Source organism: Pristis pectinata, chromosome 10 (genome assembly GCF_009764475.1).
Source record: "Pristis pectinata isolate sPriPec2 chromosome 10, sPriPec2.1.pri, whole genome shotgun sequence".
Lineage (NCBI taxonomy): Eukaryota > Metazoa > Chordata > Chondrichthyes > Rhinopristiformes > Pristidae > Pristis > Pristis pectinata.
The window spans coordinates 68,247,954-68,320,042 of NC_067414.1; positions in this window are offsets into that span (position 1 = coordinate 68,247,954).

Genomic DNA, 72,089 nt, shown 5'->3' on the forward strand with positions numbered 1-72,089 from the left:
AGTGAACGGTCTGCCTAAGAAGAACCAGTGAAACTTTGTGATCCCAAAGAGGATTGCTAATGCCTTCTTCTCCATCTGGGTATAGTTCTTCTCAGCCTTTGTTAGTGTGTGTGTGACATAAAGGCAATGGGTCTTCCCTGGCCATTAACCATAATGTGGCTGATTGTAACCTCAACTCCATAGTCAGAGACATCATATGTGAGCTTCAGTATTTGGGTGGTTTTATCGCACACCAAGGAGGACTCATTATTCGGAATTCTCATTCAGAGCATTACGCCTTCCACTGCCCCTTTCCACACCACCAGGGTTCATTCTTCTTCAGCAGTTGCCAATGCAGATATCAGTGTGGTAGTAATGTGTATAATTCATGTAGTAATATTAGAAGGGAGCTGATAGTTCTCCAAGCCAACAGGTATTATGGTGCTATTGGAGGCTTATGTTTTATCACTTTGTTTTAGAGCTTTGGCAGGTAAAGTTTTGGCCAGTCTTTATAATGGTTGTGTTTGCAGACATGTGCACTCAGCAGCCTTGAAGAAAATAAACGTGTTTCTTAAAGGGCAAAGCTCACCCTCCACCTTTATTGTATATTAAAACATAACTTTAATATTAAAACTAGGACAAGCAGAATACCAGCATAATATTGGGCCATGTCTAAGAAAGATCGGACATTGTCAGGTTTTCTGATTTTCATAAAGACCTTCATTTTCTCCTTGAAAATTAAAAAGACTGCAGATGCAAGAAACCTGAAAAACTAGAAGATGCTGGAAGCACTCAGCGGGTCAGGCAGTATCTGTGGAAAGGAAACAAAGATAAAGCTTTAGGTTGAACACACTTTGTCCGAAATGGGAAGGAGAGAAAACAAAAGTTTTAAGTTGCAAAAATGGTGGTGGAGGGATGGATAAGAAGGGAATATCTCTGATAAGACGAGGCTAGGATTGATAGGTTAGTGAAGGGAGTTAGAAAAAGAGAATATGAACAAAAGAACATAAAAGCTGCAAAATGCAGAGCTGTAGGAAATGTCCAGCAGGTCAGTCAGCATTAATGGAGAGAGAAAAACTGCCAATATTACAGGTGAAGGATCTACAACAGAATTGGCCAGTTCTGATATAAAAAGCGAAAAACAAGTTACTTGAAAATGTAGAATTTGATATTAGGTCTGGGAGGCTACAATGAGCACAGTGAAAGCTGAGATACTCTTCCTCAAACTCACCGTGGGCCTCATTCTAACAGTGCAGGAGGTCACAGAGAGATAGGTCAGAGAGGGAGAGGGATGGAGAGGAAAAATGACAAGCAAGGGGAAACTCAGAGATACCCCTGCAGTCTGAACACATGTGTTCTGCTACATGGTTGCCCTATCTGCATTTGGTTTCTCCAAAATAAGAGGGGACCACATTTTGACCACCAATACAGTACATGGTAGAAGTGCAAGTGAATCACTGCTTCACCTGGAAGGATTGTTTGGGCTTCTGGATTGCAGAAAGGGAAGGAGTAAAGATCAGGCGTTATATTTCTTGTGGTTGCATAAGAAGGTGTTGTAAGAAAGCAGGTTATTGGCGGAGATGGAAGAGCAGACCAGAGAGTCAGGAAGTAAATAATCCCTTCAGTATATATTGGTCAAGGCCACAGGGGTTAACTTCCTTATTCCTCTTCAAACAGTGCATTAGGATTTTTTGCATGGATCCAGGAAAGCATACAGGCACTCAAATGATAGTACTTCAGGCAGAATAGCACTCCCTCAGAACAACACCACAGTATCAGCCCAGTATACAAATACAGTATACAAAATATACAAATTGAACTTCTGTCTCAGAGACAAGAGTGCTACCAATGGAGGCACAGCTGACATTGCAGAAATGAAATGCCACCTCATTTTCTCAATAACCGTTGCTATAATTTCTTATGTTGACCTCAGATCCAGTTTGCCAAACTACTGACTCTACTGAAACCAAGAAACCCAGGAACCTAAACAGCGTTTCATTTAAGCTGTTATGACAATCTAAGTCTGATTAGAAGCCTGTTTTGGCAATCGTCACTTTATCAATAACATCAATCTACTTTCCAATTAGCTTGGGACTAATAAGACAACAATGCTTTTATAAGTTCATTCTCTCTCATTTCTTTATTGAAAAAGTTTTTTTAAAATTTCAAATGTCAAATTTATTATTTTAGCTATTTTTTCATTTCCCTGCACCCTATGATTTTTTACCTGGGAAGACAAACAAATAACATCACGTTTTCCACCAGTCCTGTTTTGTAGCTGGACATTAGGAATTGGTGCAGGGAGGACACATGTTCCTTCTTTGATCCTTCCTTTCTCTCTCTGGGGAAGCAGCATGTCTTCATTCAGCAGCTCCTCTTCCTGGTCTAAAATAGTATACCTGAGCCATTGTCCCACTGACCAGTGGGCTGTTAATTTTTGTTTCTGTCTCGTGTATGCATTATCTAATTTTAAATCTTTACCATATAGGCTGTATTTAGTTATATTCAGGATAAGCAATTTTAGTAATATTTAGGTTTAGAAGTACTGTGCAGTCACAGCCCTTACTCACTTTCATTCCTTTAGTCGCACGCGCTAAACATCATCAAATGCAAATTTTGTCTTTAGCTGTATTATTCTTTCCACATGTTGCTTTTTATGTGATAATTTGCCTCACAGTTTGTCTATTCTCTCTGACAACTCTGCTGCCTCATCAGACATCCCAATTGTTCTATCTCTATATCTTTATTCTTATGGTAAGGCTTTCTCTAACCAGCTGACGTGTTTTATTTGATTAATTTGTGGAATGTAAACAGCATTAAATCTGGTATAGCCACAAACAATCAGATAAGGAGAATTATAATTTTTGTATCTAGACAGCAAAGGCCATGTCTAATCTTTGTGGATTCTTGTGCGAATGATGGTTAACTTGTAGATTATGAGGCCTATATTTGTTTAGATTAGAGATAGCAACCTAGAACGCTTGGCACCTTAGCTGCTGCACATTTATTCTTGAACCACATTCTCTCCATCAGTAGACATCGAAAATCAGACAGAAAGGCTACACTCAATGTTTCCTGACAAAGGAATGTCAGATGTTTCTGTCAACTCCATTTTTTCACAGTAGGTGAAGTCACAGTGTATTAACTTTCACAAACTATTCAGAACAGCATTAATAACATTTTTCAAGGTGCTTGTACTATTGTGCATGAAAGCTGGAAGGGACATCTCCTGTGTAAGTGATATCCAGCCAGATGAATGTAACCATATATCAACCTCGCTCTTCCCAACCGCATGCGCAGAATCACTTACTTGCATAAGGCTGTTAAAAGTTACAATGCAGATAAAACAGAAGCAACAAAGCACTGGCTATGGCTTTAACCTGAGCCAAGGATGTCACATCTCCATTAGCAGCCACCAAAAGTAATGGTTGACTGTTACAAATAAGCAATTTTCTTATACCATGCTGGATTCAGTATTTTTTATATCAATGTCACCCAGCATTAAAAGCATAAGGCATTATTGTGTGAAATTGTTCTGTAATTTAATTTGTTAAATATTTAACAAAAAAATCTAAAGATAAAGTTTCCGGCAGATCTTTTTCTTAAAGCAGAGTATGACAATATGTTAATTACCACCATGTTGCTAACTGTGTCTATTTTTGATTTAAAATGATAGATTTATTTTACCAAATCACTTTGAAAATTATGTACTATTAGAAATAAGCCATCTGTTACATGGCATGAACATAAGAAATAGGAGCAGGAGTAGGCCATCTTGCCCCTTGAGCCTGCTCTGCCATTCATCAAAATAAGAATCATTGAGTCATATTCATACAGCACAGAAACAGGCTCTTCAGCCACTATGTCCATGCTGCCTATTGTACCGATCTCCACTAATCTCATTTACCTCCATAATCTTCCATGCTTTTATGATTCAGGTACTTGCTTAGATGCATTTTAAATGTTATGACAATATCTGCCTCCACCACCTCTTCAGGCAGCGCAATCCAGACTCCAACCACCCTCTGTGTGAAATATTTCCCCCTCAGATACCATCTAATTCTCCTACCTCTCACCTTTAACCTATGCCCTCTTGTCTTAGATGGAAAAAATATTTTTACTATCTGTCCTATCTATTCCCCTCCCCATAACTTTGTACACCTCTATCAGGGTCACCCCTCAGCCTTCTCCACTCCAGGGAAAACAAACACAGCTTATCCAGTCTCTCCTTATAATTGTAACACTCCTATCGAGGAAATAGCCTGGTAAATATTCTCTGCACCTTCTCATGCTTAATCACATCCTTCTTATAGTGTGGCGACCAGAACTTTTACCTCAATGTCCAGAGATCTGTTTTGAATGAACAGAGCCTCTATATGCCTCTGGGGTAGAGAATTCCAAAACCTCACTCCCTTCCAAGTGAATACATTTCTTCTCTTAGTCCAACTCAGCACGGCCCTTCTTCTGAGACTGTGCCGTCTGGTCCTAGACTCCTCAGTCAGGGGAAACATCTTCCCTGTATCCAAGTTGCCAAACCCTGGAAGGATTTTGTAGGATGCAGTGAAATCTCCTCTCATGCTTTTAAACTCCAGAGAACATATTCCTAGTTGACTCAATCTCTCCTCATAGGACAAACCCACCATTTCTGGAACTAGTCTAGTGAATCTTCACTCTACTCTCTTGTTGCCAAGGTACATCCTTTCTTGAATGAGGAGACCAAACTCAGCACAGCATTTCAGATACAGTCTCAGCAAGGCCGTAAACAATTGCAGTAAGACTCTCTGACTCCTGTATTCAAATCCTCTAGTAACTTATCTTTTGCATTCCTAATAGCTTGCTTCATTTGCATGTTGATTTATAGTGACTTGTATACAAGGAAACATAGCTCCCTTTGAACAACAACATCAATCAATTCCTCAATCCCTCACCATTTAACACATATTCTGTTTTTCTGCCTGGTGCTCCAAAATCAATGGCTCGACATTTTTCCATGTTATATTCCACTTGCCATGTTCTCCTCCAGTGATTCATTTTATCTATATACTGCTGAAGCCTGTTTACATCCTCCTACATATTCACCTAGATTAACATCATCATTAAACTTGGAAATATGATATTTGGTCCCCTCAGTCAAATTGTTGGTATAAATTGTGAATAGTTGGGGTCACAGCACTGATCTCTGCAGTACTCCAATAGTCACAGCCTGCCAACCAAAGAAAGATCCATTTATTCTCACTCTTTGCTTTCTGTCAAATAACCAAAGCTCAAACCATGTCAATATATTACCCCATGTCTATGTGGTCTAATCTTGTTGCACCAAACCCACTGGTTCCCCCCCACCCCCCCATATCTATTCTACTAGTCACATCCTCACAGAATTCCAGAAAGATTCTCAAAGATTGGTCAAACAGGAATTTCCTTTTATAAATCCAATCTGATTCTGATCAGTTCTATTATTCTTTTCAAGCTGTTCTATTATTACATTATTCATTACAGATTCCAGCATTTTCCCTACTATAGAGTTACTGCTGGCTTGTTGGTGTAGCAGTGGATATTCTTAACCTGGGTTCTCTTGACTATTCCATAAATAATGTCTAGCTGGAAACTATTTATGGAGAATATGTGTAATACTAGTTTGCTATCGGAAGATATATTTTCGTGAAGCTATTTCCCAGTTGAATTCAAATATTCAGAATTACAGTGGATGTCTTCTAAGTGCAATTTAGGTGGGGGAAATGCTGGCTGTAAGTAAACTTCCACACCAAATTTAGAACCACTTTGGCATGTAATCAAGACCTGAGGGACCTAGGGCAATGAAGACATTATTTAACAGAAATTCACATCATGAAATCAGAGTTTGTACATCTGCTTGAAGCACCTACATCTAAATTTTTATTTTAATGGAAGAACCTTTTCCCAGACAGGTCAAACCTGATTGTTTGGGCCAGGTCAAATACCTGAGGAACTAATTGGTGATGGTTCCTTTTTGTCAACAGCTCTTTGTTGTGAACATTTCTGACATTCCCAGTGGAGGAAGGTGGATACTTCACTTACCATGGGAAAGCTCTCCTAAAGCGTAGGTGAATAATTGGGACAATCCCATTATCCACAATGATTCTATTGAAAGTATTACAACAGTGAAACACCTTTTTTTAAATTCATCACAGTAACAAAGAGGTTAACAATCAGCTTCATTCCCAGTTTAAACTGATACAATTGGTAAAGATGTAGGTCAGTTTGCCTGGGACCATGTTATTCAATACAAATTCAAACTTAGACTGGGATTTATTCGTACTTAATTGGTGTTATTTTCTGAAAATGAATTAATTAAATCTGCACAGTTCTATTCACGTTTTTTGAAAATGTATCAGTTTTATCTTTAAAAAGACATTAGCTAGGTAACTTCACAGAGGAGGTGAGAAAAGGACAGGAACAAGGACATTGCCAATTTCACACCATTGTACAGTAGTTCTGAATTATTTATTTTCTACTTAATGAAACTATGATTAACACCCAATATATATTGGGATGAAGATGGTATTGCAAAACAGACAATACCACATGAATAACTCACTTTTTATCGCATTTGATCTTTGCAGCCTCAGAATCCCCTGTGAACACAACCTGAGCTCTGACCACAAATGCTTTACACTACAATTGCCACCTACTGCAACTCTGTACATCACTGACCTCTCATTCTACCTTGGCATATCTGTTACTGAATCCTTACCCAAGCACTTGTCATCTCCTGACCTGACTATTCCAATGCGTCCCTTGATGGTATTCTCTCCTCCCTCTCTTGCTCATTCAAACCTATGCTGAGTTTGTGCATTCAACAATCTTTGAAATATACAGAAATAGGCTCTATTTGTGTTCCTCAAATGCACAGGATATCTGGGCAAATACTTTCTAGGACAGAGAGCTAATTCTCACCTATGAGAGTAGTCTAACGTAGGAAGTTAGTAAAGCATACGGTAGAAGATAAGATAAGAAAAGATAAAATATCTTTATTAGTCACATGTACGTTGAAACACACAGTGAAATACATCTTTTGCATAGAGTATTCTGGTGGCAGCCCGCAAGTGTCGCCACGCTTCTGGTGCCAACATAGCATGCCACAACTTCCTAACCCGTACAGTTTTAGAATGTGGGAGGAAACCAGAGCACCCGGAGAAAACCCACACAGTCATGGGGAGAACGTACAAACTCCTTACAGATAGTGGCCGGAATTGAACCCAGGTTGCTGGCGCTGTAATAGTGTTACGCTAACCGCTACAATTGTGAAAGAAAGTACAATGAGGAAGATAGGGATGTTTTCAGATTTATCAGTGCTTCATTGGCTCAGGATACTGGTTCGAATTAGGCAGCCACTTATATCATTCAGGTCAATTTCTTCATTACTTAAAAGGGAGATTAATCTACCTTCTGATTTTGGAACAAATTTTTATCTCTTACTATGATGAACTGTAGATCCCTAGGAGGTCTAGAGTTCATCATGGTAAGAGATAAAAAATTAGTTTGAAACATGATCTGAGAGGAAACACCTGGAGCACGATTGGTTGAATGTAAGGATTATTACTTTTAATAGAAGCCAACCAGGTAATTATTGGGAACCGGAGGAGTAGGTCAGAGGAAGAAGGGGATGGGGAAAAGTTAGATCAAACAGGTAGAGAGGCTTTGGGGAAGGAGAAGCAGAATACAGGCTATAAAAGTAGTAAGGTAGATGGACTGAAGTGTGTTTACTTAAATGCAAGAAGTGTCAGGAATAAGGGGGATGAACTGAGGGCTTGGATAAGTATGGGGGAACTATGATATCGTGGCTATTACTGAGACGTGGCTGACGTCAGGAGAGGAGTGGATATTGAATATTCCTGGTTTTCGGTGTTTTAAGAGGGATAGGGAAGGGGGGAGAAGAGGAGGAGGGGTGGCGATACTGGTCAGGGACACTGTTACGGCTGTGGAAAAGATGGATGTTGTAGAAGGATCATCTCTGGAGTCCGTGTGGGTGGAATTAAGGAACAAGAAAGGAGCAGTTACTCTACTAGGAGTATTCTATAGGCCCCCCGGTAGCAGTAGAGATATAGAGGAGCAGATTGGCAGGCAGTGTTTGGAGTGAAGCAAAAATAACAGGGTTGTTATAATGGGAGACTTCAACTTCCCAAATATAGACTGGAACCTGCTTAGTGCCAAAGGTTTAAATGGGACGGAATTTGTTAAATGTGTCCAGGAGGGATTCCTGATGCAGTATGTCGACAGGTCGACTAGAGGGAATGCCACGTTAGATCTAGTTTTAGGAAATGAACCGGGACAGGTGAAGGATCTGTTGGTGGGTGAGCATTTGGGGGACAGTGACCATTGCTCCATAACCTTTAAAATTGTCATGGACAGGGACAGGTGCAGAGAGGACAAGAGGATTTTTAATTGGGGAAGGGCGAACTATGAGGCTATAAGGAGAGAACTTGGGAGTGTAAATTGGGATGTCCTTTTTGAAGGAAAATGTACCATGGAGATGTGGTCGATGTTCAGGGATCTTATGCAGGATGTTAGGGATAAATATGTCCCGGTGAGGCAGAGAAGGAATGGCAGGGTGAAGGAACCGTGGGTGATGAGAGAGGTGGAACGACTTGTTAGGGAGAAGAAGGTAGCGTACATGAGGTATAAGCAGCAAGGTTCAGACAGGGCCCGTGAGGAATATAGGGTAGCGAGGAAGGAACTTAAGAAAGGGCTGAGGAGAGCTAGAAGGGGACATGAAAAGGCATTGGCTAGTAGGGTTAAGGAAAATCCCAAGGCCTTTTTCAAGTATGTGAAGGGTAGGAGGATGGCTAGGGTAAAGGTAGGTCCGATTAAGGACAAAGGTGGGAGAATTTGCCTGGAGGCGGCAGAAGTGGGAGAAGTTCTCAATGAGTACTTCTCTTCGGTATTCACTAGGGAGAGGGGTCTTGATGATGCGGAAGGGAGTGCTGGTAGGGGTAATGTTCTCGAGGTTGTAGATATCAAGAGAGAGAATGTGTTGAAGTTGTTAAATAATATTAAGACAGATAAATCTCCGGGGCCTGACGGGATTTTCCCCAGGCTGCTTCGAGAGGCTAGGGAGGAGATTGTTGAACCGCTGGTAAGGATCTTTGAGTCATCATTGTCCACGGGGATAGTACCAGAGGATTGGAGGGTTGCGAATGTTGTCCCCTTGTTCAAAAAAGGTAATAGGGATAGGCCAGGGAATTATAGACTGGTGAGTCTCACGTCTGTGGTGGGTAAGCTGTTAGAAAGGATTCTAAGGGATAGAATTTATGAACACCTAGAGAATCATGGACTGATTAGGGACAGCCAGCATAGCTTTGTGAAGGGAAGATCTTGCCTCACAAGCCTGATAGAGTTCTTTGAGGAGGTGACCAGGAAGATTGATGAGGGCAGTGCGGTGGATGTGGTTTACATGGATTTTAGTAAGGCGTTTGATAAGGTTCCTCATGGTAGGCTTCTTCAGAAGGTCAGAGGCCAAGGGATCCAAGGAAGCTTGGCTGTGTGGATTAGGAATTGGCTTGCATGTAGAAAGCAGAGGGTTGTGGTGGAAGGAGTGCCCTCGGATTGGAAGGCAGTGACTAGTGATGTCCCACAGGGATCGGTTCTGGGACCTCTACTTTTTGTGATATTTATAGATGACGTAGATGAGGGGGTGGAGGGCTGGGTTAGTAAGTTTGCGGACGACACTAAGATCGGCGGTGTTGTGGATAGTGTGGAGGGCTGTCGGAGCTTACAGAGGGATATTGATAGGATGCAGAGCTGGGCTAACAAGTGGCAGATGGAGTTCAATTCGGAGAAGTGTGAGGTAGTACACTTTGGAAGGACAAACTCCAGGGCAGAGTACTGGGTAAATGGCAAGGTACTTGGCAGTGTGGAGGAGCAGAGGGATCTGGGGGTTCATATTCACAGTTCATTGAAAGTTGCCTCACAGGTGGAAAGAGCAGTTAAGAAGGCCAATGGGACGTTGGCTTTCATAAATTGCGGGATTGAGTTTAAGAGCCGCGAGGTGATGATGCAGCTTTACAAAACTTTAGTTAGGCCACACTTAACTGTGTTCAGTTCTGGTCGCCTCATTATAGGAAGGACGTGGAGGCGTTGGAGAGGGTGCAGAGGAGATTTACCAGGATGCTGCCTGGATTAGAGAGTATTGAATATGAGGAGAGGCTTAAGGTGCTAGGGCTTTATTCACTGGAAAGGAGGAGGATGAGGGGAGACATGATAGAGGTATATAAAATATTGAGAGGAATAGATAGAGTGGACAGTCAGCGCCTCCTTCCCAGGGCACCAATGCTCAAGACAAGAGGGCATGGCTTTAAGGTTATGGGTGGGAGGTTCAGGGGAGATGTTAGGGGGAGGTTTTTCACCCAGAGAGTGGTTGGTACATGGAATGCACTGCCTGGGGTGGTGGTGGAGGCAGATACATTGGACAGGTTCAAGATCTTGTTGGATAGGCATATGGAGGAGTGTGGGATGGGGGGATATGCGGGAGGAAGGGGTTAGGTAGTGTGAGGGTGGTTTGATGGAAGGCACATCCTGGTGGGCCGAAGGGCCTGTTTTGTGCTGTATGGTTCTATGGTTTTGGTTCATAGTTCAATTCTTTCTATAAAACAAGAACCAAATACACAATTTGTTTTTTTTACCTAATATGTGTGATGTGTTCAACTACGCAAACATTATAGATATCCAGATTTACATACATGAGACAATAAAATTGATCCATTTGCTGCAATGGAAAGGAAACTTGGAGTGGGGGAGAGGGGTAAGTGAGGTAATGGTGAATAGCAGAGAATATAATAACACAGGTATAATGTCCCCTTAAGTTAGAAGCTCCAGCATTATATCCATTCTCATGTGCACTGTTTTCTCATGTTATACTGCATGTCACAAACCTGTGATATTTACCACCTGGAAGGGAAAGAGCACAATTCATTTGATGCTACCACCACTTCCAGGCTCCCTCCAAGTTGCACAACTGACTTCTAAATATAGTAGAATTTCTTCATTGTTGCTGTGTCTGAATTCTAAAACTCCTTACTCAATGGCAATGTGGGCATACCTTCACCACAAGGAATGCAGCAATTGTCGAATATGGCTTACCACCACCTTTTCAAAGCAATTATGGATGGACAATAAATCCTGATCTTTCCAGCAATGTCCACATCCAAAAAAAACAGAGCAAATAAAAAAATGAACCTGAATAATCTAATCTAACTCTTAATCTACACTTTTTTCTCTGTGCCATTGATTTATATTTTGCTATCATTCAACTGTATCTACGTATCCTGTCAGCTCAATTATTTCCTTGTTTATTCCTCTCTTTCTGTTCTAATATTTTCCAGATCCATTACTGCCTGTTTCTGGAGTCTCTCATTTTCTGTTCCATTCTGTCTGAACAGAAAGGTCAATGCTGCATGGTCTTCCAGGTTTTTCTGTCTCATTTTCTTTTGCATTTATTATGTCGAGGATAATAACGGAACCTCTTTTGCCTTCTACCTGCTTTTGGCAGTCCTTCGGAATTGAGGATGATTTCCTTCCACTGCAGTTCTCAGGGAATTGAGATGAATGAGGAGGCCAATGCAGGACCCAGAGTGTCTACAATAGATGAGTTAGGATGTGCCTGAAAAGATGGGCAGTTGGGTATTTGACAAGTAGTGCACTCCTGCTGATTATGCTGGGGTTCTCTGCATAAATGCAAGCATCTCAGTGACATCTGAGTGTGGTTTCACAACTTTAAGCAATCATAGACCAGTGATCGCCAAGGGATAATGGAGATATTGCAATCTTTCAAGGACATTTGGACAGAATCTTTGACCCTTTTCCTCTATTTGCATAGTAAACTTTCCCCATGACAGAGTAGAAAGTATGTTTCAGGACTTTGGTGTCAGGCATGTGAATGACATGATCTGTCCAATGGATCTGATCGAGTCTAACTAAGGCCTCAAGGCCTGGTATATTGGCCTAGGGAAGGATGTTGGCATCAGTTTGTTATCCCAAGAGTGAATTTGGAGGATTTTACAGAATAGAGTTGGTATTGTTTCTCCAGTGACTTAAGGTGTCTGTTGTAGGTAGCACAAATCTCAGGAACATATGAGGGGCAGAGATCACTGCTGCCTTGCAGACCAGGAGTTTTGCACTGGATATGAAGTCTTGTTCTTCAAACAAACTTCTCATTAGACAGCCTAAGGCTGTGTAGATGCACTGAAGGCAATGGTGAATTTAAGATAAGATAAGATATCTTTATTAGTCACGTGTACATCGAAACACACAGTGAAATGCATCTTTTGCGTAAAGTGTTCTGGCAGCAGCCCGAAAGTGTCACCACACTTCCGGCGCCAATATAGCATGCCCACAACTTCCTAACCCCTACGGCTTTGGAATGTGGGAGGAAACCAGAGCACCCAGAGAAAACCCATGCAGTCACAGGGAGAACGTACAAACTCCTTACAGACAGTGGCCGGAATTGAACCTGGGTTGCTGGTGCTGTAATAGCGTTACGCTAACCGCTACACTACTGTGCCTGCCCTAATTTCAATCTTGATGTCTGCCTTCACCAGGATATAGTTCCCAAGATGTGGGAAGTGGTCCACATTTTCCATGGTGAAAGTAGTGGACCTTCGTTGTCAGAGGGCAGTATTGTACCATAGGGGCAGGATGATAGAGATATTTTGTTTCCAGATGTTGAGCATAAGTCCCAAATGCCTCAGTGAATTAGAGCTCAGCTGCTGAATGTACACAAATACACTTGTCATTCTGTGAGCTGCAATTTAACCACTGAAGCTAAGGTGACCTTGTTTCCAGAATAAAAAGATGATGTGGAATAAAGGTGATGTAGATTGAATCCCATTAGTTCTGAAGATTCCCAATCCAATGGGAAAGCTGTTGGAACTGAGGTCAGCATTGCTGTAACAAAGATTGACAAAGTATTGTAGCCTTGCTTCACACTGGTCTGCACTGAGGTTGGGTCTATCAAGGACCCATTGGTTAGGATCATGGATTACATGACATCACAAACCAAACGTAAAATGAAGATGAATTTCTGCAGGCAGCCAAATTTGAGGAAGGTGATCCCAACTGATTAACAGAGTCAAAGGCTTTAGTGAGGTCAAAAAAGTTCATGTACAGTGGCTGGTGCTGCTCCCTGCACTTCTCTTGGAGCTGTGATGTGGTGAAGGTCATGTTGACTGTACCACAGTGGGGGGATTTACTCTTCAACTAACAACACTTACGTGAATTGATGGGATGAAAAAATCATTGCTGGTTGTAAGGATTCAATATGAAATGCACTTAAACTGCCTAAACTCAATTTCTAATGGGTTGGCCGAAGTCGCAAGTTAATCCTGACCCTGCAATATTTTTCACGACATTTGGGGATCTCACTTCTACAGTCAATAAACTGGGCAATTATAAAGAAATAAGTTGTTTACACTGGCACCTTGAGGATACAATGCAGAGCTTAAGATGAAGGCTTCCTCATTTTATGCATTGCCTGAGACCTTAATAATTCTATTGCTGAACAGTTGCAAAATTATTGAACGTGTTCTATTCCCAACACTGATATCCCTCATCTTAATGATTGCCTCTTCTTTGACTTTTTAATCAACCCCTTTTTAGTTATCAAAAAAGCTCATAATTATACAACACCATTAATGTAGCAAAAATAAACAGCTTCACAGGAGCATTATGATAGCAGATATGATTCTTAAAGCTCATAATTATACAACACCATTAATGTAGCAAAGATAAACAGCTTCACAGGAGCATTATGATAACAGATATGATTCTAAACCTTATAAGGAAATATTCGTGCTGATGACCAATAGCTTGATCAAATTGGTGTTTTAAGGGAAGAGATAGCATTGGAGAAGTGTAGGGAGGGAACTCCAAGAACTTATAGCCTTTGCTGCTGAAGGTTTGGCCACCAATGGTGCAAAGCTTAAAATGAGGGGTGAGGAAGAGGCCAGAGTTGAGGGTCAGAGATAACTTGTGCTGTAGGGCTGGAGGTGTACAGATATACAGAGGTGGTGAAGCCATTGCCAGTCTTAAGGTAAATAAGCTTACATAGAGTTTACAGCACAGCAAACAAACTATTCAACTTATCAGGCCAATGGAACCATTTCAGAAATAGAGCACAATACACATACACTACTATATCACATGTAACTAAAGGCAAGGGAATTGGGGATGGAAGCAGAAGATACAAAACAAAGGGATTTTCTTTGGGTTCCCCCAGATTGTCTCTTTTTTTGTGGATCCACATGAAATGGTCCTAATACTGTGGCCAACAGTTCTGGTTGATAGTCAAAATATTAGGCCCATACTATGTTGCTTTAATACTATACATCCTAGAAGTTGCAAAGCATTGGTCCTGGAAATGCAAAGGACCTATTTCAAGGTGGATTTCTGGTTTGAACTAACATGGCAGGGGTCCAGCTCTATTCCACCACAAGAACAGGCACCTCAGGAATTCTAGGTCTTTTTATTTCACTAATGAGTACTGACTCTGCTGTGTCAATTACCTCTCAGTTGGTGGCTAAATTTGTTCTGCTAGCTGAAGGAAATAACACACAAGAAGAACTAATTAATAAACAGCAGGAAGGATTTACAAAAATATTTGAGAATGACGGTAGTTCTGATTTGGACCATGGCCTTACTTATGTTCAGCCATTTTGAACCTTATCACATAACTACATTTTAAAATGCTGCCTGTGTTCTTCCTTCCTCTGATTCTTTTTGTGTGCTATTTTTTCAGTTCAGTGTACAGATAGGCAATAAATCCTTAGATTCTTCATTTGGCTTTTGTTGCTGTGTTTGAGTTTACAGGTGTAAACAGCATCAGTAGCTGGTTATTTATTGATGAAAAATGTATATGTAAATTAATATCCCTGGTTAAAAATACTAATAGCTTAATCGCAGTTACTGTCATGTCTACCTTGGGAAGTAGGTGGAAGTTGTCATGGTAACTGTCTCACAGTCAAAGGAATTCATTGACTTTGCCTTTTAAGGAAGTTTATGAAGAGACAGACGGAAGTCTTCATTTGTGTCACATATGTAAAGCATGAATAGACCTCTGCAACTACTCAAGCTCATAATAAGAACAGGAGCATGCTTTGGGGTATTTATCAAAAAGGTTTAATTATCATAATTATATAATTTTAAAATCTTTTGTGACATTTCTCAGAGCTTTCACAGATGTTACAACAAATGTATCACCTCACCTATAGGAGGGATCCACCCTCTCCCCACCTTTTCCCATTATTACCTACCTCCCATGCATCTTTGAAAGCAGAGACGATAGCTGTGTCAGTTCAAAGACTTAAGCCATATAACTTGGTCTATCTGAATACTGTTAAACATTTTACTGGCTTTTTCTAATGGTGCTGGTGGAAAAGGATTGAAACAACAGAATTCTTCTTCATACAGCAAAGATCTTTGAAAAATATAAAAGATGCCTACACATCTTTATGTATATGGCTTACATTTAGGTGACTTGTTGTGACTTAATTGTAAAACTACCATTGTAAAACACACATAGCTTTTTCTTTTTTGTTGTTGATTTATGTTAATAAAACAGAAAGGAAATAAATGGATTCATAATTGTCTGTTCCCCCTCAGTAAAGATGGCAGCATTTTGGGAACAGATAACTACAGCTTGCATACAATAAATCTAATTAGCATTCATAACAATAAAATCTATTTGATTAAATCACTCCAGGGTGACTAAACCTGAGGCTGATGGCTCTGTCACATTTTAAATGGGAAGTAATAAAAGACCATCATTATGGAGATGCATGGTACAGCTGTTTGAAGATTCCTTCCTGGACTAGCAGGAACACATACAACAGTACTCCATTTAAGTGAAAGCTTAATTTCACAACAAAATGTTTTCTGGTTATTAAATTACTCTTATGAAAAACTTACTTTTGAATGGGGAGTAACTGATCCCTTAATTTTTGCATTGGGGTCATTCTTTCTGAAGTAGCCTGCTTTCCAATAGAATTACCAGCATAGTACAACATAAGATCTTTGCTTAAAATACTACGTTAGTTCAAAATATACAGGCAATTGACATGTAAGTGTCTAAAAAGCAAATTTCCAGGCATCACATTCTGTGTTTTTGAAGTGAAAAGATAAATCATATTCTGATACACATAACCATATTGTTAAGTTAATTTGAGGTTAGATTGAAGGGAAAATATATTCCATGATCCATGCTGAGATTTAAAGTGCTTGGGTAGGGAGACTCAAATTGTATGCTACAGTTCTTTGCTCACCTCAGACTTGTTCAACTGCTGATTCTTTTACTTATTATCTTTCTACAATGGCATTCTGCAAAAAAGGTAACTGAGGCTGTATAGTGATTGTACTGGAACAAAAAATTTGAATCAGCTATTATGGAAAGTGTGCCTAATCATAAAGCAACCTGACAGAAGGTTTTATTCAGTTTAGCATCATTGGTGTCTTTGTGCCAAAGCTTTTTATCATCTTAATCCACGTGACTCTCTCTCATTTTATGGACCTTCAGTCCTCTTGGCCCTAATATTTTACTCTTAGTGGCATTGCAGATACAGAGTTAAATTCTTACTAAATTGTTCCAGAGGCATAGTCATCCAGCTGTATACATTTAATATAACTTTCCCATGCTGCCCAACTCATTAGTTCCTCCAAGGCAGCTCCCTTGATTCTGTCTTCCGTACCTACCAATGTAATAATATTTAGAACTGTAATGGTTGCTAAAATAAATCTGGCTCACTAAAATGATTTCTGACATGGGAAATGTAGAATTTAAGTGTTGCAGTGGTGATTGTATCAGACCTGTGATGAATGAGTCATTTGATTAAAGAACTGTGGCCAGTGTATACTTTGTTTGATTTGGGAGGATATTAACCTGATGATGGACACGTCATTATGGAAAGATATTCTCCCTTGGTACTAACACTGTGATGGTTCAAATTCACCTTTCCATCGAAAAAAGAGAAACATTAAATCTAATGTCATTAATTTAGAAAATCTGATTAATTTATTTTAGCAGTTCAATCACAACACTAAAGAATTTGTATACTGTTACAGACAGTGAGAGTGGGGTTGGAGTATTATTAAGTAAAAGCAGAATGTGACTGAAATCCTTGGGTGGTCAGAAAGTGAAGAACAAATTTGAACTGTGAATAATCGTTCAGAAATAATTGATCTCTGCCTTTTGCATGCATTAGCAATATGTTCTGAAAATTTTCTTCATCTATTATCACCTGCAAGTTATTCTTCTTGATTCCCAAATTCAACCACCTTGATGTCCTATGCTTTAGATGCTGAAATATGCAGAATAAGCTTCTCCTAGAACTGACTCAAGCTATTCATAATTTCCTTAAACTCAAGCAAGCCCAACCCATTTCCTGACAGGAGTGGGCCCATGGTACAAAATTACTCATAATTTTGTAAATGAGTTGATGATAACTACTTGTTTAACCTCGAAGCATGCTGCAGCTCAATGGCTGAGGTTGGAGTGACTCATTTGACTTGTTCATGAGCTCCACTCCAATGGGAAATTTGTTGAGGGACTGCAGTTTGTGGTGAGAAAGAGTCAGAAGAGACACAACCTTAAATGACACCCATCGCTATTGACATTGGGCGTGTCATGGATTTTTTAAGATCAATGATTGTGTGCCATCAGCAGAATTTCTGAGAACAACCAAATTTGAGAAGGATATTGGACATTCCCTCTTAATTGATGGAGTGTAAGTTTTTTTCATGAGGTCATGAAAGTCCATATCATGACTGCTTAAGGTACCGCTTCAAACATTTCTCTTGGAGTTGTTTGTGCTGTAGATCATGTCTATTATGCCTCTCAATGGATAGTTCATTTTGGGAAGCAGCTAGTGGGAAGTGGTGGTTGAAGAGGGCCCTTGCAATGCCATTCCCTGCAGTTTACAGTAGGGACAACCTTCTGTAGTTACTGTAATCATATTTGCCTTCTTTCTTGAAGATGCTCACAATCGTGGTATTTCTGAGGTTCCCTGGCATGTCCTCCTTCTCCTTCTGAGATGTTTGAGAACATTTGAGAACCTCGGCAGGGATACCATCTGCACCTAAGGCCTTGCTTTTTCTCGGAGACACAAGAGACTGGGCATGCTGGAATCTGGAGAAACAAACAATCTGGAGGACCTCAGAGGGTTGAAGAGCATCTGTGGGGGAAAGGAAATGTCAATGTTTCAGGGTAAAACCCTGTATCAGGATGTGGGCTTTCAGCCCGAAACATCAGCAATTCCTTCCCACCCCCACGGATGCTGCTCAACCCGCTGAGTTCCTCCAGCAGAATGTTGCTCCTTGTTGTTTTTCTGTTGGTATATGCAATTTTCTGTTCATCTAGGTTGTTGGTAAGACTGGACCAGGGAATTTGTTGTGGAATGGAGTCAATGAACTCAATAACACTCACATCCAGGATAGTGCACCTTCTAGTGGGCCTTGACTGTCTTTCTTTCCTTATAAGTTCTCCTCCATCCTTGGCTCTCAAAAGTATGAGCCGTTAATTGGTTTATTATTGTCACACATACTGAGACACAGTGAAAAGCTTTAGTTTGTATGCCATCCAGACAGATTATTCCAGACATAAGTACATTGAAGTAGTACAAAAGGAAAATAATTGAGATTTAAAAGAGTAGAATGATTATAATAAATGTAATGAACAGATCTGCTGAAGCTATCTTGCAAAGAGACGCCACGCACCAGTGCCACCTTGATTCCTGCTATCGTTTCATTATGCGTTTTTAATCACAGATGGTATTGTCTGGACTGAAGAATCTGTGCTAATCTTGGCTAGCAATGAGTGGCTGGACCTCCTGAACTCTTTTCACCCATCATCTATTCATTAGGCTACAGGTCTTTGATTGGACCTCGGCCTTCAGGTGCCTGCTGAGCTGCTTCTTTCATTCCTGGTCATTCTTATCAATCTATTCCTGGTGTTCCCTGATCAAGGAGCCAAGAGTTATCTAGCATGTGCAAATTGTAGTCAACTAGGGCAGTCCTGATGCCCGGGACACTCTGCAGATAAGATAAGATAAGATAAGATAAGATAAGATAAGATAAGATAAGATAAGAAAAGAAAAGAAAAAAGAAACGATAAGATAAGATAAGATATCCTTATTAGTCACATCCACATCGAAACACACAGTGAAATGCATCTTTTGCGTGGAGTATTCTGGGGGCAGCCCGCAAGTGTCGCCACTCTTCCGGCGCCAACATAGCATGCCCACAACTTCCTAACCCCTACATATTTGGAATGTGGGAGGAAACCAGAGTACCCGGTGGAAACCCACATGGACACAAGGAGAATATATAAACACTCCTTACAGACAGTGGCCGGAATTGAACCCAGGTCGCCGGCGCTGTAAAGCGTTACGCTAACTGCTACACTACAATGCCTGCCCTAATCCTAGTGGTTGAGAGTCAACAGGTTGCCTGTGTGATAATATCTGACAAGAGCTTTCCTCGTGGGGTCCTTGAGAACTTCAGCATTGATTTTCTTGCAGTAATATTTTCCAGAGGTTGTTGGAGACAATGGTTAGCATAACAGTTATTGGGATTTATCATGACAAGGGTAATCAGACATAGTCTAATTAGTGTAAGTGCCTGGACTGAGGGTGCTGCCATGCGGCCTTGTACTTTTCTCTCTGATGAAAGAGGTTAGGTTATGTCAAGACAGTGTTCCAATCATTCTGTCAGACAGATAACACATTTGAGGTTAACTTTCCCTACTCTTTTCTCAGCGATCACCCGTTTTTCTAAAGGTTTGATCCCTTTCCAAACCTGGCACTAAATTCACCAAGGACGATCAGTTTGCTTCCCTCTGGGATGCTGGCCAAGGTTTTTCAAAGTTGGCAGAGAAGCCTTCTTTTGCCTTATCTTGCACAACTTTTTTCATGCATGTTGTCCATTGATTCTTGGTTCTCTGGTACTGGCACTGTGTGAGGTCTTCTAAGAAGCGTATTGTGAGGCAGTGTAATGGTGTGACTTCCCTTTGCAATTTGATGCTTGTTCTGTTGTGATTTGAAACCAAGATTCTTTTTTGTTCTGGAATGTCTGAAGAGCTAGCCGGTATGTTTGCATATTCTTTGGAGAGATATGGGTGCCAGTATACTGAGGACTGGATCATGCACAGAAAATCCTCACCTTAACTTCTTGTCAGTATATCAAGGAAGTATTTTGACATTGCGTTGACAACTATCTAATTCTGTTTCGTTGACACTATTTAACCTTAAATATCTGGTACCCTTATGGTGTAGTGACTGCGTGAGCGTGAGTACACTGCAGCTGGATTAAATACTAAATGGATGAGCAAAGTCAATGCAGGATTCACAAATCATATCAAGATGAGGGGGGTTGAAACACAGTGCACTAACAACTCATTGTTTCAGTGCCTTCCCCACTGCAATATGTTCTGCAGCACTTAAGGGAATCTGTCTCTCTCTCTCTCTCTGCTACAATTCTTCATAGGGCGTACTTGAGAAAAAAAAACATGTTCATGAGGCAGCATAAAGTGTTAATGTCTACAGTTTTCCTGGTGCTATGACCTGAGTTTCAGACAAAATGATTAAAAAGATGGTTCCAAAAGGGAACAAGTTGTTTTCACAGCAGTATGGAGTCGACAAATCCAACCAATCCAATCTCGACAAGATCTCAGTCAAAGTTTCAGCTTGATAAACATTCATCAGGACATGGGTCATTAAACTGAAACATTGATTGTTTTTCTTTCTCCACATATGCTGTCTGGCCTGTTGAGTATTGCTAGCATTTTCGCTATTTGTTTTAAATTTCTGGAATCTGCATTTTTTTTTGTTTTGCTTTTTGATTATCCATTTTCCACTTACTGTTGGCTGTTCAATATATTCCTGAAAATTAATGCACACGGTATGTTCTTCTGAACACACACAAAATGTAAACAGCAATTACCTATAAAGAGAAATTGCAAATGCAGGAATGCCCTTTGACAGATATCTGTAGAAAATGCAGTCACATTCACCAACATTGCAATCGTCCCCGGATAACAAACGGGTCCCGTTTTTACAGATGTCTATGAATTGATTTTGTGCATAAGTAGGAAAATCCTCAAAAATCACTCAACATGGTAACTATACCTCTACAATATTTCAATGAATAACATCAAAAGCACATACAGCTGAGAAGGAAGAACAATTACTAAGACTGGAGGGAGAGAAAGAGAGGAAACTAGTTCTGCCATTCATAGATATATACATCAAACTTTTTAATTTAATAACATGATGGGAGCTCGTTTGCATGTAGTGAGTGTCCATAAGTCAGGCGTTCATAACCCTGGTCCGGCCTGTATGTGTTAAAAAATAATAACTGGTTGTAAAATACTTTAGAATATTCTTGTAAAATGTACTGTTCTGTTCCTTTCAGGATTGGTATTACAATGCCATCTGCTCACGTAAAGAAATACTTGATAACAAGTTATAATAAGTATGCCAATAACTGGAAAACTGAACATTTTAAGAGATAACATAAACAAAGTCTGGTCATGGGCGCTTGAATCAAATTGAGGTGTAGATCGACTATTAGGGATTTGATAAATGTTCAACAAGAGCAAGAGAAGAATATCTTTTGATGTCAGAAAATATCATAGTTGGGAAATGAAAGACATATTAAATTAATTCTTTACATCAATCTTCAGCAATAATTAAATTAGTAGACAAGTGCAATCTAATGAATACAATCTACTTGATTTGTGAGAAGGCATTCAATAAAGTTGCACTAATCAGCTTTGCAAAAAAGATTAAGTCTATATGATTGATGACAAATGAGTGGCTGATCTAGAAACTGTCTTTGCAGTAGAAAACGGAAGGTGCTTGTAACTTGGAGCTGTTCCGTTGAGGTAGGCTGGCAGTAATGATGATCCCTTGAAGTTCATGGGGTCAGCATTGTTCATTCTGCTCCCAAATAACAATGAAGACAAGGTTTCTTGAAATAATATATGATTTACTAATGACCCTACACAACAGGTGACAAGTGGAAGAGGAACTGATATTATTAATAGAATTCTGAAACATTTTAATGGACGGTTGAGCTGAGGAAGACTAGTTGGATTTTTATGCAGTGAAAGACACACAGTTGGGAAAAGGAATAAAGATGTCCCACAGTGTTTTACAATCAGTGAAATATTTTTAAACACCGTTGCAATGTAGGTGAATGTGGCTGGTGATCAATATACAAACAACTAAGTTACAGCTCCCATATACAGGAATTAAATTAATACATAACCAGACAATATGTTTTAGATGGTGTTGATGACGAATAAATATTGTTCAATGAGGTGTCAAAGGATCACTTGCATTCACTGAGAGGGAGATTGGGGACTTATTTTAATGTATCATTTGAAAGACAACACATCCGTCAGTGGCCATACCATGGTGCCACTTTGAAGTATTAGTTTAGATTATGTACTCCTGTTTCTGGAATAGGGTTCAATCTCACTTTCCTCTGCATCAGAGTTGAGCTACTGCTAAGCTAAGTTTGCTGATCCTGAATAATAATGGAATGCTGTTTTTTTTAAGGTGGATAGGAAAATAATTTGGGTATAGTACCTGACCTTTTACTGAAGTGAGTCTGTTGCAGATAAGGGACAAATCCCAGCTATTTAATTATTAGGTGCAAGAAGTTTTTCCATTCTTCCAGGAGACAACAATTGGAAGATCATGGTAATTCAATGATCCAGAGAAAGAAACAGAATATAACACAGCAACTCTGTCCCAAACCCAATTCCTCTCTTTGGCAGCTTTAGGTACCTCCTTTTTAAAAGAATTTTGATGCATTGCACAGAGTTGTGTGATAATAATCATTTTCGAATTCTTATGTTATAAAAAGAGTTTCAAATAATTTAACATAGAGAAAAGTAAGTTGAAAAGGAAGCATGATTTGGTTTTCTAGTACAATCAGAGACATTTCAAGATGCAAACTGCTGTATTAATTATATTTATACAGCATCTTGCACATTGAAATATCTCAAGGTGCTTTCTACAGTTGCTCTATAAATTTGAGTAACTGTTATATACGTAAACACTGAAATATGGAGTGAAATGATAGTGAGAAGGTAGAATGAGAGGTGACAGAGACAGATACAATCATAACTTTTAGAGGGAACAATGTTTGTTTGAAGGGAGAAAATTACAAAGCTCTGGAGTAAGAAGAGAGGAATGGGATTAATTGAATAGCTCAAGGTGCTGAAACAGGTAAAATGGACCAAATGGTCTCTCTCTCTCTGTTGAATATGAGTTTACATTGAAGAAGCCAAAAAGCACTTGAAGTTACAAAAATCATTTCCCTCACAAGTCTGGATTCAGAACAATCACATCAAAATTAAAACTGTAATAGTTTATGATAGGTCAATTAGTACATTTAAAAGGATTCTTGCATAGATGTTTAACTTGAACCAAGATTGAGAGTTACCATAGTATGAATAACAAAGTGCTGTGTAAAGCACAATAGTTCCTAAATTCTGATGCAATGGAACTGTTATATCAAAGGAGGATCCTAGTCAAGGAGGGTAATATAGAATGTAATATTGGATAATTAATTTGAAATTTTCCTAGGCTTATCTCAGAAAAGACAGAGAGAGGATTTCTTCACATTAAAAAGCAGCACAGAGATGTAAGTAACATACCCTTTCAGAAGCATCTTCTAGCAGACCCCTTCAACAGAACCGGAAATCCATGTGCAGCAGGTTCACCTCCCACTCTGCCCAATGCTGACACATTTCTGGAAAGGGTCTTGAAATGGGCATTAGAATCTTCACTAACATATGCATGGGATCTAATGGCTCTTTTGGGTAGACACCAGGAACACTTGAATGTTAGTGATCTAAACTGGCATGAGTCATATCTTAAATGTCCTTCAGCCATTAGAAGTGGTAGTCTTGGTCAGGAGTCCCACATTTGGAATCAATGATCTGTGCCTCTGCCTTTCAGGGAGAACGGGAAAGACAATCTAGACTACAAAGTGCTTGGTAGGTCTCCCTTTAACTCAGCTCTTGGGAACACAAGTCCTCTCTGAATGAGTCACAGAGGTTTCCTTGGACTTCATGATGTTTTTAATTTGAAAATTGTTGTAATCTTTCTGTGTAGCGTTTAAGTTTATTACTGTCATGGTCCAGTTTAAACAAAATATCTGTATTCTAGAGAAGATATCTTCAGGAATACAACATTGTGTTTGAATAAGTATCATTTGTACATAATTTTAAATGAATTTTTTTCCACAGTTGGGGAAAACACCACAGATACAAGGACATATTTTATTCCTATTATAAACATGACTGATCTAACTAGCCTGTTCCTCTCATTTGCACATCTGGTTATAATTAGCTTTACTGTCTAGTTTAATCTATTCCTAGAAAGATTTTCTGGTACAATTGTCTGAAACAGTTTAACTTTCCTTAATTGTAAATAAATGACAGACATTAAAGAAGATAATTCATAACTCTTAAAAAGATATTCTATTGAGAAATAAAGACTCTTAAGATGTGGTCTACATGGATTTCAGTAAGATCTTTGACAAGATGCCACATGGGAGACTGGTCCAAAAGGAAAGCCCATGGAACCTAGAATTATTTGACAAATTGGATCCAAAATTAATGTGTTGGTAGGAAGCAAGGGGTGATGGTTGAGGGTTCTTTTTGCAATTGCAATCTGTAACCAGTAGTGTACCACAGGTATTGGTGCTAGAACCCTTGCTGCTTACTATATACATTAACTATCTAGATGTGAGTGTTGGGGGAATGATCAGTAAGTTTACAAATAACATGAAGATTGGTTGTGTTGTGGATAATGAGGAGAGTAGTTTTGAGCTACTGAATGATATTATTCATTTGGTAAATTGGGAGAAATGACAGACGGAATTTAATTCTGAAAAGTGTAAGGTGTTACATTTTGGGAGAACTAATAATGACAGAATATACACAATGAATTGTAGGAGCTGGGAAGTACAGAGGAACAGAGGGATCTTGACGTACATATTGAAGGGTTCCTGAAGGTAGCAACACAGGTCAGTAAAGTGGTTAAGAAGGCATTTGGGATGCTTTCTTCATTAGCTCAGGAGTAGAATATAAGAGCAAGGAGCTTTTGGTACAATTAAATAAACTATTAGTTAAACCACAGCTAGAGTATTGTGTGCAATTGTGGTCACCACACCATTGGAAGGATGTAATTGCACTGGAGAGGATGCATCGCAGGTCCACAAGGATTTTGCCTGGGATCTAACTATGAGGTTAGACTGGATAGAGTGGCTTTGTTTTCTTTGTGGTGAAGGCTGAGGGTGACCAGATTGAGGCAAACAGAATTATGCAGGGTGTAGATGAGATAGAAAGTTACTATTAGTAAGAGCTTCTAGCATTGGGGTAATAGATGAGAATGGATAGAGGGTTGGCTAACTAACAGAAAACTGAGAGTTGAGATAATAGGGTCATTTTCAGATTAATAATGAATGATCAAGGGGAGCAGAGAGATCAGCATTGGGATCTTAGAGATTGCAGTCAATATTAATGATTTAGTGAAGGGACTGAGTATATTGTAGCTAAATTTGCTGATAATGCAAAGATAGACAGGAAAGTCTACAGGATAGACAGGACACCTGGTTGAGTGGTGCCGCAACAACAACCTCTCGCTCATTGTCAGCAAAACTAAAGAGCTGATTGTTGACTTCAGGAAGGAGAAGGAGGTTGAACATGTGCAATCTACATTGGGGGATCAGCGGTGGAGAGAGTCAGCAGCTTTAAATTCCTGGGCTTTAACATGTCGACCTGTCCTGGGCCGAGCAGATAGATGCAATCATAAGGAAAGCGCGCCAGCGTCCTTACTTTCTTAAGAGGTTAAGGAGGTTCAGCTTGTCACCAAACACTCTAACAAACTTCTACAAATGTACTTTTGAAAGTATCCTGACTGGTTGCATCATGGCAATTCAAATGCACAGGAATGTAAGAAGCTGCAGAGAGTAGTGGACTCTGCCCAATATATCACAGGCATGTCCCTCCCTACTATCGGTAGTATCTACAGGAGGCGCTACCTCAAGAAGACAACATCAATCATGAGAGATCCCCACCATCCTGGCCATGCCAGCTTCTTGCAGCTACCATCGGGCAGGAGGTACAGAAGCCTGAAGTCCCACACCACCAGGTTCAAGAACAGCTACTTCCTTCAACCATTCGGTTCTTGAACCAACCAGCAAAATTTAATCACCACTACAGTTTAGCAACACTGTGATCACTCTGATCACTGCACTAAAATAGTCTTTGTTTTTTTTGTTCTAATTGTGTTCTTTCTTGTAAAGATTGTGTATAAGTTATGTTTATGTTTTTCTTGTGAATGCTGCTATATGATGCTATGTGCATGTGATGCTGCTGCAAGTAAGTTTTTCATTGCACCTGTGCATATATACATGCATATGACAATAAACTTGACTTTCACTTTCACTTTCAAGTCAGCTGGAAGGAGAACATAAAGACTGCAAAGGGATGTAGGTTGTTGAATATGTGGACTAAAATTCGACACTGGAGTGTATTGAGGGGAAGTGTGATGTTATGCAATTTTGTTGGAAGAATAGACAAACAGAATATTGCTTAAATGGTGAAACACAACTGAATGGTGTGGTACAGAAGGATCTGGTGTTCTTGCACATAAAACACAAAAATATAGCAGGAAATTAGGAAGCCGCATGGAATGTTGGCCTTTATTGAAAAAGGGGGTGGAGTATAATAATAGGGAAATTTTGCTACAACTGTACCTGCTGATATTGAGGCTAGACATGCAATACTGCAAATATTTTTGGTCTTTTTCTCTGAACCACCTCCATAACTTGCTTTGGAGGCAGGTCAGAGAAGGTTTCCCAATTCATTCCTGTGATGAAGATGTGGACTTGTAAGGAATGGTTGAGTCTAGATTTATGGAGGTTTCAAAGAATGAGACATGATCTTACTGAAACTTAAGATGCCAAGGGGCCTTAACAGGGTAGATGCTGAGAGGATGTTTCCCTTCAAGTAGAACTATTGATATTGGCTTATTATTGTCACATGTACCAAGACGCAGTGAAAGGTTTTTGTTCTGCGTGCCGTCCAGGCAGATCATGCCAGACATAATTACCTTGAGGTAGTAAAAAGAAAACAGAATACAGAATATAGTGTTGCAGTTACAGAGAAAGTGCAGTGCAGGTAGACAAATAAAGTGCAAGGGCCACAATGAAGTAGATTGGGAGATCAAGAGGGGGCATAGCTTCAGGACAAAGGGCTGCCATTTAAAACGGCTATATCGTCTTTGGACGTCTCCAAAGCAGAGAGTTCTGGAAGCTGATTCTTTGATTATATTTAAGACTGAGATAGATTTTTAGTTTACAGGGGAAGTCAAGTGTCATATGCAGGAAAGAGGAGACAAGAGCAAGATGAGATCAGCCTTGATATTATTAAATGGTGGAGCCATATGGTGTACTCATATAATTAAATCCTTATTAGCCAGTATGTGACTACAATGTGATTATTAATTGCAGCAGGATTGGAGCTCATCTTGGGCAGACTGCAGTGTATCCATTCACTTAAGGCTGACCACAAACGTCATGATCTTGGATGATGCTGAGCATGGCAGCATATCCAAGGTAAGTTTGCTGAGTGGTATCTCATGGATACAAGGACAAGTCACTGAAGGACTGGTTACTGACTACAATATAGATATTATAATTCATCTAAATGCCTTTGATAGACAATTATGCAACTGCAAGCAACAAAGGAGGAATTAAGTACTTTGACTTTGATGAATTGAAAAGCTTCTAACGGTAGGCTGGTCTGGGAGGTTAGGTCCCATGGAATCCAGGGAGAGCTAGTTAGGTGGATTCAAAATTGGCTTGGAGGTAGGAAGCAGAGGTGGTGTTTGAAGGTTGTTTCTCGGAATGGAGGCCAGTGTCTTGTGGTGTGGCGTGGGGGTCAGTGTTGGGATCCTTGTCATTCGTTATTTATATAAATGATTTGGATGCGAATGCATAAGGCTTGATCAGTAAATTTGTGGGGACAAGAAATTAGGAGGTGTTGTTGATTGTGAAGAAGGTTATTGTGGATTACAGTGGAACCTTAACCAGTTAGGGAAGTGGGCCAAGGGGTGGCACATGGATTTCAGTACAGATAAGTGTGAGGTGATGTATTTTGGAAAGTCAAACCAGTGTAGGACTTATACTATGAATGGTAGGGCATATGAATGGAACAGAGTACAAATGCATAGTTCATTGAAAGCGACATCTCAGGTAGACAAGGTGATGAAAAAGGCATTTAGCACACTGGCCTTCATCAGTCAGGACACCGAGTATAGGAGTTGGGACATTATGTTGCAGTTGTTGGTGAGGCCGCACTTGGAGTACTGTGTATAGTTTTGGTCCCACTGTTAGAGGAACAATGTAGTTAAACTGGAAAGAGTGCAGAAAAGATTTATGAGGATGTTGCCAGGACTAGAGGGCCTGAGTTATAGAGAGAGGTTGGCCAGGCTAGGTCTTTATTCCTTGGAACATAGGAGAATGAGGGGTAACCTTATAGAAATGTTTAAAATTATGAGAAGCATAGATAAGGTGTACAGTAACAGTCTTTTCCCCAGGGTAGGGGAGTCCAAAACTAGGGGGTATAGATGTAGGGTGAGAGGGGAAAGATTTAAAAGGGACCTGGGGGCAACTTTTTCACACTGAGGGTGGTGAGGATATGGAACGACCTGCCATATGAAGTGGTTGAGGCAAGTACAATAGTATCATTTAAGCAGCACTTGGATTGGTACATGGAGGGGAGGGGTTTAGAGGGATATGGGCCGAATGCAGGAAATTGGGACTAGCTGGGTGGGCACCATGGTTGGCATGGGCTGGTTGGGCCAAAGGGCCTGTATCTGTGCTGTATTGCTCTACACCTCTAATGGAATATTAACATCATAGGATGGAATCTAGTCTAGGTTTGTGACCATTTCCCCACAACATTTTGGAGTTGGTTGAGCATGGTTAAAATTATGAGTTTAGTCAACAACCAGACCTTGGTGCAAAGACAACAACTCAGTTACAATGCATCCTCCTCCACAGGCAACTCACTAACTTTCACAATGAATTTTAAGCCACTTGACTCATCAGGCATCCTGGGGAAAGGAAGTGGGAGCAATCATGTGTACAGTGCAGTCAGAGGGAGCATTCCTTCTCCTGGCTCCACAGAAAGAAATACATTTCTTACTTGGGCCACAGCAACTGCTGTGAATGCAGAATGGAGCCGGACCAGTCTTTTTAAACTCCTCATAATCCAATTTCACAGAGATGGTCTGATAAGGACATCAAGGTATCATTGAAAGTATGCAACAAAATTCAATTGCAATGTCAATTTTTTTTCAATTCCTGGGTGATTTAATTGAATGAGACACATTAACAAATATTATGGAATTAGTTGTCATTTTTGCTATCAAGCAAACTCTTTCATCAATAGCCTAATCGGTGATGCTCAGATTATTTGGCAGGGTTGACAATTCTGTCACTCATTCTTACTCTACCAAGTAACCCACTTAGAAATATGCAGATTGGCAGCATGTGAAATGACTCACAAAACTGATCTGGCAGATGGTGAATGTTGATCCTTTGCATCCTTTATGGCATGTCTGTCTTCCCCTTCAGAAGACTGAACTACCTTTCCCACAGTAGCCCTTTATATTGTATCAAAGTTATCAGATGTGGTGCATTTGTTAGCACTCTTGCCTCCAAGACCATAAGATTGTGGGTTCAAGTTCAGTGCTGAAGACTTAAGCACATAATGCAGGATGACTTTCAGTGCACTACTGAAAGGGTATTGCACCACTGGAGCTGTCACTCTTTGGATGACATGTCAAATCAAGCTTCCATCTGCCCTCTCAGGTACCAATAAAAGATCCTATGGTAGTACTTTGAAGAACAGACAGGTTTTCCTGAGCATCCTGCCCCATATCTACCCCTCAAAAAATTTAACATTAGCAACTATGGCATTGCCATAAGGAGGATCTTGTGTGCAAGTTGCCTGATGTTTTTATTTTCCTACATTACAACATGACTGCACTTTAAAACAATTTTATTGATTTTTTTATTGTCCTGAAGTCACAAATAACAATGTGTAAATCCAAGTCTTTCCTATTGGATGCAATAACTCATCATGATAGATATCCCTCTGGCTGACATGCTTTGGTAGAGGTCCCCAAGCCCATTGAGGCACTGGAATTCCTTTTTCAAGATCATAATAGTTTGGAGGCAGTGGTTTCCTACAAAGTATGCTCATTATTATTCTTGTGTTTAGCAGATATTGCATGGAGTATAATAGTCCAGATGTACAGTAAATAGCCTAGAACTCTGAGCAAGCAACTATGGTGCTATTCTAAGGGACCACTATAGCACTCAGTGTAGCTATTCATAAGAATAGCTTATGCAAATAATAGATATCGATCCTATTCAAACATGGATGGCTAAAATTAACTGTGGTCAAAAACATGGTTTCCAACTTTGCCTAAATTCAGAGGCACTTTACAAATAACCCTCTTGAAGCTATCACCTGAGTTGATTCAAGGTTTGTGGGGAGAGCAAAGGATCATAATTGTGACATCATTGACAAAAAGTCATATTGATGTCTGAATGCCATAACTATGTTTGAATTTATGCATGTAGCTCCTGTTTCAGACAAGAAGACCCAAACCGAGATAAGGAAATTCAGCAGAGTGCAAAAGTGAGCGGAAAACTGTGCCTGAAATTGAAGTGCAATGTATGTGAAACAGAATGGCTCCAATAGCAAGATGGGGATTGGAATGGAGGGTAGTCATTTCACCTTGGGGAAAATGTACATCCAAAGACATGGATGCCCGTTCAATCCTAATAGTGGAATCTCATTCAAATGCATTTTCCTCAGAGTCCAGCCAGTTTGGTAGCAGTAGCAGCAGCTAGGTATTGTGAGAATTGCCTATTGTTGATTGGGAAGAGGGTTGCTAGAAGCAGTTATTGGGAGCCTTGTTCGGACACAACCAGATCGAGGGGACATTCTAGCAGAAAGTGCGGAGAAGGAGGTGGAATCTAGGACAAGATGTCCCAAGCATTACCACTGAGGACACTTCTGATCTGAAATAAAATCAGAAGATGCTGTAAATATTCAGCAGGTCAGGCAGCGTCTGCAGAGGGAGAAACAGAGTTAATGTTTCAGGTAATTGACATTTCATCCGAATCAGGAAAAATTAGAAATCAAACATGATTTAAGTTGCAGAGAAGTGGGAGAGATGAAGAGAACAAAGGGAATGTCTGTGATAAGGCAGAGGATAGGAGAGATTGAATGATACAAGTGATGGTCGTGTCAGAGAAGTGAAAGATTATTCATCAGAACTGATCTGTCTGAAGTAGATGTAAATAAGAGGAGATGAATGAAGAGAGAAGAGACAAATATCACAATTCAGGAACTTGAAGATATAAAATAACTCAGAAAACTGAAATAAAAGTGAATACTAGAATTAGTCAGGAGGTCAGGCATTATCTGTAGAAAGAGAAAAATGAAGTTAACATCACAGGGTGATGACATTTCATCAGAAATGACCAGTTCAGATGCAAAGTGGAAAAGCTGCTTATCAGAAATTGTTGAATTCAGAGCTTAGTAACATGCTGTAAGGGCTGTAACGTGCCTAGCCGAGAAATGAGATGTTGTTCTTTAGACTTGTGTTGGATTTCATTGGAACTGTGTAAGATGCCAGACACAGAGTGGGAGTGAGTTAAATTGACAGGCAACTGGAAGCTCGGTGTCACCTGTGTGGACTGAACGGAAGTGTCCTGCAAGAAGGTCATCCAATCTGTGTTTCGTTTCTCCAATATAGAAGAGACCACATTGTGAATATTGAATGCAATGCACTGAATTAAAAGAGGTACACATGAAGTGAATCACTGCTTCACTTGGCCAGCAGGGAAATCTAAAATTCTTTTTTGTTTTAAATGATCCTTCTTGGTGGGCCTGCTTTGGGTCATGATCCTCACTCTGGTAGTTTTGGACTGCTGGTGTATCTGACACTCCCTCCCTGTTTAGTCCTCTGACTAATGATGTTGTCAGGTCCCAATGATATCTTTGGACTTCAACTTGCATTATTAAAGAAGGCCACCTGGTCAAAAGATTAAGTGAGACTTGGAGCAGGTGGTAATGGGATCATGAAGTGTAAGTGAAGACTTGCAGTAAGCATTCCCATAAAATCCTCAATCCCCAACCCTAGTCGGCTTAATTAGTTCCTGCCAGTTAAAGTCAAGGCCAGCACCTCTTAAAAAGCATAGTATCCAGTATAATGCATTTAGTATTGAGAATACATTCATAACTTGCTGAAATAAATAAACATAATGTTGCAAGTCCTATTCAAGGACAGCTTCTATCTCTCAAGGACAGCTTCTATTCCGCTGTTAAAAACTATTAAACATTTCCCTAATTTGATAAAATGGACTCTTGACTTTACAGTCTACCTCGTTATGACCTTGCAGCTTATTGTCTACCTGCATTGCACTTTCTCTGTAGCTGTGACACTTTGCAGTCTGTATTCTGCAGTCTGTATTGTTTTTTACCTTGTACTGCCTCAATGCACTGTGTAATGAATTGATCTGTATGAACGGTATGCAAGACAAGTTTTTCACTGTACCTTGGTACAAGTGACAATAATGAACCAATTCAATTCTATTTATGGATAAAACAGCAGGTTGCAGATCATATTTCCTGCAAATCAAATAGAAATCATCATTCAGTAACCAAACAGTAATTATATTCTTCTGACAGTGACTACACTTAAGCACTTTATTGACCGTAAATGCTCTGGAAGAATTAAGGTTGTGAAATCCACTATATACGTAAGTTGAAATGCTCTCTCTTTCTTTATACGTAAGTATGAATGTCTCAAAGAGCCAGTATTGCTAAATCCATCAACAGTTCATTTGATTCTGAAGTTTCTCAAAATAATGAACACACCACTTAATCATCTCCTTTTGCCTGTTTCTTAAATAGATGTCCAGGAGGCCATCATCCGGGTAACCAGCTGTCAACTCTCTTTATTCTCTGTAGTGACTTTCCCTCACCATCGTGTAACAGAACTGGTTTTGCATTTTACAAATGAAATCCAAACAAAACAGTTTTTGTTTCACTGTAATCCATGAAAAGTAAAAGTTTATTTTACACCTGCCATGTTTTCGCCAAAAAAATGTTTTTTTTTAAGAGTAGTGTTTATTTTGGCTCTGGTGTCTGTTGTTGACTGACACTAAGAGGATTCCTTCAAAAACATTCTCATTTCCATAAGTCTGCCTTTTGGCTACAGTTCCTGAAGTTGATCTTGGTACTGGTGCCAGTGCTGGAGTCTGAGGTTTGAAGACAGACAACAGAATTTCAAGACCTCAGGCATTAACATCTAAAGATATGTTCATCTGTAAAAATTGGTATTTTCAGCATGAAAAATCCTGTTAGCTTGCAGCAATCTGCGAGAAAGACCCTCTCACAGTCTGCTACTGTTTTGTGATACAGTGCCTACTGAAACTCCTACTACTGTACATGCTTGTGTGTGGCTTTACCTCTACACCAGTACCAGAAGTATTAATTAAATCAATGTATCCCCTCTTCACTGATACCACTATTGTTTAAATCAGATTAGAGATCCAAAACCCCACTTGGCCAAAATCTTATCCATGATATTGTCAATAAAAAAAACTGTAGATGCTGGAAATCTGGAATTAAAAACAGAAAATACTGGAATGTCAGGCAGCATTGTGAAAAGAGAATCAAAGTTATCGTTGCAGGTGGAAGACTCCTTGAGAGGTTGTATTTTATCCAAGCTGTTCTCCAGTGTGTAGAGTTTCTGGCTGCCTGCAAGTTTGCTACAGACCTCGAGCTCCTAAACCTTGCAGAGGTTTTGGAAATTCATCCACGTGTGTTAACACCAATGATTTAAATTTCCTGCCTCTGTGCATCCACTCACTGTGACTGCACTAGTTCTGTTAAAGAAATTGGTTGGGGGATATTTCACATAGTATTTTATGTTTGAGTTATGTAGTCATGAGTCAATTTCACATCCTAGCACAGTTTAAACATGATGAGGGTTTCTGCCACTTGCAGCCTTTCAGGCACTGAGTTCCAGACTCATACCATTCTGAGTGAAAACATTTCTGCTCATCTCCCTTCTAATCTTTTAAATCTATGCCCCTTGGAATTGTAATCTTCTGCTGAAGGAAATAGGTCCTCAAGTAAGTCTCCTTCAGCATGGGGTTGGAGAATGGAAGCAGCTTTGTTGGTACTTAGGATTACAGGCCAGTCTCTGAAATGTTGAGGATTTCCCCAGTTTCCTCTCATACCCAGCTCACAGAAAGTCACCTGGTTTGTGGAACTTCTTATTCAGCAGTTGCTAGCATAAATACATTAGGAAAAACACTCAATCCCAGGGAAATGAACCTTGATGTGCCAAATGCAATAATATTTATCATGGCCATAGGATCAGATGTCACAAGGTCCAGGAAAGTTTCCAACTACAGATGGAGACTCCAACCTCAGCCAAACTCCATTTGGAGTTCAGAAGCCTAAAATTTGTATCATACAGGGCTGTTTTTAGTAGCGTTTTGCAATCCAAAGCCATGCAGTCATGAAATATAACCATAGAAAATTTACTGTACACAAGGAGCCTCCTCAGTGGTCAAAAAAGTTCCCTTCAGCTTAATCCCACCTTCTGGCAGTAGATCCATGGCCTGCCAGTCAGGAGTCAATTACACATCCCAGTACTGTTTAAACATGATGGAGGTTTCTGCCTCTTGCAGCCTTTCAGGCACTGCGTTCTAGACCCATATCATTCTGACTGAAAACATTTATGTTCATCTTCCTTCTAACCTTTTAAATCTATGCTCCTCGGAATTTTAATCTTCTGTGAAGGGAAATTAGTTCTCAAGTAAGTCTCCTTTCAGCTCCTTCTGTTCCAAGGTGACGGTTAAAATTTCTATCTCGACAACTCCCGGGGTAAATCGTGTGAGTGATTATTAGTATTGGTATCAGTTTATTATTGTCACTTGTACCTAGGTACAGTGAAAAACTTGTCTTGCATACCATTTGTAGAGATCAATTCATTACACAGTGCAGTTACATTGAGTTAGTACAGAGTGCATTGATGTAGTACAGGTAAAAACAATAACAGTACAGAGTAAAGTGTCATAGCTACAGAGAAAGTGCAGTGCAATAAGGTGCAAGGTCACAACAAGGTAGATCATGAAGTCATAGTCCATCTCATTGCATAAGGGGACCATTCAATAGTCTTATCACAGTGGGGTAGAAGCAGTCCTTAAGCCTGGTGGTACGTGCCCTCAGGCTCCTGTATCTTCTACCCGATGGAAGAGGAGAGAAGAGAGAATGTCCTGGGTGGGTGGGGTCTTTGATTATTCTGGCTGCTTTGCCAAGACAATGAGAGGTAAAGACAGAGTCCAAGGAGGGGAGGCTGGTGTCCGTGATGCGCTGGGCTGTGTCCACAACTCTCTGCAGTTTTTTGTGGTCCTAGGCAGAGCAGTTGCTGTACCAAGCCGTGATACATCCAGATAGGATGCTTTCTATGGTGCATCGGTTAAAGTTGGTGAGAGTCAAAGGGGACAAACCAAATTTCTTTAGCCTCCTGAGGAAGCAGAGGCACTGGTGAGCTTTCCTGTCCATGGCATCTATGTGATTTGACCAGGACAGGCTGTTGGTGATGTTCACTCCCAGGGACTTGAAGCTCTCAACCCTCTCGACCTCAGTACCATTGATGTAGACAGGTGCATGTACACTGCCCCCTTTCCTGAAGTCAATGACCAGCTCTTTTGGTTTATTGACATTGAGGGAAAAGGTTGTTGTCATGACACCATTTCACTAAGCTCTCTATCTCCTTCCTGTACTCCCACTCTCACTGTTTGAGATATGGCCCACAACGGTGGGATCATCTGCAAACCTGTAGATGGAGTTAGAGCAGAATCTGGCCACACAGTCATGAGTATATGGGGAGTAGAGTAGAGGGCTGAGGACTCAGCCTTGTGGGGCACCAGTGTTGAGAATAATCATGTCGGAGGTATTGCTGCCTATCCTCACTGATTGCAGTCTGTTTGTTAGAAAGTCAAGGATCCAGTTACAGAGGGAGGTGTTGAGTCCTAGGTCTCAGCGTTTGGTGACAAGCTTGCTTGGGATTATTGTATTGAAGGCAGAGCTGTAGTCAATAAACAATAGTCTAACATAGGTGCCTTTACTGTCCAGATGCTCCAGAGATGAGTATAGGGCCAGGGAGATAGCATTTGCTGTAGACCTGTTCCGGCGATAGGCGAATTGCAGTGGGTCCAGTTGTTTGGGAGGCTGGAGTTGATGCGTGCCATGACAAACCTCTCAAAGCACTTCATGATGGTGGATGTCAGAGCCACTGGTCGGTAGTCATTCAGGCGTTTTACCTTGCTTTTCTTCGGTACCAGGATGATAGTGGTCTTAAAACAGGTGGGAACCTGAGGTTGAAGCAGGGAGAGGTTAAATATGTCTGCAAATACTTCTGCCAGCTGATCAGCACGAGATCTGAGCACACGGCCAGGGACACCATCTGGCCCAGGTGCTTTCCTCGTGTTCACTCTCTGGAAGACTAATCTTCCAGGTGAAATCACACCAATCCTGAAATTGGATCATACACTTCTGGTTGTGATCCACTTTAGCACACATGATGTTTTCCCAGCTTTAGGCACAGATATGTAATGACATAATCCTCATGCTGTGCAAGTTTCAGCCCACTCCTGAATAAACCCCCTTCCTTGATAGCACTTCTGTTCAAATTTGATCAGAGATCCAAAATCCCAGTTGGCAACAACCTTACCCAAGACGTAGAAAATCAATATCTCAATGCTCCTCATGATGGTGGTCATGGAACAGCCTGAGGAGAACTATTAGCTCACCATACTTGGGATTTAAGGGGACATAATCCCCTTACACGTTGCTTACATTGGATCACTACAAAAGTTGGCTCCTAAGCTCAAAGGAATGTGTCCATACACAGTCTGTGCTTAAACTAACCATGAGTGCTTTTTGGAGAACACAACTAAGGAGAAAATAATCTAATACTTGGCTGAATGAACATCTCACAGCATGGAGCATGGAGCTAGTTGTGGCACTCAATTCTGGGGGGGGTAGCTGATCCTGGATGGGATGGGTGAGGGGAGAGGGAACAGAACCTTTTTGGGCAGAGGCATAGAAATGTCAAATTGCTAAGGGCTTCTCTACTACAGCCTTGCTCTTCTCCATGGCAGCCTATGTGTTCTAATGTCCAGTTGCAATGATATTGTGCCTTTATGGGTTAACAATCTTTTCTGAGTTCTGCACAGCAAATTGGCAGAAGTTGATTATAATAAAGCTGCTTTTTTTGGAACTCCCACAGGTCACAATTCAAACCATCTCTTGAAATGAGACACATGCCAACACTATTGCAGAACTCATTTAAAAACTTGAGTGGTATCGTTTTGGAGAGGATCAGATTTGCTGTTGGACCTGTTTCAGTCCTTCAAAAAAGGTGAAATCCATTTCTAGGCAAGGATATTTTAAATGTTTCAAAAGCAAAATACTGCAGATATTGCAAATCTGAAATAGAAAGAGAAAATGTTGAAAATAGAGAAACAAAGGACTACAGGTGCTGGAATATCTAGACTAAAAACACAATGATGCTGGAGGAACTCAGCAGCTGAAAATACTTGGGCAGATCTGTGGAGGGAGAAACCAGGTTATTGTTTCGGGTCAATGACATATCATCAGAATGGGGGAAAGCTAGTAATAAAACAAGTTTTATATTTCAGAGAGAATGGTGGAGGAAGGGGCAGAGAAAACAGAAGGAAAGGTCTGGAGACCAGGAGAGGCTGAATGACACAAGTGGTGGTGGTGGTGGCTGAGAGACAGTGGTGAATGTTGGTGTCTGGGGTGGATAAAATCTGAAAAACTGGAAGACGAGAGAGAACAAAAAAAAATGATGGGAATGTGTGACACAAAACTGTGTTAGGGATTATTCTGGAGTTATGAAATTATGGATAGCAGATATTAATTAAAATGAGAACCATCTTCAGGAAATAAAATCTATTCACAGTTCATCAACTCATACTTTAAGGCCATTGAAACCAGTCATTGGGTGTGGGACATTCTGATTCTGTCCCCTTGAAACTACGTAGGGGAAGACGTTAGATGAATGTTCATGTTAATTGGTGGTCATTGAACACTTCAGGATGAGATCAGGGAAGGCATTCAGTGGTCATCTCCTGTACTAATGCATCATTAAAGGCATATCCCTGCCACAATGCACAGTTCAGGACAGGTCTGTTTTTTGACTTGATATTCTGGCTAGTTATATATTCAGGAATCCATCCCTCAGCATTATAACAAAGGAGGGATATTCTGGGTGTCCGGAGCTTGTGCTCAGAAGCTTTCGGACCAGCCACCGGTATTTGAATATTCAAAGGGGTTCTGCTAGTTGGGATATGCTTGCATTGTAAATATGTAATTCTGCAAAGTTACCTGTCTACATTCAAAATGTTAAAATTAAGTAGGTAAATATAGCTATAGAAATTGTAGTTTTTTTTATTGTTGTCTTTGTATTCAAAAAGTATAAAACATTAGCAGCCAGCATAATCAAAGATCCTACCCATCCTGGACATTCTCTCTTCTCGTCCCTCCCATCAGGCAGAAGATACGAAAGCTGGAAAGCACGTACCACCAGGCTCAAGGACAGCTTCTATCCCTCTGTTATAAAACTATTGAATGGTTCCCTAGTACAACAAGATGGACTCTTGACCTCACATTCTACCTCATTGTGACCTTGCACCTTACTGTCTACCTGCACTGCACCTTCTCTGTACTGTTACACTAATTCTGCACTCTGTCATTGTTTTTACCTTGTACTACCTCAATGCACTATTGAAATGAATTGATCTGTATGGACGGTATGCTAGACACGTTTTTCATCGCACCTCGATGCATGTGACAATAATAAAACAATTTACCAATTTACCAAGGAGAGGAGAACTAGATTCTCCCCAGAAGATCTGCTTTGTTGAATAAAGACTTTTATATCACCAGCTTCAGTGTCTCTGCAGTGACTCAGTTAGTCACAACAGACTGGACTGATTATTATCTGAATTCAATGTTGAGCCTTGAAAGCTGTAGAGGTGCCTAGTCAAAAAATGAGGTACTGTTCCTCGAACTTACATGGAACTTTGTTGGAACAATATATCATGCCATTGATGGAGATGTTAGAATGGGTATGAGATGGAGATAAAAGTCCAGAGTCAAGTCGTCCTGGTGGATCACAAACTGAGCATCCTCATTAGGTTGTTAATGAGTATCACATGATAGGACTGTTGTCACATTGACAGAAAGAATAGTTGGTCTTTGGTGCAGAGAGTGCAAGAAAATGTGTGTACAGTCACTTTCAATAGGGTAAGTCCAGCAGTGGGGTCAAACATGAGGGACATGTCTTCTTTGGGAAGATGATGTTCTGTTGTCTCCATTTGAAAAGGACACCTGTTGTCTCGTCGACATTTGTGTGGAGAACAAACTGACTGATATTGCTTATTGTCAAAGCTTGTATTGAGCCTCTGGGATAGACATTGAGAGCTATAACCGCTTCTATAGCTAGAGGCAGTGTCATATTTCTTGAATAACCTCAAAAATTCTTGATCCTTTTAGAACATAGAACATAGAACAATTACAGCACAATTCAGGCCCTTCGGTCCACAAAGCTGTGCCGAACATGTCCCTACCCTAGAAATTACTAGGCTTACCCATAGCCCTCTATTTTACTCAGCTCTATGTACCTATCTAACAGTCTCTTGAAAGACCCTATCGTATAAGCCTCCACCACCGTTTCCGGCAGCCCATTCCACGCACTCACCACTCTCTGAGTAAAAAACTTACCCCGACATCTCCTCTATATCTACTCCCCAGCACCTTAAACCTATGTCCTCTTGTGGCCACCAATTCAGCCCTGGGGAAAAGCCTCTGACTATCTACCCTATCAATACCTCTCATCATCTTATACACCCCAATCAGGTCCCCCCTCATCCTCTGTTGCTCCAAGGAGAAAAGGCTGAGTTCCCTCAACCTGCTTTCATAAGGCACGCTCCGCATTCCAGGCAGCATCCTTGTAAATCTCCTCTGCACCCTCTCTATGGCTTCCACATCTTTCCTGTAGTGAGGCGACCAGAACTGAGCACAATACTCCAAGTGGGGTCTGACCAGGGACCTACATAGCTGCAACAATACCTCACAGCTCCTAAATTCAATTCCACGATTGATGAAGGACGATACACCATATGCCTTCTTAACCACAGAGTCAAGCTGCGCAGCCGCTTTGAGCATCCTATGGACTTGGACCCCAAGATCCCCAGATTTTAATTGGATATCTTTTGACTTGTGCCTTGAATATACTTAGTGACTGAGCCTGCATAATACTCTTGGGTAGAAAATTCAAAAGATTCCCTCTGGGTGAAGAAATATCCCCTCACCTCAGTCCTGAATGACCACCCCCTTACTTTGAAAGTCTGATCCTGGTTATAAATATTCCAGCCACGGGAAACATAATTCCTGCACCTATAACCGGTGAAACCTGTAATAAGTTTATATGTTTCAATGAGTTCACTTTTGGTATTGGTATTGGTTTATTATTGTCACATGTACCAAGATGCAGTGAAAAGCTTGTGTCTTGCATGCCATCCAGACAGATCATGCCATACATAATTATGTAAAAGTAGTGAAAAGAAAACAGAATGTGAACATAGTGTTGCAGTTACAGAGAAAGTGCAGTGTAGGTAGGCAAATAAAGTGCAAGGGCCATGACACGGTAGATTGGGAGATCAAGAGTTAATCTTTTAGCACATGAAAAGTCCATTCAGGAGTCTGATAACAGAGCTTTTGCATCTTCTGCCCAATGGGAGAGGGAAGAAGAAAGAATGACCGGGGTGGGAGAGGCCCTTGATTACATTAGTTGCTTTCCTGAGGCAACGGAAAGTGTAGATAGAAGCAATGAAGGGGAAGTTAGTTTGCATGAGGAACTGGGCAGTGTTCACAACTCTGCAATTTCTTGCAGTCTTGGGCAGAGCAGTTACCATATCAAGCTGTGATGCATCTGGATAGGATGCTATCTATAAAAATTGGTAAGAGCCATCACGGACATGCTGAATTTCCTTAGCCTTCTGAGGAAGTAGAGATGTTGATTCTTCATTGAACAGGGCCTGCTTAACCTCTTCTCACAAGATAAACTCCCCAGCCCAAGAATTAACCCCATGAACCTTTGTTTCATTTCTGCCATTGCAAGTATATCCTCCTTTCGATAAGAAGACTAGATCTGTACACAGTATTGCAGACATGGCCCCATTATGGCCCTATGTAATTGCAGTAAGATATCTTTATTCTTGTATTCAAACTCTCCTGCATTATAGGCTGACATGCCATTTGTTTTCCTAATTGCTGGGCAATAAATGCTGGCTGTATCAGTATTGCTCATATCCTATAAACTAATAAAGTCATTGTTCGAGTGCATTTTAATAAAAGATCTCCTCAAAGTTTAATGCGAATCTAGAATGACTGTAGATTATCTACTGCAGATGAATATTTTACTGTCTCAATGGGGCAATAAATAAAGCAAACTTATGAAAAAGAAAGAAATGGTGAATGGTGCAGAAATTTAGTGGCATGGTTATCACCCACTTAGATTCTTGAAGAGAGGGCCTGGCTTAAATAATTACTGCCTTAGCATGACCTGGTAAACTATTTTGCATCACTGGCTGCATCAAGCACTGGAATCTTTGAATAAATTATATGGTGTAGGTGGGCAACAGTGGTTAGGTGAATAGGACAGTGCAAATCCCTGGCAATGCAGGTCAGAAGTAGGGCATAGGGAAATTGGAGTGCGGCCTGCAAAAGCCATTAGCACGCTTGCTTTAATCAGTCAGACTGTCAGTTAGCTTGAATTCCACAGTGGCGCATTTCCTCAACAAATTAAGTTGAAAGCTTCTGGCTTGGCTTGAGCTTCTCAAAAGGAATCATGCATTTTGCATCCCAGTGAAGCACACAGCTGCCAAGGCACAGTACAACCCAGCCACAACCTTGAAAATATTATCAAATTAACAAATACTCAATTCTTTTGTATTAGATAATCTTGTTCTTTTTTCAAAAATAGAAAATTCTGTGTGATAACCTTCTTTTTGAATTTTTTTTGCCAATGCTTTATGCAGTTATTTTCTCGGGAGCTTTATTGTTAGTGTGCTCTTAATACTTGAATTAAAATTGAAGATTAATAATTAAAAAGGAAATGCACTCTAGGGTTTATTGGAGTCCCAAAAGAGGTAACAGGACTTCTATATCAGCATGCAGCTGCACACACAACCAGCAGGCATCTAAATTCTGTCCTAATTTAAGATGCTCATTTTTGAGGTTTATAAAGTGGAACGCCAAAAAATGGTTAAAGTTCAGTGCAATGGACAAAGAGGTTCACCAATGGAACAACTGACTTTCCTTTTCGTTGTTTCCTTCTTCTTTGCATCTGATTCAATGACCAGTGGAGATTATTTTGTGACAGCATTATTAACTGCTTTCCAAAATGGTTGAGCTTAACTTACTAAGAGGATCAATCCATTCTCCGCATCCTAAAAGTTTAGTTGCACATGGTCAAGGCTTAAGTTCGAAAAAGATAGTTTGCATGATCATGAATTAAAAGAGGATATAATTATCAATCGCTGCTCATTGAATTAACAAATTCTTATTTTACTGCCACCATGGGAAAAAATTATGATGGATCACTACAGCGAAACTGATTCTTAAAGTTGTTATCATTGTGTTTTGCTGACCATTATGATCAGAAAGACAGATTAAAAAAACAGACACACACGATATATGTCAGAATTTCTGATATATGGTCTCACTGGGCCACTCTCCCTTGGAAGCTCAAAGTCAAAATTATTGCAACAGTAGCATCTCCAACATTAAATGGATAAATTATTTAAAATCCCCTACTTCTCATATCATGCATACTGTAAAAACGTCTGAATCAATCAAATCAGATCATTAGTCCATGAACCTTAAGGTTCTGACTGGGCAATGAATGAGTCCTGTGTGTTGGATAAACATCCAGGCTGCAGGCTGAGCATTTAACCAATTCACATGGGAGCCTATTTTTTGGCCACATACCCTTGTGGTCTCCAACATGTATTGATGTAATTATTTTGTTTGTGAAACTTGGATAAAATACAGGATAATTTTGTGCAGCATCCAAAGACCACTGCATTATTGAAGCTAAAATTACACATAAAAGAGAATTTGACTTGTTTGTGATCAGACACTACATGAAGTGCCTTCACGTTCTCTGCCACACCCACACTGCTCTGTAAGATAATATCAGGAAAAGCAAGCCAATCCTTCGATTGTAAAGTTGTGAACACCAGCTGAATCAGGGTTCATACCAGTAAAGTCTGAGTGTCAAAAAAGATAATGGAACTTCCACAAGGAGCTGTGTTTGTGTAAACACATTTACTGTGACAAGGTCTTTTTATTTTATCATAACCAGCTTTTTACGACAAACAGAATTGATTTCATACAGTCAACTTGTTTTTCTTTGACAAGGAATGAAATTGTTGTAGAGAATTCTGGGGTGACATAAGAAATCGAAGCTGGAGTAGGCCATTCCACCCCTTGTGTCTACTCTGCCATTCACAAGATGGTGGCTGAACTTTTACCTCAGTGCCCTTTCCTATATTGTTTGTTCCCTTAATACCTGAACATGTACTAATCTCTGCCTTCAATATACTAAGTGACTGAGCTTCTACTGCACTCTTGGGCAGAGAGTTCCAAAACTCATGGATGAAGTAGTTTCTTCTTATATCTGCCCTGAACGGTCGACCCACTATTTTGTGACTGTGACATCTGGTTCTAGGTGAGGGGAGCTCAAAGTGCTGAAAACTCCTCAGGGCTGCTGCTATTGAAGTGATATTACTTTCATAAAAGTGGTGTAAAATCTCTGCCTATGCAAGTGAGCAGAGTTGCTGTAATATCTATAGTGAAGCAATGTGTATGAAATGGAAGCAACGACAAGGAATTTCCTAAAGAATTCCAATCTTCCTGCTTGAGGTGATCACTTACTTAATTCGCCTTGTAAGTGACACAGTGAGTGGAGCTGCTGTCTCACAGCTCCACCAGCCTGGCTTCTACCCTGATCTCTGGTGCTGTCTGTATGGAGTTTGCACAGTCTCCCTGTGACAGAGTGGCTTTGCTCTGGGTGCTCCGGTTTCCTCCCATATTCCAAAGATGAATGACTTGGTAGGTTAATTGGCCATTGTAAATTGTCCCTCAAGTGTAGGTGAATGGTAGGATCTGAGGGAGTTGATGAGAAAGTGGGAAGAATAAAATGGGTGTAAATGGGTGCTAGATGATTGGCATGGTATCAATGGGCTGAAGAGTCTGTTTCTGTGCTATGATAAGCCTGACTGGGTATATGGAATGAGCTGCCAGAGGAAGTCATAGAGAAGGGTACAATTACAGTGCTTAAAATACATTTAGACAGGTACATGGATAGGAAACATTTAGAGAGATATGGGCCAAATGCAGGGAAATAGGACCAGCTCAAGTAGACAACTTGGTCAGCATGAGCGAGTTGGGCTGGAGGGTTTGTTTCTATGCTGTATAACTCTATGATTCTATTTCTGTAGTATGGAAGACTTTGTAAACCCCCATTTTGTCCCAGATAATCCAATTAATAGATACTGTAGCATGTACTATATGTGACGTTGTCCATGAACAATAATTGCTTAATTGCTCCTTTAATACCATCACTCTTATGATGGCGTCACGTGACTAACTGCTGATGAGTGTTTCAACAGAGTTTGGTGTAGGAAGTTCCAGAGGAAGTAGTGTAAAAGTAAGGGCACTTGGTACCTCTCTAAGGTATTCACTGAATAAAATCAGTTTAGATAACTGACTATTTCCCATGTCGAAGAATTGCAATGATATGCAGAGGCAGGAGTAAAGTAAGTCTGATTGAAACATACCCCTACTTCTCATATTTTGGGTCACTTCCAGCCACACACATACTCCCACCTAACCTCTACTTCCAAAAATGCTTAAAGATGTCCCATAATATTAAGGCACATTTCACTTCTTGCAATGTCCCCAACTATTCAAAAAGACATCTGCAAATTGTGCTTTTAAATAGTCCACTTGAAATCAAATCGTGAATCCACTTCACACCTATTCACTCACTTGAAGTGTGAAGCATGGATTGATCATAGCATTTAACATCTGGGTCAGAAGGTTGTAGCTGCAAGATGAATTCCTTAGACTTAAAATGTAGGGTGAAATTTCAGCACAGTATGAGAGAATGATCACTCTGCCCTGCCAATGAAAATAATAAAAAAGAGTCATAGATGCTGGAATTCTGGAATAAATATGGAAAAATGAGAACACTGACTGGTCTGCTGAGCATTTCCAGCATTTTCTATTTTATCTGCCCTGTCAGTTGGACAAAACAAATCCTATGGCACTATATTGAAGAGCAAGAAGTCATGCTTGGTGTTCCAGCCAGAAGTTATTCTTAATTTATTTTGACTGAAACAGATGATCTTATCATTATGCCAATAATGTTTGTTGGAAATTGTAATGTGGAAATTGGTTGTCCCTTTTCCTACCAAACAACAATGACTACATTTCAAAAAATACTTAATTGGTGCATTATGTCATATAAATCTCTCTAGTGGAGATGCAAAACTATAATTAAAATTGTAATTACATATCCTTGTTAAAATTGGAGATTCCCAAGTGATCCAAATCTTTTGCATTTCTTGTCTGCAAACCTACAAACTACCTAGCTTAGATTCTACCTTTGTTTTAATATGCACATCAGCATTACAATGAAAATGTGTCAGTCTTGGGAAAAGGCTTCCCAGGGAGGATGCAAATTTGACAGAATTCTTTTAAAAGGTATGACTAATTTCAGATATCACATTTAATAAGTGTAACATCCTTAGAAGGAACTGTCATGTTTAGGTCTGCTGAAGAATAGTTGATAGACATTGATGGTATAATTTATCATCAACTCCATTAGTGTTGTATCATGTAGCTATCAGAATGGTTGAAGGAAAACCATCTTGGTCTTGTAATACACAGCTTCTGAACATACTCTGAAATTTGATATGAATGCAAGGTTAACTATGGTCATCAAGTATTAGATAATAAACAGTCCTGCCAATGAAACTCATTTAAAATGAAATAATCTCTATTAAATAACTAAATTAACTAATTAATTAGTTATTTGTCAAATCAGTTCACATAAAATCTGCCGTGTTCAGCAAAATAAGTCTCTGTGCATCTAATTCATGTATGTACAAAGCTTAGGGATTCTCTGCAATAATGTAATATGATCTTCTCTACATGCTAACTTGTATGATCAACTGGCTCAGCATTATTATACTGAGTGGAAATGTGGTTGATTTGAGGAAATATTAGCCATTGAGTCCCATAATCTGTTATCCAAGGTTTTGATCATTCCAATACTTTCCATTATCCTTCAGTCTTCTGCTCTCCAAAAACTCCAATTCATTGAAAACTGATGTTCATAGTTTTTACCATCACTATATCCTTTCTGAACTAGCTGTGACACTTTACTCTGTATTCTGTTATTATTTTACCCTGTACTACCTCAATGCACTCTGTATTACCTCAATGCACTGTGTAATGAATTGATCTGTACGAACAGTATGCAAGACAAGTTTTTCACTGTACCTCAGTATAAGTGACAATAACAATACCAATACCAATATATCAAGTTTAAATGTAGTCCTCATCCTCATATACCTCTATGACCACACCCCAAATTATTTCTACAGCTTTCTCCACACTTCTTTTCCTTCTCCCACTTCTATTCCTTGCCCCACTCTTTCCTATCAGCAAAAGAATAAACCATTCAGCCCTTTAAATTTGTTTTGGGAGTAAATTAATTCTTGACTGATAAGTATTTCATCTAGCCTCATTTCCTTTGATAAGGTTACCAAACAGAAATGAATCACCTTCAGTCAACTCACCTCTTTACCTCACTATTGGTGTCAATTCAGTCAGATAGCTTGACCACATTCTGTAAATACCTCTCTTTTTTTTCATTTCATTTTCCTCCTTTAATTCTCTTCTTAAAGCTATTTTTTCAACCAGTCATTCATTTTGTCCTTCACCAGGTCTCCCTTCAACCCACCTTTCCACCCTTACCATCCCTTCTAATCTCCCCCTCCGCAATTTGGTAAACCAAGGTATATCACTGTAAAGTCCTACTGGACAAATATGAAGTAAAGGACTGGTGGACTTGCTCCCTTTGTCAGTTTATAGCAGTTGATCAAGCTGGGGGAAATGATAGAAAAATGCAAAATCAGAAATCAGTTTGTGGTTTTTAATGGACTGAAATCAATTGACAGATGGCCAGAATTGGGCAAAATTTTGGTCATATGAAATTACGCAAGTCTTATTGGGTACTTTGTTCCTTTTTAGTATGGGAAGAAAGGGCTACACTGTCACTGCAATTGGTAAACATTTTCTTTTCCTTTCAGGTATGATATGAGGTGGCCAAATTGTGGGTCGTGAGTCACATCCAGCTCTTCTATATTTCAAACTCAGTTCTCACAGATTTATGACAATACACTGCTTGGTGCTCTAACTTTATTGGATATCGTATTTCCCAGCTGCACATCAGTAGGATGAAAAGGGGAAGGAGGAAGAGGGACACAAGAACACAAAAAAAGAGCAAGAGTAGGCCACTTGGCTCCTCAAGGCTGCTCTTCCATTCAATATAATCATTGGAGATGTGAACCAGGCCTCATTTCCTCTGTGCCAGTTTACCACAATTCCCACTTCATTCAAAAATGTATCTACTTCCTCCTTAAATACCCACAGCAATCTAGCCTCCACAACTCTCAAGGCTGGAGAATTCCAGAGACTCACTGCCCTCTGTGAGAGGATAGGAAGGAAAAAAGTAAGGCAGGCAATGATGAAGGGAGGTTCTGTCTGGACAAGCTTAACCACCTGCCATTCAGCAACTGAACAAGAACTCGGTCCATGTCAACATTCACTCTCGGGCTGGTAAGCATTAAGTTATTACTGTGACACACAAGTGTCTGACAATAACCATATTAAACAAAAGGGATTCCAACAGTTTTTCTTTGGTATTCAACAGCATTGTTGTTGCATATTCCTACACCAGCAGCATCCTGAGCATCATCATTGAACAGAAACTGGTCTGGACCAGACGTATAATTAATATGGCTGCAAAAGTACATCGGAGACTGTGCATTTTGGAGCTAGAGACTGATTTCCAGATTTAACACTCACAAGGCACATGTCCGAGTTCCAGCAGAAGTTTTCTACTTGCCTCAATGAGTGGAGCTCCAAAGATGAAGAAGAAGCTTGTATTCATTCAGGACAGCTGCAGCTTTGTTGTCATCCTCGTCCACAGCCATTGGCTAGCCACCATCAGTGTAAGGCAGGGTATCAGCAATCCAAGCAATTCAAGTTAACTACTGGAGAGGCAGATTGCAAGACTCAAGTGCGGTGAGGCACATAAAGCCCCATTGATTATGGAATCCAGAGCTATGACGGCAGTAGTCTGAGCATGCAAAGGACCAAACTAACCTCCCTGGCAGAAGTCAGAGCTTCCATGGTAGTACACATCACTTGGGTGGCTTCTGACTGGGCTGCAGTAGAACCTGAAATCTCAGCTATCAGACGCCGCACTGTGGTGAGTGATAACGTGGAGCTGATTGCCGTTACTGTAACTGGAAAGGATGTGCTCCGGTCAGGCATAAAGCTGTGTGGAGACTGGAGCTGGACACCCCTGTTCTCCTCAACACCCCACACAAGCTTTAAGGCAGGTCTTCCGTTGCGCCAAACATCACCGTCAATCTTTGTCTGTAGGCTCCCCAACAGTATTGTCAGGCGCAGGTGTCGTCTGTGACGTGTCCTCTGGGGAAGTAGCAGTTGAATTAACCTATTGTCCTGGCCAAGCTGCAGGTTACTCATGATCAGTGAGGCACTATGTGCGCAGATCCTGGCACTGTCCTAACCCTTGCAGTACACAGTGTGCTGGTATCTGATCTGGTGACTGTAAGTCAGATTGAGTGATGGATTGCTTTCTTTGCACATTCTTACTTGCTCAACAGGCACCGTCTGTTCGGGTGAAGCCTTGGTCATTTCAAAGCAGAAAGGCACAAATGCAGGGTGATGTGAATTGAGGTAGGGTGGGGAGAGGTTAATAAGAAGTGCATGCTTTCACTATCTGCAGAATCAGAAGAGAGTGTGGATTGAAGGGGAATGACATCATTTTTATGGTCTCAGCCTCATTGCAAGCCATAAGCTCAGTGGTGGATGCTCTGGCAATTAATTACCAGCACCTTGTCCCACAGCGCAGCAAGCTGATAGAACATAGGCTTGTCCACCTGTTGCCTGTGTCATTAATGCACTGTCTTCCCTTGCGAGAGAGGGTCAGATGTGTTAGTTACTGTCTTGCAATGTGACCAGGTGATATTCTTGCTATAGTAGCAGACTCTGTATGTGTGTATGTCTGTGTTTGTGTTTATTAGAGATTGTAGTTTGACAAGAGATCAGGGTGTACAACATGTAACTCAGGAACACAAAAACAAGGGTAAGTCTTTAACACTTTTCCTCTTTCACTGGGATCTGTGACCTAACCTCAAATTTCCCCATGCCTCTTATAGATTAGCAAAACTTCTGCCAATCTAACCAATTAAAATGAACAAATGACCTGGCATTAATTGCTATTTGTGGAAACAATTTCCAAATTTCTACCATCCTCCGCTGTTTCCTTGCTTTATTCTTGAGAGGCCTGGTTCAAATTTTTAGGCTTTGCTCTTTGGGGCTTGAATCTCAGTAGAAATAAATCTCCATATTCTTCATATAATTCTCCATCTCCAAATCAACTCCCCCCAGTGTTTCAACAAGTCAATCAAGGACTACCATCCTGGTTTCTGCCCAGAACTGCTCACAGTGCTCTGGGCATGGTTCACTCAGGGCTTTGTCTACAACTTTGTCCTTCAGTTCTTTGAGTATGAAGAACAGCATTCTATTTGCCTTTTTCATTATTTTCTGCACTTGTCTGTAACATTTGAACAATCTACGTAATTGGATCCCAAAGTCTTTTTGGACCTACCTACTTGCAGCGTTTTACCATTCGGAATGTGCTCTATTCTATCCTTTCTAGGTACAAAACAGAGTTGTCTATGTTCAAATTCAATGGCCACAGTTTTACCATTCACTTAGTGTATTAATACTAAACATAACAAGTATTACTGCTTGAAATTTACTGCTTCCATCTACATTGCTCACAATACCACCTACCTTTCTGCCATTGGCAAACTTTGATGTACAGTTTCCTATCTTATCATTTAAGACATTTCTAGATGTGGTGAATAGCCCACTTTCAGATTCTTGCAGGATCCATCAGGCATGTCCTGGCAATTTAAATACCTTCCCAATATAACCAATGTCTTGTTGCTTATCCAATTTCCTAACCAGATTAATAGATTGTCAATAAATGGTTTTCAATTCTATGTGATGCAGAACTGTGCAGTTCTTGGAGATGGGGTTTGATGTTTACAATGAGTTTAAGGTTATTAAAATTCTTGTGGTGCAATGCCCATGCCTTTCAGGATTCACTTCTGGTGTTGACTTTGAGTACAACTTCCTTTCATTATCATTCAACTATGGATATGGAGGATTCCTGGGTGTATTCAAGAAGGACCTCTCTCCTTCCTTCCACTCATTGGCTACAGTATTGAGTACAAGCCTGGTCTCTTCCATGTCTTGTCATGGCTTCCTCCAAACGCCTGAAATCTATTGAATAATTTCCACCATCGATTACCAGAAAATAAAACATCTCTGCCTTCAGAGTAACATGCATGACTTCAATCAGCACTAGCTAGATTTGACTGGTATTATTTAACCCTCTGGATGTTTGCTAAGATAATAAACATTGCAGCTTGCTCTGTCTTGTAGCTGAAATCATTGCCATCCTCATTGCCATTCCAACAATGCATTCCGGTTCAATCCATGTTCTCTCCTAGTTCATCTTATGCACTATTCTGTTCTGCCACTCCACTTTAATGCTGCAAATCATGCTTGCTCACTTGACAAGTGTGTATGGATTTTGATCATTTACAAGTACAATTGAAATCCTTTCGGTAAAAGATTTGTTTAACCAATCTTGTTATGTTTAGAATTTTACATAATGATATATGCCAGCCAATAAATAGTGGGTGACATTGTCCCTCTTCTGGCCTCTTTTTAACTTGAAACTATAAAAAAAAGCTTCCTCATACAAAGATTGTGAAAAAAAAATGTAAACTGTTTTGTAAAGTGAAGGATTACTCATGGTGCCCTGCCAGGACCTCCTTGTAGATAGTAGTGAGCTGAAGGATCGTGACTGCAAGTTTCACCTCGCTAAAATCTGGTTCCACTTCCCTGCCAGCATGTGGTGCATAGACATAATAGGCTCACTAATATGTTGATTACTGTACCTGACGAGAAGACAGGACCAAGGATCAAAGGACCAGCTGGGCTGGAAATGCCACAGCCTTTCTCCAACTCTGTTCTAAATTCTGTAATTTAAAAAAGGATCTTCAACAAGAAGACTAAAAACAACTCAATCTTTCTATGTAATATATACTTAGAATTAGAACATGCTTACTTTAACTCCAAAATCACGTAAATTATTTTATCGATAAGAACTGGAAAATCTCTTCAGTGTTCAACATATGCACACTCTTTTTGTAATATATTTATAGAAAGCTAAGAGTAATTTGCATTTTCCACCAGAGTCCTGTTGCTATAGGCCTAATTTCATTATTACCATGGATACCTAAACTATTTCCATGGAGACAATCTAGGTTCTAAACTAATTTTTTTAAAAGAACCATTATGCCAGCTTTCTGCAGGTAATTTTCAATGTTATGGGAGAAATATATTGTACAAAAATTATGTTATTATACGGCTTCTTAATTAGTATATTTTCCTGTGTGAGGATTTGAGAATATTCTTCACTTTGTTCAGCAGTCAGATAAACCTTAAGTTATTTATCTGAGAAGAGTCCTTTTGCATTCCTTGTAATAAGATAGCACACAAGACTGCTCAATATGCAGTAACATCCTGTGCATTTAGGAAATACCTTTGGACATTAAAATTTAGCATCAAAATCTAAAGGTCCACAAAAATAAACTATCATCTTAATTTTGGTTAGTTGGGAACAGTTATGAACTGACGCAAATTTTGCCCCAATGAGAATTTGCTAGTAACATGCTAAGCTGCATCATAACTTAATGGGTGTAATTATATTCAGGTCTGAGTGCAGACATGGAAGGGTCTGGGGAGCAGGAATGACCAATGAAATTTGCATGTGATTGAAAAATAACATGAATGGAACCAATCAAAGGGGAATGTCAAAATCGGCATGTGGAAATTCAGAAAGCTCTTGAAGAATCCTAAAATGCAAGTTGACAGATTCAGCATTTTTTTGGGAATTAAGCAGATGTTGTTACTTCAAGTATTGTGAATAATTATGATAATGAGTGAATGGTGCAACATAGAGAGTACCAACAAATTGACATTGCCACAGGATTTGCACCAAATTAGTTTATAGTGTGTGCACAGTGGGCAGTTAAAAATTGAAAATCTGCATTCCTCCCAGTGTTTTCCAACACCAAAAAGGAGTAATATAACAAATAAGGAAACATGCCACAGAACCATTGATCTGCAGACGTGTGACAGAGAGGCACCAAAATTGTTGGGTGACTGCAAAACTAAAGGCAGTGCTGCATGGAATATGGCCCTCAGTACCACTTCACAGTACCATCCCATAGACTGGCATAGAGGCAAGGGGAGTAGAATCAAGTTTCAGGCCATAACTGACCAGCAATGTTAGTGTAACAGCTCTGTTATTGTTTTTACCTGCACTACCTCAATGCACTCTGTACTAACGCAATGTAACTGCACTGTGTAATGAATTGACCTGTACAATTGGTATGCAAGGCAAGTTTTACACTGTACCTCAGTACAAGTGACAATAATAAACCAATACCAATACCAACACCAATACCAATGACAGAAAGTATCTTTCTAGCAGCTGGTTCAGCCTAGCCTCCGTCTCTGCTATGTGGACGGGTCATAGGTGGGTTATCCTGTTCCTGTTGGATTAATCAGTGGCATTGTAATCACCCTAGCATTCCATCTTTTATGTAGTGCCCTGTACGAATATCAAATGCTATTTTTCTTGAGGGGTAGGGTTGAATTTCCTGCTGGGGAGAACACACGTCCAAAATGCAATTGAATGAAGCTCTCACTGGTGGAGGGCTTTGCAACACAATGAGGCACAGGGTGCCAATGATGTGAAGGAAGGTCAAGAAAGGTAGGAAATTCAGCAGATAGTTACCTCTTGAGCTACTCTGCAGCAGAGTTTTGGAGACAGTTTTGGTTTAACAATCCACTAATGGTAATCTGGCTTCCTAATTCTTGCATACTAGTTGTGACATCATCTCAACATCCAAAAATATCCATTATGCCATCTCTTTTCCAAGGTCAGTACCTTCCATATAAATAATTACCTGGAAACAAGGCCTTCCAGTGGCATTATGTTTTTTCTCAAACAGAGTGGTCTGGACACAATTTCTCACCTGACTGGCTGACTGAAGTGTTCTTTGAACAACTCCAGGTTGTAAGGGAATCTGATAGAGGTATCTAAAATCATGAAGGATATAGATAGAGTAGATAGAGAGCAACTGTTCCCATTGGTGGAATGGCCAAGGGACATGGAATGAAAGTTATTGGAAAAAGAACGATCAGTGACATAAAGAGAAATGTTATTAAATAGCAAGCGATTAGGGTCTGGATTGAATTGGCAACAAGTGTAATGGAGTCAGATTCAACTGCAGCATTCAAAAGAATTTGCAGAATTAAGTAGACAGGACAGGTAAACAGGGCAGGTGGGTGGGACAACCTCTTCCACTGAGGCAGTGAGGACTTGAGAGGCAGAATGGCCTCCACCCTGTGTTGTAACTATTACGCATGATGTGGATCACGTGCAGGCAGAAGAGATTTAGTTTAATTTGGCATCGTGTTTGGCATGGGCATTGTGGGCCGAAGGGCCTGTTCCTGTGCTGTACTGTTCCATGTTCTATGTTCTAATTATTCTGTGATTGTTTCATTCTGGTTCCTGAGGGGATTGCAAGGCTAAAGGCGTGTTGATACTGGGTCCAGCTGTCCTTGTATTGCAACTCAACATGCCCACTACAGGAGATCAGACTCAAGAGACATATGCATTATAGTATAGTCACTATCTACTTTTCAAAGCAGGGCCTACACAATTGTAGTAAGACAATTCCGAAGAGCAATTATTACTGAAACCTTCACAAGGGCTAATCACCAAAGGTTTCGCTTTCCACATCATTCTTTCCTATTTTTGAACAGATAGAATACAGCAATTAAGTCTCTGCTCCTAATCAATGAGTGTTTATAGTAAGAATCCCTTACATTTGAAGGTTTCCTGGGGCATGCTAATGAGAGGTCATATGAAGTCAATGGAACCAAACTTCTGGAAGTACAATATGCAAGCATTAATATATTATGTGTTTAGTGAGATTGATCTTGGGAGGTATTTTCTACTCCTCTGAAATAATACCATTAGGTAATTACACATTGGATAATATAGAACCATGCCTGAATGAAAAGATGTAGTGAATACTTAAGTGAATAATCAACATCATTGAACCCAAGAGCACACTTAGGATATATACAAAATTTGGAACCGAGTGTTATAAAATGAAAATCTGTTATACTCTGCTGAGAATTTTGATCTACAGCAGCAGAAGAAAAAATTATCACATCAAATTCATGATATTTGTTCATTTCTTTCACTTGGTCTATAATTGTGATTGATTTTGCTTTACTTGACTCCTGTTAACACTGTCTTGTGAATTATGGCTAAAGTTATTCCCATGTGGAAGTTCCCATGGACCATTTGTACCTGTATTTAATAAGGATAAAATAGCAGACAAGAGAATCTATCTGGGCTGCCTTCCTCAGATTCAATTATCCCTCTGATCTACTGTTCCAGTTTACCTTCACCAGATGAATGATGAGCAATGGACCAAAAACTTACTTCAGTATTTATTATTGCCGCTGTTTTCATCACAAAGCATGTTCGGCTCCTACTGATCCGGCGGCAGAACATATAGCTGGATGCTGTCCAGCCAAGATCACACCTGCAACCACTTAAACCATGAGAAGGTTTGTAAAATAAGGAAGACCAGTCTTCACCATTTATTGTTGGCTGCTTTCATCATGAAAAGGGAAAATTACAGCATGGTGTGGTGGTGGGGCCAACTTGATTTTAAGATCAAGCTAACCCCTACCTGAATTTGGCAGAAGCATTTTATAGCTGGCTCTAAAGAAAAAACGGAAAAATTGAAGGAAGGATAAATAAAATGGGAAACTGGTGGGTCTATAAATTCGTTTGGCAGTGTGCTCTTTCTATGGGTATAAAACAGGCACCAACATGCCCAAATGGCAGGCGTCCTCCACTGAAGTGTGCAGCCTGGAATATCTGATTGGATTCAGGTAGCACACCACAGTATGGGTGCAATAAAATAAGTATTCCATTCTGGTTGGCTTTCATGAAACTGGACTGCCCCAATGTCTGACTTGCCATGTAATAAACTTGCTCAGCAGGCCGTGGTGTTAACAGGCAGCAAGGAGCCTTCAGCAACACCACTTAAAGGGCTCTTACACTTCCAACAGACTGCATGCTCATTTAATTTCTGTCTACTTCTTTCCTATATGTCTACCTATTGTGAAAAAACAGACTGCATTAGAAATACTCAGCAAGTCAGAGAGCATTGTTGGAAGAGAAACAAAGTTATTTATTTCCTGTGTTGATGTGGGATCATTGATCTGAGACAGCAACTCTCTTTGTCCACAGGTACTGTCCGACTGGCCGAGTTTTTCCAACATTTTTGTTCTATTTCTAATTGCTACCATTGTGTTTTGATTTTTATATTTTATAAATTATTTCTGATTTCTGAGAAGAGGTACTTACTATTTTTTGGCCATTTTCCAAATAGTTTAACAGCAATCACAGGTGGTCCGTCAAAAGTTTGGCGGCTGGAAGTCATGGGGAAACAGTCAGGAGGGGACAGAGAACAGAGACAATGGGGGACAAAAGGAAAGATGCGGAGAAGGGCATTCAGGCTTTATCCACCACATGGCTTCGGGGGTATTTCCTGAGCTGAACTTCACTGAGGTGCCTTTGTTTCATGAGGGAGTCCTACTTGACCTGCTTTAGTCATGGCCTATGCCTTACCAGGGTTGGGCAGCACTGCCAGTGGGTGTCGAAGACAGGGTTCGATATACCGTATGGTGCACCAGACAATTACCCTCATTGCTCCCCATCAGTGGTCTGATATCCTTCTGAAGAGAAAACAGTTCCATGCCTTCGATGTCCAGTCAATGTAAGGCCGCAGGAAGTAAATTGTGTTAAGTCTGTGCCCGTTTTCTTGGCAGTGGACAATTTTTTCCATGTCACCTTTATTCCAGCCAATGCAACAAGTTCCAGGCTGGCCAGGAGTTCTGGATCAGTTAAACTCAGGCATAGTTGCAAGGCTCGTTAACAACCAAACTCAGGCTACCACAATCAGACACTGCACCAGAGCACATATCCAGATCTGTGATAGATTTGTATGATTTTACCATCACCTGGGCAACAAGAAATGCAGCAATGAGGAGGAGCTAGCAACCAAAACTCTCAGAGCACTGCACATGAACTATCCAATCATTCTTGTTCTTTCCTACTCCAAATTACACAGACCAGATTTTTCTCCCTCTAACTCCAGAAAAGTCTGATGAACTTTTCTGACACTGTTGCAATCCCAACAAATTTCTTGGATTGGTAGTCACTAAGCATCCAGGATAGGACAATGACTGCTTAAATAGCATGCAGTTCTCTTGGCCAAGCTTCAGCAGGGTAGAGGAGCTCAAAGTTGGATCAGCTGTCCTATGCCTAACCCTGGATCTTCAGACAGAGACCTCTGCAGGGAGGGGAGATCAGGCATGGTCCTCTCCATTTTGGTGCTGTTATTGCCATTCCTGGGGCCTACTGATATATTTTCGACAGGGTCCTATGGAAGAAAATCAGTTCAGTTCTTCCCCACAATTTACCTAGGCCAGTGGGGACTTTGGAAGAAAATGCAAGTGTAAAGCTTGGAGTTAAAAGGAGCTCTTTCTGAAATCCAGCTTCCAAATCCTTTCAATCTGACAGGAATGCTCAAATCACATCCAGCAAGCATCTTCTTCGTCTCCAAAAGCTGGCCACAACTAGGCCTAAGAAATTTAACACGATACTGGCCAGCTGTCAGAAAATTCATTTGTGGAAAATTAAAAATGTTAATCTGGCTTTTTAATAACAGATTTGTTTTTTTACAACATATCTTGAAACAAAACAGAAACTTCAATTGAAACCCAAGAACAACAATCATTTTTTATTTATATAATGGCTTTAACATGGGAAATCATACCCAGATACTTCACTGAACATAATTAGGTAATAATTGACAGTGAATCAAATAAAGAAGTAATTGGAGGATGACTAAAATCAGGACTGTTGCAGAGTTTTTACCCGAAACATCGACAATTCCTTTCCTGCCACAGATGCTGCTTGACCCACTGAGATCCTCCAGCAGATTGTTTGTTACGAAGGGAATCCAAAGCTTGGGTGTAGGCTGGAGGACGTAAGGAACGGAGGATGCACAAGAAGCTAAATATGCAGAAATGCAGTGTTTCCAGGCTGGTTAATTTTAAATTGAAAGTATGGGAGGATGTAGAGCCAGTATAAGTCACTAAACATGGGGTAAAAAGAGAGCAGCATTTGTTATGGCACAGAATACAAGGCAACAGGAAGCATAGATTTATGGAAAGTTGAGAACAGGTAGGCTAACTAGGCATTGGAATAGCTCTTAAATCTTATCAGCTCAGCTTATCATTGCTTCAAATGTTTGACAAGCAGTGTTAGGGAAAAGAATGTTATGGTTCAGTTCTATCTAATTCTTGTTATTGGTGATGACATCTTTCACTTGCTGCTTCCAACAGATTCTATCAGTTTATACCAAGGTCTTCTAACTTCAGAGAAAATGAGCTGATGTTCCTTGTGAGATGCTGAAATGATGCCTTGTAGACTGAAAAGCTTAAGAAGTATCAGTTGGTTATGTAAGAGAAAATCAGTTGTTCTATCTACTAATTCCTATACAATTTCTCCTCCCATCCAGTGAAGTGCCTGGCTTGCAATTGCTGCAGTCAAAATTGACAACTCAATCATATAGCATTGAACAGAAGGAATCAGAATTACTTTTGGTACCAAAATATATGATGGCTGGTTGTGGAGAATTTCAAACTGTGACAGTATGATTGTTAACTAATGCAATATTTATTCTTTCAACAGTGATAAGGTGTGCATTGGGTTACCTCCAGTTACGACAAGAGAGTACATTTAGAAATCATACAATCCCAGGATTAAGTTTCATAAGATGGGAATGAGGGTTAAACTGCTGTTGCAAAAATATCCCCATCCTGCAAGATTCTAGACCAGAAAAAACTAGAGCACATAGGTTTAACGTGAGAGATGAAAGATTTAAAAGGGATCTGAGGGGCAACTTCTTCATGCAGAGGGTGGTGCGTACATGGAATGAGCTGCAAGAGGAAGTGGTTGAGGCTGGTACAATAATAACATTTAAAAGACATTTGGATAAGTACGCGGATAGGAGGGGTTTAGAGGGATATGGACCAAATGCAGGCAAATGGGACTAGTGTTGTGGGCACCATGGTTGGCATGGACCAGTTGGGCTGAAGTGCCTGTTTCCATGCTGTATTACTCCATGACTCTATTCGACACCAGGAATGCAAGGTAGTTGAACAAACCCTTTAATATTTGTCTTTCTGGCTTCAGGTAACACTTTTCATGAAACCTTAAAATAGTGGAATGCATTTCAAGCTGCTCTGAGTTATCTACCAATGCAGGATTGGAGATCCAAGTGTGGTAGGTCTCTGGGCATTATTTTGTACAGGAAGATCTGGAAAAGGAAAAGGTAAATGTAACTATCTTACAAAAAAAATATTATTTTGTTCTTCAATTCTATATATAAGTAAATGCCTTGTAAATCAATAGCAGATGTGGCAATCTTTCAACAAGTGCTGCAGTTAATGCCATGAAATAATCCTTGGGTAGTTACTGCAGATAAAAGCTTTACAAATTCTGCTATAGATGTGCCCTTTTCTCCAGTACGTGCTGTTCAGGTACACATGTTTCAATAGACAGTGAACACTGCAGTTAATTTCCACACATCAACTTGGATAACATGCCACTAAAACAAATATTAAAGTAGTTGCAGTATTCTTACTCAACTGCAAGATGTCCCTGGGATTTTAAATAAATGCCATAGAATAATTAGAAGGCTCATTAAAATATGTAGAAGCAAAACATTATTAATGCAACATCTCCTTCTACATGCTTGTATCTTGTGTCCAAGCTGGTAACACAGAAACTTGGTGTAATTCTAATCGATATCTAGTTCACCGACAGCTGAAAAATGAGAAGTCAGGTTACTATCTCAGATGTGGGACTTACGTCTGAATTGGAAATCTTTAAAGAACTGAATGAGACTTAGAGGAATAAAAAAAATAATAAAGAGCTAGAATAAGACATGTAACTGCAGATTAAAATATAGTACAATTTTGAAGAATTTTGCTTATTTTTCACTGGAAGTACTTATGAAAGACTTATACACAAAAACAAGGGGTGGAATTTCATGAGGCCCACAATAATTCTGGGCATCACATACAGTGGGCATTGCATAGACTAGACATCTTACAGGATAAATGGTGCTTGGCTTAACATTTTGCATCTATTGGCATGTATGTGTTGAAAACCGGGGGTAGTGCTCACCATGTTTTCTGGGTATCCAGCTTTTGCAGCTGAGTAGCTAGAGATGCCAATGAGCCTTAGAAAATTTTGTCTTTCAATCTACGTGTTTTTTCTCTTTCAAGATGTTGATAGGTCTGCTGTGTATTTCTAGCACCTTCCATTTTCATTTCAGATTGCCAGCACTCATGGTACTTTTTTTCTCCCCCTTGTTTATTATTGCATCAGTTGTAACTCCTATTTTCAGAATCTTAGATCAACAGAGCAGATGGTTAAAGTGAAACAGCAAGATTGCAATACATGTGTAAATTAAAAGGGTGAGAGTTGACAAAGAAGTACAAAACCATATCAATTGAAAAAAAACCAGAATAATAGATCCATGCAATATATTGAAACTGTAGTCAGCACTAGGCTGTCACCAGTTTCTGGGCTCATAATTATGTAGTTTTTATGGAGATGTTTAGAATGGAGGAAGCTCAGAAGACAATGATACATTATATAATCATCTTAAGTGTATGTAGTGATAGGACTGATCTGAATCAGTGCATTTTCTTACTGAAGAGCACAGCTTTGTTATCATTCTATCAGTTCAAGTAATGCTCAGAAAGCCAGCAATTATGTTTATTGAGCACATAGATAAGAAATGTTGTTTGTGGGGTGGATGTGAGATGTAGAAATTTCTTTGTTAAAAGGATTAAATAAAAAAAAACAAAAGGAACTGATTTTTGCTTTTATTATTAGAATTATAGTTATAGAAATAAATGCACAAAAAAGAGGTCATTCATGCATTGTGTCCATGTTAGCCCAAAAAAAAATGGCTTCAGTCAATCCCATTTCACAGCTCATAGTCCACAGTTCTGTTGATCATGATTCTTCACGTATCATCCAGCAACTCTTATATGTGGTGAGGGTTTGACTTCAGTCGGGCAGAGAGTTCAGGACCCATTAATTTTTGGGTGGATTTTTGTCTCCTCAACTCCTCTTTAATCTTTTGACAAATTCACCTCAATCTATACCCTCTAGCTATTTGCTTCTCTGTTAAAGGAAATAGGCTTTTTTTCAGTTTCCCCTGTCTGGGCCTCTCATAATTTGGTGCACCTCAGTTAAATCTCTCTTCTTTCGCTACACTTCCACCTCACTCTCAAATTCACTTGGACCATCTCCGACACCTCTCTCCCCTTTCTGGATCTCTCTGTCTCCATCTCAAGAGACGAGTCACCTCGCCCCCTTCTTCCCACAATTTACTTTCTCCCAGCGTCGCCCATCACTCCTCTCCTTGTCACTCTTCCACCTCCATGGTTATTCCAGCCCCTCTCCAACCGTCCACTCTCCCTCTGCCCTGCATTCTCACATCCCCATTCTCCCCTCTCCCTCTATGGCCACTCTCCACTTCCCGACCTCTCTGTCCCCATGACACGCCACTCTCGACAACCCTGCACCTAGTCCCATAATTAACCCTTCTCGCCCACTATCTACCCACTATTCTACCCACTTTCTTGCTCTCACTCTCCCACTTTTGTCCATTCTTCCTCTGCCCAGCTTCCCTCTACCCCACTATCACTCCCACTAACCTCTCTACACCGGCACCACTATTACAGCATCACAAACCACAGCTCATTACTGGGGAAGGGAAGCAAAAGGCATTGACGTCTTCTCTCACATCAGTCAGGGGAGGGGTTGCAGAATTGGCCCCAACTTTATGAGGATGTTGCCAGGACCAGAGGGCTTGAGTTTAGGGGAGAAGTTGGCCAGGCTAGGTCTTTATTCCTTGGAACGTAGGAGAATGAGGGGTGACGTTATAGAAACGTTTAAAATTATGAGAGGCATAGATAAGGTGGACGGTAACAGTCTTTTCCCCAGGGTAGGGGAGTCCAAAACTAGAGGACATAGATCTAGGGTGAGGGGGGAAAGATTTAAAAGGGACCTGAAGGGCAACATTTTCACACAGACGGTGGTGAGTATATGGAACAAGCTGCCAGAGGAAGTGGCTGAGGCAGGTACAATAGTATCAGTTGAGAAGTACATGAGGGGCAGGGCTTAGAGGGACATGGGCCGAATGCAGGAAATTGGGACTAGCTGGGTGGGCACTGCGGTCAGCATAGACTTGTTGGGCTGAAGGGCCTGTATCCATGCTGGATTGCTCTATGACCCAATGAAAGTATCTATTGACAGTTACTATAAAGCCAGTGACTGGACTACACCTCCTTTCACCTTTCCTTGTAAGGACACCATTTCTTTCTCTCAGTTTCTCTGTCTTTGCTGCATCAGGTTATCAACTCGGTGAAAGATGCCCTTTGGTCTGCCCGAAACTTGTTGGTCTCCCAGCACTGCAAGATGTCCGTAGGGGAATGCTGCCGACTAGCACATTCCGGGCTGCCGGAGTACGTGCTGAGGGACGCACTGAAGCTGGGTGCAGCCAATGCAAGGGCTCGGTGGGGAAGGACTACAGTTTAGGTTTCTTCTGCCACTGCAGAGGGAGGGGTGGGGTCAGGTGAGGAAGCCCCTTAAATATTGTAAATATGGGATTGGGGTAGCACCCCAGGGAGCCACACGAGTGGCATCGGGGCTGTGGTTTTTTTTATAAAAAGGTAACACTAATGATTGATCCATACACGAATGTAAAGGTTTGCACGGTTTTATTATTGTATATAGTTTGCTTTTTATGATGAATAAGGTTTATTATGGAATAAAAAAATATTTGTTCTCGATATGAGGCTTTCCACTCTGGGACATCTAAAATGTCCTCCTTTTTCAGGAAACATGGCTTTACCACTACTGTGGTTGCTGGAACCCTCATCTGCATTTCCTCCATTTCCCACACATCTGCTCTCACTTCACCTCCACCCAAACAGAACACAGGTAGAGTTCCCTTGGTTCTTAACTTTCACTCTACCAGCCTTTGCATCCAACACACCATTCTTTGTCATTTCTGCCAGCTGCAACACGATCCCATCGCCCAGCACATCTTTTTCCTCCCCACCTCTTTCTGCTTTGCACAGGGACCACTCTCCCCATGACTCTCTGGTTCGTCATCCCTCCCCACCCATCTCTTCCCATCCCCCGGCACTTTCCCCTGCAGCCACAGGAGGTGCAACCACCTGTCCCTGCACCTCCTACCTCACCATCATTGAGGGACCAACACAGCCCTCCCAGTTGATGCACCTCCTCCATCCTTGTCATTTGCATTCGGTGCTCTCAACGTGACCTCCTCTACATTGGTGAGACCAAGTGCAGACTGGGCGACCACTTTGCCGAGCACCTGCACTCCGTCCGCTCCCGGTTGCGAGCCATTTCAACTCTGCTCCCCATTCCCAAAGCGACCTGTCTGTCCTTGCCCTCCTCCGCTGCCAAGGTGAGGCCAAACGTAAACTGGAGGAACAGCACCTCATATTCCACCTGGGTAGCCTACAACCCAATGGCATCAACATTGAATTCTCTACCTGAAATTGGATCCGCTCCCCCTCTGTTCCTTCCTCTTTCCTTCTGTTCCACCCAGCTCCTTTCACACACACCCTTCTTTCCAGCCTCCCCTCCACCGTCCAGTCCCCATTACACAGTTTCTATCCCCCCCCCCCAACTAATTCCATCTGCCTGTTACCCACACACTCTACCCACTTGGTCCCTTATCCCCTCCTGCCCCCCCCACCCCCCCCAACTGTTCCCAACTGCCCAGCACCCCCCTCTCATCAGATTTCATAATCAGCAGCTCCATTAATCACCTCCTAGCCTCTGTCGCTATCTTCTCACCTCCCCCCCCCCCCCCCCCCCCCCCCCCACCTTGCTCCGTCTGCCTATCAACCCAACTCTGCCTCACCTGGATTCACCTACTGCTCACCAGCTCCTGCCCCACCCTCACCCTCACCCTCACTTCTATGTACTGGTTATCCCCCCCTTACACTCTCGGTCAACCCGAAACGTCAGCCATCCCTTTGCCTCCACAGATGCTGCCTGACCCGTTGATTGCCTGCAGCAGGTTTCATCTGCTCCAGATCCCAGCATCTGTAGTTTCTTGTGTCTCTCTTCTGTCTCCTTTGTTCTAAAACAAACAACCTCAGCCCACTCTCAACTCTTAACCATAATTTTCCAGTCTCATAAATCTACTCCATTCCCTCTCCAATGCTATCACATCCTTCCTGTAGTATGGTCACCTGACCTGCGCACAATACTTTAACTGTTGTCGAAACAGTATTTTGTTCAGGTCTAACAACACATCCCTGTTGCCGTATTCTATGCATTGACCAAAAATGGCAAATATACCTCTGTGTCCTTAACCACCTCAGGAATCAGTAGACATGTAATCCAAAATGTTCCTCTACATTTCTCTACAGTACATTTCTAAATATCCTAATCATGTACTCCCTTACCCTGCCTCGATCCATTACCTCACACTTCTCTGGCTTGAACTCCATCTTCCATTTTCATGCCAACTGACTAGTTCATTGGTACCGTTTTGCAGACTGCAACTTTCTTTCTCTCCATCAACCACATTAACAATTTTGACATCTTAGTTACTTTCCCTACATTTAAGTCCAAATCATATTGTTCCTTGTGGAACCCCAGTTTACACATCCCTCCAGCCACCATATCTCCTGTTGACCATTACCCCTTCTACCTCTAGGGCAACTTTTAATCCAACTTGCCACTTTTCCTTAGATCCTACGGGATTTTACTTTCCTCAATCACCCTGCGATGTCAGATTTTGTTAAAGTCTATGCAGTCTACTATATCAAAGATACACAAAAAAATTCAATTAAGTTAGTCATACACAATCATCCCTTAACAAAAGCCCACTGATTATTCTTTGCTTATGAGTGCCTCTAAATTTTGATTTACAATGTCCCTCTGATTTTTTTCCCAATTAAATGCCCACCCCATTGCCAGGCCTACAAACATAAGGAGTCAATTGTATATTAAAGCCAGGATCACACACAATTGAGTCATAAAGTCCAAATTGAGAATTATACCCTGACACCAATGAATTATCTTTGTCTAAGAGTAGGTTTTCTACACTTATATTAAACCTTGTTGAAACTTGCTCGTTTAAGATTTAAACTGGGAGCTGAAAATGCAGGAGATGTGCATCGGATCAAATTGTAAACAGAAGAGAATAAAATGTTGATGCAAAGACTCAACTGGTCACACAGCATCTTGGAGGGATAAACCAAAGTCACATTTCTAGTCACTGAGTGTGCTAGAGCATGAGAGCCAGAGAATTTTAAATTAAGGATTCAAAGATAGCCCTTCATTAAAGTCATGATTAAAGCTAATGGGTGATTGATAGTTGGTGTGGACTTGATGGCCAACAGACCTGTTTCCATGCTCTAAGTCTCTTTATGACCATTAACCTATTCTTTCGGTTGTCACTGACTTGTTCACCTCAACACCTGGAGTCGCAAGATACCGCAGACGTTAGAATCTGAAGCAAAAATCAAACCATTTGGGGGAACTCAGCCAGTCAGGCAGCATCCGTGGAAGGAAAGGAATGGTCGACATTTCGGGTTGAGATCGTGCATCAGAACTGAGAGTGTAGAAGGAGGATAGCTAGGATAAAGAAGAGAGGGGGAGAGGTGAGGCAGGGGCTAGTAGGTGATGTGGACCCCGGTAAAGTGAGCGATGGAGGGCAAATGGAGCCAGGTAGGAGAAGAGTAGGCGTGGAATTGGGAGACAGAATCTAAGGGTGATGGGTGGAAACAGACAAGGAAGGGAAGAAAAAGGCAGAAAGAGCCAGTGGGTGGGGGTAGGGGGAGGGAGCGCGAAGGTGGAGAAAGGCTGGAGGATGATAAGTAGAGGCATAAAAAAGGCAGAAGCTGGACTCTGATAAGTAAGGAAGGTGATAAGTGGAGCCAGATAAGAGAGGGCTGCTGGGCAGTTGGACCCAGATGTGGAGGGATAGGAGACCCCATGGGAAAAGTGTGTGGGTGATAGATGGATGGAATTAGTTGGGGGAGGGGGACAAAACTAGGAGATGTGGGATGGGGGGAGTTGCTGCTAAAAGGTGGTATGGAAAAAAGAGGGTGGATTGGTAGGAGAGAGAGGGAAAACATGGGGGTAAGGGTTACCTGATGTTGGAAAATTTGACCCTGGAAGATGGGTTAGGCTGGTTAGATCTTTTTTGACTGGTACAAACATGATGGGTCAAGTGGCCTCCTCCTGTGTTGTGTATTTTCTATGATTCTGCAACTGTTCCATACAGAATTATAACAAAGACGTTCAGGCTGAAAGTTTCTTCAGAACAGGCCCGACTCTACTGTTCTGGTCACACCAGCAGTGCACTGCAAATTATTGCAATCAAGGTGTAAATCATTTTATTTAAAGTGGGTAAATGTGGAAGCATGCTCACTCTTTGCACCTGCGAACAGTGCAGTGGACCCACTTACCTTTCAGATCCAGCCCTATAGACATCCCTCCAGTTGTCAGAAGGCCTGTAAGCATTAAAAGTAGAAGTAATTAAAATCGGGGTATGCATCCCTTTTAGAAAAGTGGATAGGCAGTTAAAGTATGAAATCTGTTAGCACAGTAACATTGCGAACAGAATTTTTTTACACTTCTGTCCCAATTTTCTCAAATGGTTAAAGAACTCAGATCAAGACTCTCAATACTGTATTTAGATTCCATGCTTTTGTCTTATCTGAATAATTATTGATCTTCTGCCTTAATCCTCGGGCAATCAGAACCAGGAAGGATCTCTAAGCAGATTGGAAACAGGATATTCACTGTATATATCTGCTCATATCCCAGAGATCTATTTTTTATGGATCCTTGCCAAACAATAAGCAGTCCAAGCACAACACTAGTCACTTCAAGCTACAGTTGTCTTTTTAAAGCAAATCCTGATATAAATCTCCAGACTGACCAAGAACCCATTTTGTACATCCTTTTCTTCTATGACAACCGTACACCATGTTCAGTGCAGGACTTCTCAAACACAGCATGTCCAATTGACAACTGCAGAACACTGAGGCTTGCTGGGTTACCTCTCCTCCAGTCCAATCTGCACTTATGTAGTACTGTTCTGACTGATGCAGCGAACAAAAGCAATCAGAAGAAGACAACTTGCATGTATACAGTGCTTTACAGGACATTTCAAGATGTTTCACATTAGATAATTAATTGCAGTCAGTATTATAAAATAAGGAAAAAGCACAGCCAATTTGTGCTTTGAGAGATCCCACAAACAGCAATGAAATAAATGACCAGATCATCTGTTTTTGTGAAGATGGTTAAAGGATTTATATTTGCTTGTCCACCAGAAGAATTACCCTGATCTTTGAAAATCCCATGTCATCTTGTTTATCTACAAGGACAGAGAGAACTCACTTTAATCTCTCATCTGAATGATGGCATCTCAAACATTACAGCACTTCCCTAGTAGTGCACTGAATTACCAGCTTAGTTTACACGCCGAAGGTTTCAGGTTGCAACTTGAACCCACAGTCTATGGGCACAGAAGTAAGACTTCCAAGTAAAAGATATAGGTACTGACCAAATCGTGCAAATACTTCATTCTGTAGCAAAGAGTGATTGATAGGGACCAACACTTGGAGGCGGTGCAAGCTATTCGCAGGGATCTATACTGAGACGAGCATCAACTGCTGCTGGAAGAGCATCAACTCAGTGAAAGCTGCACTTTGGTCTGCCTGACACTCGGTCTTCCAGTGTAAGGAGATACCCATAAGCGAATGTTGCCAACTGACATATTCCAAGGTGCAGCAGGATGTGCTGAGGGATGCATTAAAGCCCATTGCAGCCACCACAAATGCTCTGTGGGGAAGGTCCAGTGTCTAGGCTCCTCCTGTCACTGAACACTGAGGGCTGGGCCCTGTGTAACAGCCTCTCAAACAGAGGAAACATGCATAGTATTGAGGCATTGTAAGAAACTGTGTTGAATCGTTGAAACAATGAACACAGGGAAAGACATGTCCTGATTGTATTTACTGCATACATTATAAACGAAGTATATTTTTTGGAAAAAGGATAAAGTTTTATTGTAATTAAAAAATAAGTGCTTCTATATTTTGCCTGCTTTCTAACAGATCAATCTTACTAATCGTTCCACCACTGGCCAACTGCCTCTGAGACAATGGTTGATGTCCACAACTCACTGACACTGTACTACCGATGCCATGTGCCCAATTTGTCCAGTGCCTGTCATACTTTTGAGGATGAATTCCTGTTTTGGTGTGATCCAATTTCTGAGCCAATGACTGTGTCCTATGAGTGGTTCAAATGTACCTTTGGTCCACTCATTAAGGAAGTATTTGATGAAAGGGCCCATCAGTTAAGTCACATGCCTGGATCCAATAACAAAGGTACAATATTAACCCCTAAAACCCTGTGCAACTGATCGATCAAAGGCAGAACTTTTTAGGAAATGATGTCAGTGTTTGTGTGCAGGGATTTTTCTGAAGGTTCAATGGGTTTTGTAGTGGGAGACTGAGTCTTTCAGGACCAAGGAAGTGTGTTTGAAGAAAACAAGGATTATGAAGTTGAAACAAAGTATTCATGACCACATACCTGACCCAGTGAGTTTTTGTTTCTATCTCCATTTGCTTGGAGTTTTTCTCCCACCTCAGCAGAAGCCAGTGCTCAGCCACGGGAAGCGGCAGCAGCGGGGAGAGAGCGGAGAGTCACCTGACCCAGTGAGTTTTTGGTTCTATCTCCATTTGCTTGGAATTTTTAACCATAAAAGGGAGGTAGTGTCTAGCAGAGCGGCCATCGTTGGAGCAGCTATCGTTGGAGTGGTCTAGAGTCAGAGTGGGAGTTTAAAGGCTTTGACTCAAGAGGCTTCGACAAGAAGAGGCTGAGGCAAAAGAACAGGTAAGGAGGGTAAGTTTGTCCTTTTACTGTTGCTGCTGTGGTCTTAGATTCCCTTAATACAGTGTCAGCAGGGTGGCATATACGGCAGTGGAATGCTCCTCCTGTGGGATGTGGGAATTCATGGATCTTGATGGTCTCCCTGATGACTGCACCTGTGGGAAGTGCAGCCAACTTCAGCTCCTGGAAGACCGGCTTAAGGAGCTGGAGCTGGATGAACTGAGGAGCATCAGGGAGGCTGAGCAAATCATAGGTAGGACTTTTGAGCAGGTGGTTACACCCAGAGGTCAGGATTCAGGTAGTGGATGGGTGAGCACCGAGAGGGGCACGGGAAAAAAGAAGTCAGTGCAGGGTCCCCCTGTAGCCATACCTCTCAGCATCGAGTATACCCTTTTGGATACTGCTGAGGGGGATGACCTATCTGGGCAAGGCAGCAGCAGCCAGTCCAGTAGCACTGTGCTTGGCTCTGAGGCTCAGAAGGGTAGGGTGAAGTCAGACAGAGTGAAAGTCATAGGGGACTCAGTAGTTAAGGGGACAGACAGGAGATTCTGTGGCCACCAAAGAGATGCCAGGATGGTGTGTTGCCTCCCAGGTGCGAGGGTCCTGGATGTCTCGGAGCGGTTGCAGAATATTCTTAAGGGGGAGGGTGAGCAGCCAGAGGTCGTGGTGCATATTGGTACCAATGACATAGGCAAGAGAAGGGTAGAGGTCCTGTGAAGTGAGTAGAGGGAGTTAGGAAGGAGGCTGAAGAGCAGGACCTCGAAGGTAGTAATCTCTGGATTACTTCCGGTGCCATGAGCTAGTAAAGGAAAGAACAGGATGATAGCACAGACAAATGGGTGGCTGGGGAGGTGGAGCGGGTGGCAGGGTTTCAAGTTCTTGGATCATTGGGACCTTTCCTGGGGAAGGGGTGACATGTACAAGAGGGACGGATTGCACCTGAACTGGAGGGGAACCAATATCCTGGCAGGGAGGTTTGTTAATGCTACTGGGGAAGATTTAAACTAGCTTCGCAGGGGGGTGGGAACCGGAACAACAGGCCAGTAAGTGAGGGAACGGGCAGGAGAGCTGATGTCAGGGAATGTAGTATTAAGCAGATTCCTGATAACAGATGTGATGGGCCAAATGGTTTGAAGTGTTTGTACTTTAATGCTGGGACTATTATGGGCAACAGTGATGAACTTAGAGCATGGATCAGTACACGGGACTATGATGTTGTGGCCATTACAGAGACTTCGTTGAGAGAGGGACCAGAATGGGTGATAAAAGTACCAACGTTTCGAAGTTTTAGGAAGAATAGAGAGGGGGGTAAAAGAGGGGGAGGAGTTGCAATACTAATTAGAGATAATATATCAGCTGCACTCCAGGGAGATATAATGGAGGGCTTGGACACAGAGTCTATATGAGTATAACTCAGGAATAGGAAGGGTGCAATCACTCTCTTGGGGGGTGTACTATAGACCTCCCAATAGCCACCGGGACATTGAGGAATGGATATGCAAACAGATTAGGGAAACGTGTAAAACTTATAGGGTTGTGGTCATGGGAGACTTCAACTTCCCTAATATAAATTGGGACCTTCTTCGTCCAAGGGGGTTAGATGGGGCAGAATTTGTTAGGTGTATCCAGGAGGGGTTCCGGAATCAATATGTTGACAATCCAACAAGGAGAGAGGCTATTCTGGACCTGGTGTTGGGTAATGAGCCTGGCCAGGTGACTCACCTATCAGTAGGTGAGCAATTGGGGAACAGTGACCACAGCTCATTAACTTTCAGGTAAGGATAGGTATGGGGCTAGCGGGAGGGTTTTAAATTGGAGCAGGGCTAATTATGAAGGCAGAAGGCAGGAACAAGGTAGAGTAAACTGGGAAAACTTTTTTGCTGGCAAGTCCATGTCGAGCACATGGAAAGTGCTTAAGGATCAAATACACAGGGTACAGGATAGGTATGTCCCGGTTAGAAGGAAGGACATGAATGGGAAAATAAGAGAACCTTGGATGCCCAGAGAAGTAATGAACTTAGTCAAGAAGAAAAAGGACAAGTATGTAGGGCTTCAGAAGTTAGGATCAGACAGAGCATGTGAGGACTATAGAGAAGCTAGAAATGAACTCAAGAAAGGAATTAGGAAAACCAGGAGGGGCCATGAAAAGTCCTCAGCAAGTAGGATTAAGGAGAATCCAAAGGCATTCTATACCTACATCAGGAATAAGAGGATAATGAGAGAAACGGTAGGACAACTTAAGGATAAAGAAGGGAATCTATGTTTGGATGCAGAGGATGTGGGTGAGGTTCTGAATGAATATTTCTCTTCAGTATTTACCCAGGAAAGGGACATGTAGGACGCAGAAATTGGAACTGAGGGCGGAAATATGTTAAGGCATTTAGAGGTCAATGAGGAGGTCTCCTAAACAGTATTAAGGTGGATAAGTCCCCGGGGTCTGATGGGATATACCCCAGGTTACTGAGGGAAGCGAGAAAGGAAACTGCTGCAGCCTTGAACAGTATCTTTGTGTCCTCTTGGACCACGGGTGAGGTTCCGGATGATTGGCGAGTGGCTAATTTTGTTCCTCTATATCACAAAGGAACAAGGAAAAATCCGGGAAACTATAGACCGTTGGGTCTCATGTCAGTTGCAGGGAAATTGCCGGAGAAAATTCTTAAAAATAGGATATACGAGCATCTGGAATCCAATGGTTTGATTAGGGAAACCCAGCATGGCTTTGTGTGGGGCAAGTTGTGTCTTACTAACCTGGTTGAGTTTTTTGACAGGGTGACGAGAGAGCGATTGATGAAGGTAGAGCTATGGATGTCATCTATATGGACTTCAGTAAGGCATTTAAGATAAGATAAGATCTTTATTAGTCACATGTACATTGAAACGCACAATGAAATACATCTTTTGTGCAGAGTGTTCTGGGGGCAGCCCGCAAGTGTCTCCACGCTTCCGGCGCCAACGTAGCATGCCCACAACTTCCTAACCCATATGTCTTTGATAAGGTCCCACATAATCGGTTAATCAAGAAAGTTCAGCTGCATGGGGTCAGTGGAGAATTGGCTGTTTGGATCCAGAACTGGCTTGTCCATAGAAGACAAAGGGTGGTGGTTGAAGGGACTTATTCGGGCTGGAGGCCTGTGAGTAGTGGTGTTCCGCAGGGATCTGTGCTGGGACCCCCACTGTTTGTGATGTACATAAATGACCTGGATGAGTATGTTGATGGATGGGTTAGTAAGTTTGCAGACGATACCAAGATTGGTGGAGTTG